We start from the raw sequence: 71094 nt of genomic DNA, 5'->3' as shown, positions 1-71094 counted from the left end.
AGATTCGATAACTATGCAATGCATCTTGAAGATCAAATTAGTGACATCGCATGTGCTACTAAGAAACCATTTCTTAAATCACATCAAGTACTCTGGCCAGAGATTTGTCACACTAATATCTCCTCAGATCGCATAGGATATCCACACTCGCAAGTATGTGGTGAATCCTTGACAACAATGCATTGACTCCTATATGTGTCGTAACTGTACCCAATCTCGACACCTGATGACCCCCTCAGAGTCGGTAAACGAGTCAAAGCACAGTACTAGCATATAGAGTCTCCATGATGTTTCAAGTCGTAAGGACTAATGGTGTACAACCAAAACCGCGGACTTTATCCACTCGATAAGTGATAACCACTTGGAAAGTCCGGATAGGGTAGTTCGATTATTCATCCTATGAATATCCATTTGCATGCTTCGAACATCTCCATGTTCCCTACCAATGAAACGTGGTACTCCGCATCGCAAATGCTAGTCTCAAACTCGAGCGATCCTTATCCTTATTATCGGACGGCTCAATCGACTAGGAACGGTTTTAGAATATACAGTGACTATAAGATGTATTTCATGATAGACATCTCCATGTTCTACCACATCTTACATACACTATAGTATATTCAAGGTCTTTATCAAAACAACAATAGTATATCACAATATAACAATATGAAGTAATATAAAGTCATTGCCATAAAAGTGTAAATAATATTAAACAAAAGATTGTTTATACAAAGAGTCAACAAAGCCCATAGCCACACAGTTGGCTCACTGGGCACCCACTCTTACAAACCAGACTGCAAATTCAAAATTCACAGGCTGGATTTTACCGAGTAGAGAGGGAGGGGGGCGGCCACTATTGATAGAAAATACTTAGGTTTTCGAAAATTGTGACCTGTTGTATGTAATTTCTGTACTGCAATAACTTATTTATAATGTAGGCCACTAACAGCTTAGGGCCCATTAGTCATAAGTTCAAGCCCGACAAGCAAAGCCTGCATGTTCAGAAATTAATATAAAATTCATCGTGACTCCGATTGATAAACCGATTTCACCAATGTGCACAGAAACCATTTCTGCACCTTTTAAAGTCAAGATAAATTTTTCTGAATCCTAATTCAGTGGTTTTCAAAAATGTCCATCCCTATGTCATTTTAGGAAATCTTACTCCTCTACTCATAATTAAGAAGTCCAACTTCTTTGTTCATTAAATTTAACTCTTTAAATTTAACTATCTCAACGGAGATTAAAAATCCATTACTCTGTGTGACCCTCAATGGTTCAGGGATACAGCTAGCCGTGGGCTCACAACTCCTTGTGACTCGGAACAACAATTTCCGACTTGCCCATCGAATCATGGTAAGAGCGTCTAGCAACATCGCCCCATGATTCCCTAGGTATCACTGATAGTGCCTACAAGAACCAATAGATTTTGGTTAGCGTATAGTACGGTTCCTTCATCCATATATCCCGATCGAATCAACAACCATTGGTATATCGAGAGTCGCTCGAGATTCGATAACTATGCAATACATCTTGAAGATCAAATAGTGACATCGCATGTGCTACTAAGAAACCATTTCTTAAATCACATCATGTACTCTGGCTAGAGATTCGTCACACTAATATCTCCTCAGATCGCATAGGATATCCACACTCGCAAGTATGTGGTGAATCCTTGACAACAAAGCATCGACTCCTATATGTGTTGTAACTGTACCCAATCCCGACACCTGATGACCCCAATAGAGTCGGTAAACGAGTCAAAGCACAGTACTAGCATATAGAGTCTCAATGATGTTTCAAGTAGTAAGGACTAATGGTGTACAACCAAAACCGCGGACTATATCCACTCGATAAGTGATAACCACATGGAAAGTCCGGATAGGGTAGTTCGATCATTCATCATATGAATATCCATTTGCATGCTTCGAACATCTCTATGTTCCTTACCAATGAAACGTGGTACTCTGCATCGCAAATGCTAGTCTCAAACTCGAGCGATCCTTATCCTTATTATCGGACGGCTCAATCGACTAGGAACAGTTTAGAATATACAGTGACTATAAGATGTGTTTCATGATAGACATCCCCATGTTCTACCACATCTTACATACACTATAGTATATTCAAGATCTTTATCAAAACAACAATAGTATATCACAATATAACAATATGAAGAAAGATAAAGTAATTGCCATTAATAAAAGTGTAAATAATATTAAACAAAAGATTGTTTATACAAAGAGTCATCAAAGCCCTTAGCCATAAGTTGGCTCACCGGGCACCCACTCTTTCAATCTCCCACTTGCCCTATAGCCAACTAGTCATACTACGTAGACCCATTGCTTCGCGATGTTTGTCAAATAATGGTCCTGGCAAGGGCTTAGTAAGTGGATCAGCGATATTGTCTGCAGAGGCCACTCTTTCGACAGTGATGTCTCCTCTTTCCACAATCTTCCGGATGATGTGGTATTTCCTCAATACGTGTTTGGATCTTTGATGAGACCTTGGTTCCTTTGCCTGAGCAATGGCACCCGTGTTGTCACAGTACACCGGGACTGGACCAACAACTTCAGGAATGACGCCCAACTCTTGGACGAAATTCCTCATCCAAACGGCCTCTTTAGCAGCAGCTGATGCTGCAATGTATTCTGCTTCAGTGGTGGAATCCGCTGTGGTGTCCTGCTTGGAACTCTTCCAAGAGACAGCACCGCCATTGAGCATGAACACAAATCCAGAGGTTGACTTCGAGTCATCCACGTCACTTTGGAAGCTAGAGTCGGTATAGCCTTCCAATTTTAGTTCTCTTCCTCCATATACCATGAACATATTCTTAGTCCTTCGTAAGTACTTAAGAATGTCCTTCACGGCTTTCCAATGCATTTGACCGGGATTAGCTTGATATCTGCTCGTGACACTCAGAGCAAATGCTACATCCGGTCTGGCAGATATCATCCCATACATGATACTACCTATGGCTGACGCATATGGTACATGTGTCATTTTCTCTATCTCTTCATCAGTTTTGGGACACATAGACTTGGATAGAGAAACTCCATGACACATGGGTAGATGTCCTCTCTTGGACCCATCCATTGAAAACCGTTTCAATATGGTGTCGATGTAGGTTGATTGAGTGAGTCCTATCATTCTCTTAGATCTATCTCTATAGATCTGTATCCCTAGAATATAGGATGCCTCACCCAAATCCTTCATCGAGAATCTACCAGATAACCATATCTTTGTTGACTGCAACATCCCTACATCATTCCCAATGAGTAAGATGTCATCAACATAAAGTACTAAGAATGTCACAGCATCCTTAACTACTTTCTTGTACACGCATGGTTCCTCCGGATTCTTGATGAAACCAAAATCTTTTATTGTTTCATCAAATTTCTGGTTCCAACTTCTTGATGCTTGTTTTAGACCATAAATTGATCTCTGAAGCTTGCATACCTTATGCTCACTTCCCATGGATGTATACCCCTCAGGCTGCTTCATATAGATTTCTTCCTTAATGTCTCCATTAAGAAAAGCAGTCTTCACATCCATTTGCCATATCTCATAGTTATACCATGCAGCTATGGCAATAAGGATTCTTATGGACTTGAACATCGCAACTGGTGAAAAAGTTTCATCATAGTCAACTCCTTGTCTTTGAGTATAACCTTTTGCCACCAATCGCGCCTTGTAGGTCAATACCTTACCATCAGGCCCAAGCTTTCTTTTGTAGATCCATTTACACCCTATTGGAACAATTCCATCGGGAGGATCTACTAAAGACCAAACTTGGTTTGTATGCATCGAATCTATTTCCGTCTGCATAGCTTCAAGCCATAAATTTGAATCCGCATCAGAAATTGCTTCCTTGAAGTTTCTTGGATCACATCCAAAATCGGGTTCATCTTGATCCCCTTCAAGAAGAAGACCATATCGAATAAGAGGTCTAGAAGTCCTCTCGGATCTTCTAGGTATAGGCGTGTCCAGCAATGGTTCCTGAGGTGTAGGATCGTTATTTTATATTTCGGGTTCTTCTCGAATTTCTTCGAGTTCCATCATCTCGCCTTTCTTATCCAATAAGAACTCCTTCTCCAAGAAGGTGGCATTCCTCGAAACAAACACCTTTGTTTCAGCAGGATAATAGAAATATTATCCGATTGAATTCTTCGGATACCCTACAAAATAACATAAGCTGGATCGACTATCCAACTTATCTCCCACTGTCCGCTTCACGTAAGCAGGACATCCCCAAATCCTCAAGTACGAATACTTAGGAGCTTTGCCATTCCATAACTCGTATGGTGTTTTGTCCACTGCTTTAGTGTGGACGTTGTTCAACAACAATACCGCCGTTTCAAGGCATAGCCCCAAAACGAAGGTGGAAGCTCAGTGAAGCTCATCATGGACAACCATGTCCAACAAAGTTCGATTACGACGCTCCGATACACCATTAAGCTGTGGTGTCATAGGAGGAGTCCACTGAGAGAGAATCCCATTCTCTTTTAGATAGTCCAAAAACTCGGTACTCAAGTATTCTCCACCTCGATCCGATCGAAGTGCTTTAATACTTTTGCCTAGCTTGTTTTCTACTTCAGCCTTGAATTCTTTGAATTTTTCAAATGCTTCAGACTTCTATTTCATTAAATATAAATACCCATACCTTGAATAATCATCAGTAAATGTAATGAAGTAGGTGTGGCCATATTGAGTCCCAACTCTAAATGGACCACAAACATCTGTATGGATCAAATCCAACAGATTTTGACTACGCTCAGGTTTCCCCTTAAAAGGATTTAGTCATTTTTCCTTTTAGGCAGGATTCACAAGTAGGTAGAGAGTTAATATCAGACATATCAAACATGCCCTCTCCCACTAGCTTATTCATCCTCCTTCAGGAAATATGACCTAGCCTAGCGTGCCAAAGGTTTTCCGGGTTTTGGCTATCGATTTTCCTTTTGTTTGTTGTTGCCGGTTTATCAACATAATTTATTGGAACGTCTTTTAGTTTTAAGTTGTATAGATCGTTTTCAAGTTGTCCATTTCCAATTAAACATTCATTCTTGTAAATATTGCAAATCCCATTCACAAAATTGCAAGAATAACCATCTCTATCAAGCATAAAAACAGAAATAATGTTTTTAATCAAATCCGGAACAAATAAAACATCTCTTAAAAGTAACTTAAAACCGTTCTGCAAAAATAAATAAACATCTCCCACGGCTTTAGCTTCAACTCTGGAACCATTTCCGAGCCTCAGCTGGGTCTCACCCATTCTAAGCCTGCGACTTCTTGTCATCACCTGCAAATCATTGCAAATGTGAGATTCACATCCGGTATCCAATACCCAAGAAGTAGTATTAAGTGAAACATTTATTTCAATATAGAACATACCCTTCGCAGTTCGCAACTGCTCTAGATATTCCTTGCAGTTACGCTTCCAATGACCGGGCTTCTTGCAGTAATGGCAAACATCCTTGGATTTTTCCATGTTTGAAGCCTTTGTCTTGTACTTCTTCTCGGGTTTGATTTTCTTGGGTGGGGCAGAACGTTTCTTGCCCTTTGTACTTGGCCCCTTCTTAGCAGAAGAAGAGGAGCCCACCAAGAAAGCCGGTTTATCCTTCTTTAATGTGGATTCATATGTCACAAGCATATTGACCATCTCTTCAAGGGAGGCCTCTATCTTGTTCATATTGAAATTCACCACAAATCCGTCAAACGAAGAAGGTAGAGACAGAAGTAGTAAGTCCACGTTGAGTTCATGCTCCAACACCAAATCAAGGGTTACCAACTTTTGTATGAGCCAAATCACTCGTACCCCATGATCACGGACCGAAGTCCCTTCACGCATGCGACACGTCATTAGCTCCTTTACAGTAGCGAACCTTTCAGCCCTCGATTGAGCCCCAAAAAGTTCCTTGAGTTGAACGTGAATGTCAGCAGCATTCACGGTGTCCTCAAATCGCCTCTGGAGTTCATCAGACATCGAGGCTTGCATATAACATTTGGTCTTGATATCATGGTCCCACCATGTATCAAGCTTGGCTAACTCCTCCGGACTTACGTCAGCTGGTGCTTCCTTCGGAGGAGATTTTCTAACACGTAGAGCATCTTCTCCGAAGTCAAGACTATCTTCAACTTACGGAACCATTCCGTATAGTTTGCGCCAGTCAACTTATTTTGTTCGAGGATCGAGAAAAGTGGATTACGCGAATTCATCTTATGAAATACTGAAAAGAAACTGACAAATATCAGTGATTGTTTAAGCAATTTACTAAGACATAAAATAGGCGAAATTTATTTTATGAATCTCACTCCCACTATTTTAACGATTTCACTACCCTCTAGTGAAAACGGAAAACTGTTTTCCTTAGTGAGAACATGGAGTCCAATTGACAAACTTATGGTCCCGAATAATATCAGCCAACCATAATTTTCAAAAGGTAGAGCCCAATTGCTTCCAAAGCAACCTCCACGTTTTTACCTCATGTCCAATAAGGGCCCAATAATATGACGCCGTTTATTGTGACATGTCAAGATGACCCATCAATATTAAGTTGTGATGGATGGTCGCCATGTGGATCCCCCAATAATATGAGCCGATCCCATGGGAGTTCCACCCAACTTACAACATGTGTCGATCCAATGTACAGCTTTCCGATGAACGGGCCCCCCCAATAATATGAGCCGGACCGTATCCGCGGGTAGCATCTCATACATTGATCGTTGATGGAAGGTAGGAACATTTAAACAAATTTAAATTTCCTTTATTTATCTTGATATCAATTTTAAATCATATTTAAAATGAGAGATTTTTAATTATGAAAATTTGTCTCATCATTTTTAAAATTTTGTATGCTTGTCGGATTCACACAATTTTGTATAAAACATGCATACAACTATAATATCACATATTATATAGGATGATCGATTCCATTTCTAATCGACCCGTGGTTGCCAATCACGAGTCTTAGTCCAATCCTAGGTAATATGCAGTATGCAATGCAATCCTATTACATTTGCTTCCAATTTACATTTCTTCTGTCTTTATTGTCTGCTGGGCCCACCTCCATCTTCAAATCTTGATCTCCCACTAAATCTAATGTATTTACAATAAATAAAAATGACAAGTAGGGGATACATTTTTAAGGGGTGGGAACGGGCCATAAACCAAGCCCACTTTTATTACATATGACATTCATATTGGGCCATAAACGAGGCCCATTAATAAAACCAACAACAATAAAAACAAATGTAAATTCCTAACATACACCTACAAAATTGGTCATGGCAATCGATCATCCTTATCCAATAACATTTAATTCAAAATTAATTTATTGGATAACATGCAATGGCAATTTAAATTTAAAAGGATAAAATCATATTTCATACATAAAATCTTATTTTACATACAAAATCATATTTTATCTTTTTATCAAATAAAATCATATTTTATCTATAAAATCCAATTTTATACATAAAATCATATTTTATCAATATATCCATAAGATCATATCTTATCATCAATTGTACCAAAAATAATTAATTTCAAAATTCAATTTAAGGATAAAATATTAAAATTTTCCAAAAATTCAAATTTATCCAAAAATCAATTTTAAAATTTCCGGACTCGAACAATTCGATCCGGCGCCTCGTGGACCAATCAAAACAATTTTCGATCGGACCAAAAATAGAATTTTAACATATTAAAATTTAATTTAAAAATTAAAATTAATTTTTCCCGCGGGCCGCCCGGGACATTCCCGGGCTGCCCGCGCCCTAATGGGGTCGGGACGGGCAGCGACGATCGCTGCCCCCCCGGGCAGCGATCCAATCGCTGCCCGGGTTTTTGCCCGAAAAAAAAAAGTTTTTATTTTTAAAATATTTATTTTGTTTCAAAAACCGAGGCCAAAATTTTTTTTTGTACAATCGATTAAATTTAATCGCTTGATCTGAGCAACCTGGCTCTGATACCACTGTTGGAGAACGCGGCGATCAGATCAATTAGGATTGATACCCGGTGCAGCGGAAGTTTAAAATTTTTGTATGGAACGATTCCATAATAGGTATCAACCTTACGATTAAATTGTGTGTGTAAAAATTAAATAACAATTATAAAATTTTTACCTTTAATCTCGAATCGAGATTTTGGACACCAACAGATTTCTCTGCTCTCGTTGTATATCCCTGGAACTGATGGACGAACTGTTCTTCAATCAGGTCCACGAACGGATATTCAATCCCTCTGATAGATTGCACTAGAAAATCTTTCAGAAGTTTCTACGAAGAGATTAACGAATTTGATCCGTTAAACCAGACTGCAAATTCAAAATTCACAGGCTGGATTTTACCGAGTAGAGAGGGAGGGGGGCGGCCACTATTGATAGAAAATACTTAGGTTTTCGAAAATTGTGACCTGTTGTATGTAATTTTTGTACTGCAATAACTTATTTATAATGTAGGCCACTAACAGCTTAGGGCCCATTAGTCATAAGTTCAAGCCCGACAAGCAAAGCCTGCATGTTCAGAAATTAATATAAAATTCATCGTGACTCCGATTGATAAACCGATTTCACCAATGTGCACAGAAACCATTTCTACACCTTTTAAAGTCAAGATAAATTTTTATGAATCCGAATTCAGTGGTTTCCAAAAATGTCCATCCCTATGTCATTTTAGGAAATCTTACTCCTCTACTCATAATTAAGAAGTCTAACTTCTTTGTTCATTAAATTTAACTCTTTAAATTTAACTATCTCAACGGGGATTAAAAATTCATTACTCTGTGTGACCCTCAATGGTTCAGGGATACAGCTAGCCGTGGGCTCACAACTCCTTGTGACTCGGAACAACAATTTCCGACTTGCCCATCGAATCATGGTAAGAGCGTCTAGCAACATCGCCCCATGATTCCCTAGGTATCACTGATAGTGCCTACAAGAACCAATAGATTTTGGTTAGCGTACAGTACGGTCCCTTCATCCATATATCCCGATCGAATCAACAACCATTGGTATATCGAGAGTCGCTCGAGATTCGATAACTATGCAATACATCTTGAAGATCAAATAGTGACATCGCATGTGCTACTAAGAAACCATTTCTTAAATCACATCATGTACTCTGGCTAGAGATTCGTCACACTAATATCTCCTCAGATCGCATAGGATATCCACACTCGCAAGTATGTGGTGAATCCTTGACAACAAAGCATCGACTCCTATATGTGTTGTAACTGTACCCAATCCCGACACCTGATGACCCCAATAGAGTCGGTAAACGAGTCAAAGCACAGTACTAGCATATAGAGTCTCAATGATGTTTCAAGTAGTAAGGACTAATGGTGTACAACCAAAACCGCGGACTATATCCACTCGATAAGTGATAACCACTTGGAAAGTCCGGATAGGGTAGTTCGATCATTCATCATATGAATATCCATTTGCATGCTTCGAACATCTCTATGTTCCTTACCAATGAAACGTGGTACTCTGCATCGCAAATGCTAGTCTCAAACTCGAGCGATCCTTATCCTTATTATCGGACGGCTCAATCGACTAGGAACAGTTTAGAATATACAGTGACTATAAGATGTGTTTCATGATAGACATCCCCATGTTCTACCACATCTTACATACACTATAGTATATTCAAGGTCTTTATCAAAACAACAATAGTATATCACAATATAACAATATGAAGAAAGATAAAGTCATTGCCATTAATAAAAGTGTAAATAATATTAAACAAAAGATTGTTTATACAAAGAGTCATCAAAGCCCTTAGCCACAAGTTGGCTCACCGGGCACCCACTCTTTCAATATAATCCATAGCAAGCAATATATATATATATACCCATATGAACTAGGAAAAGGTCCCATGAAGTCGATGCCCCAAACATCAAAGATTTCACAAACTAAAATAGGTTGCTGGGGCATCTCCTTACGTTGGGAGATATTACCTGTCTTTTGGCATTGAGCGCACGACTTACAGAACCCGTAAGCGTCTCTAAATAAAGATGGCCAGAAAAATCCACGATCTAACACTTTTCTTGTTGTCCTTTTCACTCCAAAATGGCCACCACATGCATATGAATGACAAAACGTGAGGATAGGGATTACCTCACTCGCGGGTACACACCGACGTATAACTTGATCAGCGCAGTGTTTCCACAAGTATGGATCATCCCATACATAATACCTTGCATCGCTCCGCAATTTGTCCCTTTGCGCCTTAGAAAATTCAGAAGGAAACCCTTTAGTCACTAAATAATTAACGATATTTGCGTACCAGGGTAATTCGGCGCTTGCTGAAAGTAATTGCTCATCAGGAAATTCTTCTCGCAAATTCAGCTCCTCCTCGATATGAACTAGGCGGCTCAAGTGGTCAGCAACTCGATTCTCGGTCCCTCTTTTGTCCTTGATTTCTACATCAAATTCGCTCAACAGTAGTATCCATCTTATTAGTCTTGGTTTTGCCTCCTTTTTTGCCATCAAAAAGCGAAGAGTTGCATGATCAGAATAGGCAATAACTTTAGCACCAAGTAAATAAGAGCAAAATTTTTCTAATGCAAAAACAACAGCTAAAAGCTCCTTTTCAGTGGTGGAGTAGTTCCGTTGGGCATCGTTTAGGTCACGCGAAGCGTAATAAATAGCATACGATGATTTCCCAACTTTTTGGCCTAACACTGCTCCAACTGCATAGTCACTGGCATCACACATAATCTCGAATGGCTTGCTCCAATCCGGTGGCTGGATTATTGGTGCAGATGTCAAGAAGACTTTGAGTTTATCGAAAGATGTTTTGCATGGTTCATCAAACTCAAATGGGACATCTTTTTGTAACAATTTGCACATGGGGGAAGCAATCTTGGCAAAATCCTGAATGTACCTCCTGTAGAATCCTGCATGGCCAAGAAAAGAACGCACTTCCCGCACACATGTGGGATAAGGGAGAGACTGAATAATATCAATTTTAGCTTTGTCTACCTCTATGCCCTTAGATGAAACGACATGCCCCAATACAACACCTTTCCCAACCATAAAGTGACATTTTTCAGAATTTAAGACTAAGTTGGTGTCGACACACCTCTTAAGGACAAGCGCAAGGTTAGACAGACAGTTTTCGAATGAATCACCATAGACAGTAAAATCATCCATAAAAACTTCTAAGATATGCTCAATGAAGTCAGAAAAAATACTAACCATACACCGCTGAAAAGTGGCCGGTGCATTGCAAAGTCCAAAGGGCATCCGTCGATAAGCAAAGGTGCCAAACGGGCAAGTGAATGTCGTCTTTTCCTAATCCTCTAGCGCAATAGTAATCTGAAAATAACCAGAATACCCATCAAGAAAACAATAATAAGGATGGCATACTAAACGTTCAATCATTTGATCAATAAATGGTAAAGGAAAGTGATCCTTTCGGGTTCTTGCATTAAGATTTCTATAATCAATACAAACCCTCCACCCATTTTGAATACGGGTGGGAACCATCTCGTCATCCCTATTTTTCACCACAGTAATTCCGATTTTCTTGGGTACCACTTGAACCGGACTGACCCACTGACTGTCAGAGATTGGGTAGATGACCCCAACTTCAAGTAATTTCATAATTTCAGCTTTAACCACCTCCATCATGGGTAGGTTCAACTTCCTTTGTGGCTGATGCGAGGGGTTCTGTAGTAACCCGCAATTAATCAAGGTAATTAAGGTAATTAATTACTAAATTATGCCTAAATAGTCCAAGATATATCGGACGGTCCGAAGAGGAGTTTGGACGATCCGAAGTAGATCGGAAGCTCCGTGTCAGGATCGGAGGCTCCGATCGAGATCGGAAGCTCCGTCGGCAAGATCGAAAGCTCCGATCAGACTCAGTGTATACGTCATCACTTACGTCAGCAAGGTGACATCATGGCTGACATAATATCGGGCGATCAGAAGCTCCGAAGGGGCGATCGGAAGTTCCGATCGAGTTCGGACGTTCCGAACCAGGTTCGGAGGCTCCGATCGTTGTCTATAAATAAAGGGTCCGAGAATTCATTTCTCACACCAATTTCCTCTCTTCTCTCTCGATTCCTAAGCCTTCTAACTCAGATCTAGGGAGATCTAGGCGTCCTACGGGGAATCCAGAAGTGGCTTAGTGATCTAGACGTCGTCGCGGAGCTTTGGCCTAGTTTGAGGCTATCGACAGCAAAGGGCTAACGACGGACGCAGGTATAGCTTTGGCATCCTAAAAATATTTAGGAGCATGCAATAGCTTAGTTAAGGCTTTTAGAGCTTAATTGTTGATGCATGGTTATTTGCTATGTAGTAGCTAGTAGACTGGACTAGTAGGCTTGGAGTCTAGACCAGCAGAGCTAGGTTTGACCAGCAGTGATTAGAGGTACGTAAGTACTGACCGAGATAGCTGACATGATATATCTGCTTATATGTTGCATGAGTATGTGCTATATGTTTTATCATGTTTTAGCATGTTTTACCACCTTAGCACATACATGATTTTACGTGTGACTGCATCCGGAGATATGTGAGTCATTGACAGTCTCCATAGGGAACAATGATCTCATTTTGGACTCGAGTCAGGATTGACAGTTTCCGTATGAGGCTTGTATCCTGTTTTGGATTCGGGTCAGGATGGGGTTGGCTCAGCCCTGATATGGAATATACGAGTACCCCGCGGAGTAGCTCTCTAGCCGATACTGTATATTCCCGGCGCCAGGAGCAAGTGTTTTCACTTGAGTTTTAAATCATCTGTGTGCGCATATTTGTATTTATATCATTGCTTTGTATTGAGCATTCTAGCTCACGCCCCTGTGTTTGGGTATTCGTTGTGTACCTTGTGGCGGGGCAAGTTTGAGGCTGGACGATCCAGGCAGCTCTCAGCAGGATTGACCTTTGGGGAGTGCAAGGTTGTAGTGGGTAGGGATTTATTTACCCTGAACCTTCGATTTGGTTGTATAACAGTATTTATACACTTGTGACAGCGTCGATTGTATTTTTCCGATTGGATTCGTTGTATTTAAATTATCCGCTCTTTACGCTTTAAGATTTTATTGCATGCACTTTTACTATAACTATGATTAGATAGTGGATCCGGGTTGGGTCACTACATTTTTGGTATCAGAGCGACGCATTGCATTGGGAATATCGTAAAGCGGATTATGTAATTATCTGTTCTTTTGTAACAGATGGCAGATTACGACAAAAGTCACGATAGCGTAGACGGTGGTCGTTGGGGCGATCCGGACGATCGTAGACATCGGGGACAGCCCGAGGAGCACAGGCGAGTAAGCATGCGTAGATTTAAGGAATTTAGCCCGAAGCCTTTGACGGGTGGTGAGATAGCTGAAGAGGCGGAGGATTGGATGGAGAGGATGGAGCAGTGCTTCTAGGAGTTCCGTTGCACAGCTGAGGATAGGTTGAAGATTCTGTTGGAGAACGACGATCAGATCAATCAGAATTGATACCCGGTGCAGCGGAAGTTTAAAAATTTTATATGGAACGATTCCATAATGGGTATCAAAACTTAACGATTAAATTGTGTGTGTAAAAATTAAATAACAATTATAAATTTTTTACCTCCAATCTCGAAGCGAGATTATGGACACCAACAGATTGCTCTGCTCTTGTTGTATATCCCTGGAACTGATGGACGAATTGTTCTTCAATCAGGTCCACGAACGGATAATTAATCCCTCTGATAGATTGCACTAGAAAATCTATCAGAAGTTTCTACGAAGAGAATTAACGAATTTGATCCGTTAAACCAGACTGTAATTCAAAATTCACAGGCTGGATTTTTCCCGAGCAGAGGGGAGGGGGGCGGCCACTGTTAGAGAAAAATACTAGGTTTTTCGAAAATTTGTGACCTGTTCTGTGTAATTTCTGTACTACAATAAATTATTTATAATGTAGGCCGCTAACAGCTTAGGGCCCATTAGTCATAAGTTCAAGCCCGACAAGCAAAGCCCGCATGTTCAGAAATTAATATAAAATTCATCATGACTCCGATTGATAAACCGATTTCACCAATGTGCACAGAAACCATTTCTGCACCTTTTAAAGTCAAGATAAATTTTTCTGAATCCGAATTCAGTGGTTTCCAAAAATGCCCATCCCTATGTCATTTTAGAAAATCTTACTCCTCTACTCTTAAATAAGAAGTCCAACTTCTTTGTTCATTAAATATAACTCTTTAAATTTAACTATCTCAACGGGGATTAAAAATCCATTACTCTGTGTGACCCTCAATGGTTCAGGGATACAGCTAGCCGTGGGCTTACAACTCCTTGTGACTCGGAACAACAATTTCCGACTTGCCCATCGAATCATGATAAGAGCGCCTAGCAACATCGCCCCATGATTCCCTAGGTATCACTGATAGTGCCTGCAAGAACCAATAGATTTTGGTTAGCATACAGTACGGTCCCTTCATCCATATATCCCGATCGAATCAACAACCATTGGTAAATCAAGAGTCGTTCGAGATTCGATAACTATGCAATACATCTTGAAGATCAAATAGTGACATCGCATGTGCTACTAAGAAACCATTTCTTAAAACACATCATGTACTCTGGCCAAAGATTCGTCACACTAATATCTCCTCAGATCGCATAGGATATCCACACTCGCAAGTATGTGGTGAATCCTTGACAACAAAGCATCGACTCCTATATGTGTTATAACTGTACCCAATCCCGACACCTGATGACCCCAATAGAGTCGGTAAACGAGTCAAAGTACAGTACTAGCATATAGAGTCTCAATGATGTTTCAAGTAGTAAGGACTAATGGTGTACAACCAAAACCGCGGACTTTATCCACTCGATAAGTGATAACCACTTGGAAAGTCCGGATAGGGTAGTTCGATCATTCATCGTATGAATATCCATTTGCATGCTTCGAACATCTCTATGTTCCTTACCAATGAAACGTGGTACTCTGCATCGCAAATGCTAGTCTCAAACTCGAGCGATCCTTATCCTTATTATCAGACGGCTCAATCGACTAGGAACAGTTTAGAATACACAGTGACTATAAGATGTGTTTCATGATAGTCATCTCCATGTTCTACCACATCTTACATACACTATAGTATATTCAAGGTCTTTATCAAAACAACAATAGTATATCACAATATAACAATATGAAGAAAGATAAAGTCATTGCCATTAATAAAAGTGTAAATTATATTAAACAAAAGATTGTTTATACAAAGAGTCCTCAAAGCCCTTAGCCACAAGTTGGCTCACCGGGCACCTACTCTTTCAGATTCTTGCCTTTATGCTTGAAGGCAGAGCGAGGAAGTGGTGGAGATCTACTTCCGCACCGTTCATAGCAGCTAGAGGTGCAACTACTTGGGTGGAGTTCCATACTGCTTATCAGAGATTTTATTTACTCCAGCTCTTCGTCAGGCGAAAGTCAGTGAGTTGTTGAGTTTGTGACAGGGGACGATGACAATCGAGGAGTACCAGCAAAAGTTCTTTGATCTGCTACCCTTTTGCCCTCATATTGCTGATAGTTCTATGGCGAAGTTTGACCATTTTCTTCAGGGTTTGAATCCTGACATTCATCGTATGGTTGCTGTGGGCGGTGATGGGACTTAAGAGGATTTGGTGGACCGTTGTCGCCAGGCCGAGGACAGTAATCAGAGGAACAGGGGACTTTACTCATCTTCTTCCAGGCCAACGAGCTCTAGTCCTTTGGGTCCAAGAGGACAGTCCTTCAAGAAGCAAGGAGGTACTTCTTCTTCTTCCTCTGGATCTGGTGGAGTGCATCGTTTTGGTGGACATAGACCGAACCGGTGTATTCAGTGCCGACGCAGACATCCGCCAGGGCAGTGTGGTCGGTCAGCCACTGCATGTTTTCAATGTGGCCAGGAGGGTCACATAAAGAGAGATTGTCCTATGCTGATTGGAGCAGCGAGTGGTTCTAGAGGTTCTCAGGCATCTGTTCAGCCACCTCAGTACCAGCAGCCACCTTTCCAGCAGCAGTATTCGCAGCAGCGCCAACATCCGCAGCAGTCTCAGAGACAGCCTACTCAGACTCCTTCTCGGGGACATTCTTCGTTGAGACCACGTACACGTACCCAGGGTCAGGTCTTTGCGCTTAACCAGGAGCAGACGGAGGCTGACAGCGATCGGATGATTGCAGGTATCTGTAGTTTATGTGGTTTTTCTGCATATGTTTTAATTGATACCGGTGCATCGCATTCTTTTGTCTCAGCACATTTTGCTAAGAAGTATAAGTTGCCATATATTCCTCTAGATGTGTTGTTAGTGGTTTCTACTCCTATGGGTAGCGAGGTTTTAGCCAAGCGTCTAGTTGTGGGTTGTGTTTTGGATTTCGAGGGACATCAGCTTAGTGCTAACCTAATGATTCTAGCAATGGAGGATTTCGATTGCATCATTGGGATAGATCTATTGACTACCTATCGAGCGATAGTGGATTGCTATTAGAGGTTTGTCCAGTTTCATCTAGAGGATGACGAGTCATGGTATTTCTATGGTGAGGGAGCGCGACCCCCGATGCCAGTGATCTCAGCTCTGAAGGCCCGGCGTGCGTTAGAGTCTGGCGGGGAAGGCTACCTTATCTACGCCATTGACGCATCCTTAGGAGAGCCAGATATCCAAGAGATACCAGTGGTTCGTGACTTTCCAGATGTGTTTCCGGAGGAGATTCCAGGATTGCCACCAGTAAGGGAGATTGAGTTTGGCATTGAGTTAGTGCCAGAGACTGCACCGATTTCCAGTACTCCTTACCGATTGGCACCGACAGAAATGAAAGAACTGCAGAAGCAATTGCAAGATCTTTTTGATAAGGGTTATATTCGACCTAGTGTATCACCATGGGGAGCCCCAGTACTGTTTGTCAAGAAGAAGGATGGTTCAATGCGGTTGTGCATCGACTACCGCCAATTGAATCAGGTGACAGTGAGGAATAAGTATCCTCTTCCGCAGATAGATGATCTCTTTGATCAGTTGCAGGGTACATCTATCTATTCGAAGATGGATCTGAGGTCTAGGTATCATCAATTGCGAGTTCGACAGGAGGATGTTCCTAAGAAAGCATTTCGTACGCGGTATGGACACTATGAGTTTCTAGTGATGCCCTTTGGTTTGACGAATGCTCCAGCTGTTTTTATGGATCTGATGAACAGAGTTTTCCGCGACTTTCTGGATAAGTTCGTGGTGGTGTTCATCGATGACATTTTGGTGTATTCTCACAGCATGGATGATCATGCCTACCATCTCTATACTGTACTGCAGGTCTTGAGGGAGAGACAGTTGTACGCGAAGCTGAGTAAGTGTGACTTCTGGATTAACCGAGTTGTGTTCCTTGGTCATGTCATTTCTCAGGATGGTGTATCTGTTGATCCTAGCAAGACACAGGCTATTTTGAATTGGTCACGTCTGACTATAGCTTCTGAGATTCATAGTTTTCTTGGTTTAGCAGGATACTATCGTCGTTTTGTGGAGAATTTCTCTCAGATAGCTAAGCCTTTCTAGATAACTCGCTTTTCTAGATTCATCGATATTGAATCAATCGAACGCACTTCTATCAAAGCTTCGGATTTCTAAATTCTCGTAGGGTCCCCCTGGAATTCCTTCCAGGGCCTGGTCCAATCGAATTCATAGGTATAGGAAGAAGCCCCCTCCCCGGTTCCGTTGCTATCGCGGGCTTTACGCAAATCGATCGGATTAGATAGATATCCTTTCAACACAACATAAGTCATCAAAACCATTGATATCGACACATCTGAGATCGCCAAATGTTCGGGATATCTGCTATGGTCCATCCAATAGCAGTCTTGTGCTCTTGCAATACTTTGACCAACTGTTCCTCTTGATCGGCTTCTAAACTATTGGAGATGATGACTGGTAATGTTTCTCCTTCTCCAAGGAAAACATACTTAAGATGGTTGGGAAGCGTCTTTAGTTCGACCACTGGTGCCTGCAAAACAGATGGAAGGTGCCTAGTATTAGGGATTGGTAAAGATAAATAGGAGACATTACCTAACTGGGGTAGCTCAGGAGCACTGTTCAGAATTCCATCTATCTCCTTCACTTCTTCACTGAATCCAATTTCATCATCCTGCTGAGTGGGTGCAATAATAGCCACCTCTAGATCATCTTTTCCTGCATACTCACAAAAATCTTGTGCCAAGTAATCCACAATATCAACAAAAAATACACAATCATCACTATCAAGAAATTTAATGGCATCATAGATATTGAATTTCACAACTTCTCCATCAAATTCCATAGTGAGTGTGCCATTGTGAACATCAATTTTGGTCATGAAAGTTTTTAAGAATGGTCTGCCTAACAGAATAGGACTATTATGATCACCGTTTTCCATGTCTAGCACATAAAAATCTACAGAAAATACAAATTCATTCACTTGCACCAACACATCTTCTACTATTCCCCTAGGATATGCATTAGACCTATCTGCTAACTGAACAACAATTCCAGTTTTGTTCAATGGACCAAGTTTCAAGGATGCATAAATAGAATATGGCATAACATTAATTGATGCTCCTAGATCTAGCATGGCCTTCTCAAGTCTAACGTTCCCGATAGTGCATGGGATAGAAAACATACCTGGATCCTTGCATTTTGCGGGCAACTTTCGTTGGATCACAGTAGATACGTTCTCACCAAATTCCACTTTTTGACAACCCTTCAGTGTCTGTTTCCTCTTTGTTGTGCACAGTTCTTTCAAAAACTTTGCGTATCGAGGAACCTGTTTAATAGCATCCAACAACGGAATATTCACCTCACATCTACGAAAAGTCTCATAAAGATCCTTTATCCCTTCATCTTTTCTAGATTCCTTAAGTGCTAAGGGGAAAGGGGCAACATGCTTATACTCAGAAAGTGGAGGAAACTTACCTCTTGACGTCTCTTCCTTGGATGCTTTGCCATCAGTCAATTTTGGCTCTTCTTGTAGCTCCTCTTTGGCTGGAGTGTCCAATTCTTTCTCCTTGATCTTCAACTCCTTCCCATTCCTTAGAGTGATTGCACTTGCGTTATCTCTTGGGTTTTGGATTGTTTGAGATGGTTAAGCATTAGAATGTTGTGTTTCTAGCTTATTGATGGCGGTGGCGAGCTGCCCCATCTGGATGTTCAAGTTTTGGATACTTGCTCTTGTTTCCTGTTGAAAAGCTACAATATTAGTTGCAAGATCCTTAACGATATTTTCAAGAAACTCACCTAGTGTTGGTATTTGAGGTCGCTGTTGTTGTTGAGGGTACGGTGGCCTATAAGCTTGATTGTGCTGTGGTGTTTGAGGCCCCGATTGATTTGCTTGAGGATTCTAATATCTCAGATTGGGATGATCCTTCCAACCAGGATTGTATGTGTTGGAATAGGGATCATATTTCCGCTGTGGTGGTCCAGGAAATCCTCCAGTAGCAATGACCTATTCTACCGACTCTTCTTGAAGTGTGGGACACGTATCAGTAGCATGTCCCACCGCAGCACAAATCCCACATGCCTTTGCGGTTTGTCCATTCCCTACAGCAATCTGACGCACAAGAGACGTGAATTCAATTAACTGTTGTTCAAGGGAAGAGACATTTACCTCGTTGTTCTTCCTTGGTGCAAGCTCATTCCTGATGGTGCCAAATTGCTGAGAATTGGCAGCCATACTCTCTATCAAATTCCTCGCTTGTACCGGAGTTTTGTCCACAAAAACTCCTCCACTGGCTGCGTCTAGCATACTCCTGTCATGAGGTAACAAACTTTAATAGCAAAATTGTATTAATTGATTTTTACTTATCTGGTGTTGCGTACAGCTAGCACAAAGTTTCTTGAACCGCTCCCAGTATTCATGCAGTGATTCTCCTGAGTATTGTTTGATTCCATAGATTTCCTTCCGGATGTTCGCAGCTCTAAAGGCTGGGAAGTATTTCTCCATAATGGTTCTTTTCATCTCTGTCCATGTTGTGATAGAACCAGAGGGCAAGTAGTTTAACCAATCCTTAGCAGCACTCTTTAAAAAGAAAGGAAAGACCCTCAGTTGAATCTGCTCCTCTGTCACTCCATGGGGCTTCATACTCGTGCAAACCACATGGAATTCCATCAGGTGTTTATTCGGGTCCTCACCCGCAAGACCATGAAAGGAAGGTAATAAGTGAATTAATCCAGATTTGAGCTCAAAAGTAGCATTTTTTTCTAGTGTAGGAAAAGTAATACATAAAGGTTGTTGATTGGGATTAGGAGTGCCCAATTGTCTAAGAATCAGGTTCGCATTAGCAGCCATCTCTTCTTCTCCTGGAAAAGCAGCTTGAGCAGCGGCTTCTTGTTGTTGCCTACAGAGTTCTCTCCTTCGCCTGTGCAAACTTCTTTTAATCTCCGGGTCGTAGAGAAAATCTTCTTTAGAAAAATCACCTGAAAGCATGAACGAGAGAGAAAACTAGAAACAAAGAAACGGGGGGAGAGTGAGATAAAATAGAACAAAACTAAAAGAAATAGAACACAATAAATTAAACACCGTTCCCTGGCAACGGCGCCAAAATTTGGTAGCTCTTAATCGTGTCATGCCCAAATTACCCAACTCAATCAGATAATCACTAAAAATGTAGTAGTGTGAGTAGGGATCGTTCCCACGAGGAAAGGTAAATTTAATTGTGTTCTTAAAATACTGGAAATAAATAAAAGGGGTTTTTGAGATTTGGATTAACTACTGAAAATTTTAAGCAATTAAAATTAATAAGATTACTAGCATGCAAGATTGAAAATTAAAGTAAAGAAATCAATAAGAGATGAGACTTGGTATCGGTCGACTACACCTTGATATTCATTATTCATTCATCGATTCCCTAAAAATAATTAATCCTATCAAGTATTCATCATTGGAAACCAAATTCCTGTTTCACCTTAAGTTTGGCTAATCAGAAAACAACATTCTAGATTAACCCTTACCAATAAATTAATCCGGATTCTAGCGATCTAGATTTAAATTTACGATAGCATTCAAACTATTAAAACTGACGAACCTAGACAACACAAACACCAGCAGTTGTATTTAGCCTAGTCAATACTTGACCCTACGATTCAATAAATTCAACAGCAGAAAATATCAAACATAGTTACTTTGCAAATTAGTTAATTCAAACAATTACGGATTTGAACTCTAATTTAGTTATAGTTTGCAAAACAAAATCCTAAGATGGCAATCCTAAAATCTCGCATACAAGCATGAAATAAACCAGATCAAATATTGATACTTAACAAGAATTAAACACTACAATTATAATCTCATGAATAAATTATATCAAGGTTTTGTCTCCTTCAACCAAGTAAAAAGGTTTAGCTACAACGATTCATCACCAAATCCATAAAAATTAAAAGAAGAGAAGGAAACTAGAGAGAAAATTGAAAGAATAAAACCTAGCCGCCTTTTTGGGTCTCCAAAATCTGATAATAACCCCTCAAAAACGGAATTAAAAGCCTAATAAAGTCTAGAGTCCAAAATAAAAGAGTTTCCAAAATTACCAAATCCTTTCCGAAAAGCCTAGCGCGATCGAGCGCAGGAGTATGGCTGCTCGATCTCTCAATAATATGCAATTCTCTGTTTTTCAAACTTTTTGGCCGCTCGATCGCTCTAGTTCATCCGCTCGAGCGCTCAAAAATATGTGATTCTCTGTTTTGCCTCACCAGACGCGGCGCTCGGTCGCTCGAGTTCATCCGCTCGAGCGCCCAATAATCTTCGATTTTCTGCCTTCCTTTTCTTCAACTTCGACGCCTCCTACACATTAAACCCGAAAATATGTTATGAAGCTAAATGCATGCAAATTACAAAACTAAGATAAAACAAGAACAAAAGCAAATAAATGCATGCAAATTACTAACAAAATAACATCAAAATATGCAAACAAAACACAACTATCATTGATGTACTGAAATCTAGCTCGGAATTGGTGGATATACCAGTGGTTAGAGATTTTGCTGATGTGTTTTCGGAAGATGTTCCTGGATTGCCGCCTATTCAAGAGATCGAATTCAGCATTGACTTAGTGCCAGGTACTCAACCTATTTCCAAAGCTCCTTATCGTATGGCACCTATTGAACTGAGAGAGTTGAAGGAGCAGCTTGAGGATTTGATTTCCAAGTGATACATCAGACCTAGTGTATCGCCTTGGGGTGCTCTTGTTCTGTTTCTTTGGAAGAAGGATGGTTCTATGAGGCTCTGTATTGACTACAGTCAACTGAATCAGGCTACAATCAAGAACAGGTATCCTTTACCCCGAATAGATGACCTTTTTGATCAGCTGCAGGGTTCTTCTGTCTATTCGAAGATTGATCTGAGATCAGGTTATCACAAGCTGAGAGTGCGAGAGAAAGATGTTCCTAAAACCGCATTCAGAACAAGGTATGGTCATTTCGAGTTTATAGTCATGTCATTTGGTTTGACTAGCGCTCCAGCGGTTTTTATGGGTTTGATGAACCGTATCTTTCAGCGCTTTTTAGATGAGTTCATGATTATCTTCATCGGTGATATTCTTATCTATTCAAAGAACCGTACTGTCCATGCAGAGCACTTGAGGATCGTCTTGCAGATTTTGCGAGTTGAACAGTTGTTTTCCAAGCTATCTAAGTATGAATTCTAGTTAGATCGAGTTGTCTTTCTCGGCCACATTATTTTTGGAGATGGGATTTCTGTCGATCCCAGCAAGATTGAAGCGGTTATGAATTGGCCTAGACCTACATCAGTGCCTGAGATCCGAAGCTTCATGGGTTTAGCTGGTTATTATCGCCGATTCATCGAGGGATTTTTGTCTATTGCCAAGCCTATTACCCAGCTGACTCAGAAGAATGCGCCTTTTGTCTGGACTGCAGATTGTGAGGCTAGCTTTGTTGATCTGAAGAGGAGACTGAGTAGTGCTCTGATTCTTTCTATTTCGAAAGGTACTGGAGGTTTCACAGTCTATTGTGATGCTTCTAACCAAGGCTTGGGTTGTGTTCTTATGCAGCATAAGCATGTGATAGCGTATGCATCGAGGCAGCTGAAGTCGCATGAGACTCGTTATCCGGTTCATGATCTTGAACTAGCTGCGATCATTTTTGCTCTGAAGATCTGGCGTCACTATCTTTATGGTAAGTCTTTCGAGATCTTTTCTGATCATAAGAGTCTTAAGTACTTGTTTTCATAGGTAGGGCTGAATATGAGACAGAGGAGATGGTTAGATCTGTTAAAGGATTTCGACTGTGAAATCAAGTATTACTTCAAAAAGTCAAATGCACTTGCAGATGCCTTGAGCCGAAAACTATGTTCTTTATCTCTTTCTACTATTGATGTTTCTCAGTTGATCGATGATTGTTGCAATTCTGGTCTGGAGTTTGAATCAGATAGGAAGACTATCAGAGTATGCGCTATTCAAGCCTAGCCAGAGCTTTTTGTATTGATCAAAGAAGCACAGAAGTCTGAGCCGAGCATTCAGGTTTCAGTAGAGAAAGTCAAATCTGGGCATCAGTCTGAATTCCAGGTTAGAGATGACTTTTTGTTTGTAAATAACCATATTGTTGTGACTGATATTTCGGAGTTGAGACAGCGTATTCTTCGAGAGGCTCATTGCAGTCGGTTTAGTGTTCATACTGGAGGTCGTAAGATGTACAATGATCTGAAGAACCAGTTCTGGTGGAAGAGAATGAAGAGCAACGTTGCGAGATTTGTATCTCGATGTTTGAACTATCAGCAAGTGAAAGCAGAGCGAAAGTGACCCGGTGGTCTCTTTCACAGTTTATCTGTTCCTGAATGGAAATGGGATCACATTTCTATGGATTTCGTCACAAAGCTACCTCGATATGTTCGAGGATGCGATGCTATTTGTGTAGTGATCAACCGATTGACGAAGTCTGCTTGTTTTATTCCGTACAGGATGACGTATCGTCATGATCAGATGACTGTGTTGTATGTTAGAAATGTTGTGAGACTGCATGGTGTGCTGAAGTCGATCGTTTCAGACCGAGACCCTAGATTCACTTCACACTTTTGGCATAGTCTGCAGGAGGCACTTGTTCTCGATTGCTTCTGAGTACAGCTTATCATCCTCAGACCGATGGACTGTCAGAGCGGACTATCTAGACTTTAGAGGATATGCTGCGAGCGGTAGTGCTAGACTTTGGCACTAGTTGGCAAGATTTTTTGCCTCTTGTCGAGTTTTCTTACAACAACAGCTTCCAAGCGATTATCGGTATAGTGCCTTTTTAGGCTTTGTACGGAAAGAAGTGCCGATCTCCATTGTTTTGGGACGATTTGTCCAAGTCACCTGATTTGGGACCGGATATGCTTAGAAATATGGCAGAACAAGTTAAGATCATTCAGTTGAGAATGAAGTCAGCTCAGGAAAGACAGGCGAAGTATGCGAGTGTCAGACGTAGACCTCTGAGTTTTGATCAGTGAGACCGTGTATTCCTTAAGATTTCTCCTTTCAGTGGTACTGTCAGATTTGAAAAGAGAGGGAAGTTATCTCCGAGATTCATCGGTCCGTACGAGATTCTCGAGAAGATAGGCGATCTTGCCTACAGACTTGCACTTCCTCCATCTTTATCTGGTATTTAGAGGTTTTTCACGTCTCTATGCTGCGGAAGTATCATCCAGATCCTTCTCATATCCTTCAGCCTGACGAAGCCGAGTTAGAAGAAACTTTGAGCTATTTTGAACGACCAATTCTAATCCTTGATTGGAAGGAGAAGCAGCTTAGAACCAAGTTGATTCCGTTGGTGAAAGTGCAGTGGAGCCATCACGGAGTTGAGGAAGCGACTTGGGAGACAGAATCTGACATGAGACAGCGTTTTCCTAAGTTATTCGGATGACGTGAGTTCTTCTTACTGTCTTTAGTTCTTTATTCTATCTTATGAGTTGTGTTTCTTATTGATTTTGAGGACGAAATCTCTTCTTAGAGGGGGAGAATTGTAACGCCCTGTTTTTTTATCTTAAATGAGTTTATTTGAGATAATCAGAGTTTCCAGAGTTCAAGAGCCGACTTTTTATTGATCGGGGTCTATTTTGCAAATTTTAGATTTTTCAGGGACTAAAATGCAAATATCGGTTTTATTAGATATTTATAAGGCAAGTTGACTCATTCTCTTCTTCATCACCTTCCTTGCATGCCTCCCTCCATTGTTGGCCGCCCCTTTGAACTTCCAAGCTTCCAGATTTTAGTTCGAGCTCGATCCGGCCATTGGAATTTATTTCTGAAGGCAGTTTAGCGATCACTGCAGCGAGAGCTTCGTTATATCGTAAGTTTTTCTACAATCAGATACATTCCATTTTTCGGATGTTTTTAGAATCGTTCGAGATTCGAGTATGTTGTTCTTGACAGAGTTATGATCGTTTATTATCTGTCGGTTTTGAAATAGAGCGACCTTTGGAATTGTTATGATTTTTAGAGGTTTTGAGATTTGTTGGAATTGCCTTGTTATTGTTGTATTAGAATTGATACGAGTTGATATCGATATTGAACTGCTGTCTGCGTTTTTGGTTTGTTCAGTTATAGCTATTATGCCGCCGGTTGAGTTTTTGGAGATTTGAACCGTTTTGAGTTGTTGATCTTTGGCTTGTGAATTGATCGTCGTTGTTGATCATATTTTTGTATCTGAACAGTTTTTTTTGGAGTTGTCAAGCCCGGAGTTAACAGTTATTGATCGTTAAGAGTTGGAAGAAGATCGGAATAGAGATTACCTTGAGTCGTTGTTGTTGTTTAGATTGTATAGTTTTTGATATAATCTTTTGTTGTAGCTTATTCAGAGTTGGAACTACTGCATTGAAAGTTAAAAGCAGTCATCGTAGCGGGATAGCATACTCGGGACAGTTGGTTCTCGAGTTTCCCTTAAAAATCACATATTTGCATCAATACTTGTTCAAGCATGTGGAACTCGTATTTGGTTGATTGATTGAGCTTTTGTTATCTGGCTTATGTCTTATGTTTCTTATGTTTAGATGTTTTGGGGGCTATACTGTGAGTGGCCTGGGTGTAGAGGAACGTGCCCTACGGGAAAAATGCCCCGGAATTCCATCTCCAGGTTGGTATTTGAGCTTCCCCGTCTCTTTGACCGAGATGTGTGCTGTAGGTATCAAGACGAGCTTTGCGTGAGCAGGCTAAAGCTCCCGTAACTCTCAGCCGGCCGAAAGTTACGTCCGTTTGAAAGTGCAGCGCCTGTTCCTCCGATCCGCAATTCGAGAGACAAAAAAATAAATAATTCATTCACTTTTGGGTGCGATCATAATAGCACTAATGCACCGGATCCCATCGAAACTCCGAAGTTAAGCGTGCTTGGGCGAGAGCAGTACTAGGATGGGTGACCCCCGGGAAGTCATCGTGTTGCGCCTCTTTTTCATTAATTTCTATTTTTTTCTTACTCGTACTTCTTGTTATTTCGATTCCTCGCTATCCTATTCCCGACACTTTTAGTCCAATCCGCGGATAGAAAGGTTGCAATATATTGAATGATACGACGTGAACGTGCGATCTGGGTGACGCGGGCCCATTCGGTGGTCCCAACATGCCCTACGGGAAAAACGCCCCAAAATTCCATCTTCGGGTTGGAATTTTAGTGTCTCCGTCTCTTTGACTGAGATGCGCTCTGTAGGTATCGAGACGAGCTTTGCATGAGCAGGCTGAAGCTCCCGTAACTCTCAACCGGCAGAAAGTTATGTCCGTTTGAAAGTGCAGCGCTTGTTCCTCCGATCCGCAATTTGAGAGACAAAACAATCAAGAATTCATTCACTGTTGGGTGCTATCATACCAGCACTAATGCATCGGATTCCATTAGAACTACGAAGTTAAGCGTGCTTGTGCGAGAGCAGTACTAGGATGGGTGACCCCTTGGAAAGTCCTCGTGTGGCACCCCTTTTCATTAATTTCTTTTTTCTCTTACTCGTACTTCTTGTTATTTTGATTCCTCGCTGTTCTATTCCTGACTCTTTCAGTCCAATCCGAGGATAGAAAAGATGCAATAGACAGAATGGCACGATGTGAACGTGCAATCTGGGTGACACGGGCCCCTTCGGTGGGTCCCAACGTGCCCTACGGGAAAAACTCCCCAAAAGTTCATCTCCGGGTTGGAATTTGAGCGTCTCTGTCTCTTTGACCAAAATGTGCGCTTTAGGTATCGAGACGAGCTTCACGTAAGAAGGCTGAAGCTCTCGTAACTCTTAGCCGGCCGAAAGTTATGTACGTTTGAAAGTGCAGCGCCTGTTCATCCGATCCACAAGTTGAGAGACAAAAATTAAAGAATTCATTTACTTTTGGGCCCGATTATACCAGCACTAATGCATTGGATCCCATCAGAACTCCGAAGTTAAGCGTGCTTGGGCGATAGCACTACTTGGATGGGTGAACCCTTGAAAGTCCTCGTGTTGTACCCTTTTTCATTAATTTTTTTTTTCTTACTCGTACTTCTTGTTATTCCGATTCCTTGCTGTCCTATTCCCGACTCTTTCAGTCCAATCCAAGGATATAAAAGATGCAATAGACTGAATCACATGACGTGAACGTGCGATCTGGGTGACGTGAGCCGTTTCAGTGGGTCCCAACGTGCCTTACTAGAAAAACGCCTCAAAAGTCCATCTTCGGATTGGAATTTGAGTGTCTTTGTCTCTTAGACCGAGATACGCATTGTAGGTATCGAGACGAGATACACGTGAGCAGGCTGAAGCTCCCGTAATTCTCAGCCGGTTGAAAGTTATGTCCGTTTGAAAGTGCGTTGCCAGTTCATCCGATCCGCAATTCGAGAGACAAAACAATAAAGTATTCATTTACTTTTGGGCGCGATCATACCAGTACTAATGCACCGGATCCCATCAGAACTCCGAAGTTAAGCGTGCTTTGGCGAGAGCAGTACTAGGATGGGTGACCCCCTTGAAAGTCCTCGTTTTGCACCTCTTTTTCATTAATTTCTTTTTTTTTCTTACTCATACTTCTTGTTATTCCGATTCCTCGCTGTCCTATTCCCGACTCTTTCAGTTCAATCCGCGGATAGAAAAGATGCAATAGACTGAATGACACGACGTAAACATGCGATTTGGGTGACGCGGGCCGCTTCGCAGTATTCCAACGTGCCCTAAAGGAAAAACGCCCCAAAAGTCCATCTCCGGGTTGTAATTTGAGCGTCTCTATCTCTTTGACCAAGATGCGCGCTGTAGGTATCGAGACGAGCTTTGCGTGAGCAGGCTGAAGCTCCCGTTACTCTCAGCCGATCGAAAGTTACGTCAGTTTGAAAGTGCAGGGCCTGTACTTCCGATCCGCAATTCGAGAGACAAAACAATAAATAATTCATTCACTTTTGGGTGCGATCATACCAGCACTAATGCATCGGATACCATCAAAACTACAAAGTTAAGCGTGCTTGGGCGAGAGCAGTACTAGGATGGGTGAACCCCTGGGAAGTCCTCGTGTTGCACCCATTTTTCATTAATTTCTTTTTTGTTCTTACTCTTACTTCTTGTTATTCTAATTTCTTGTTGTCCTATTCTCGACTCTTTCAGTCCAATCCGCGGATAGAAAATATGCAATAGACAGAATGAAACGACGTGAACGTGCGATTTGGGTGACGCAGGCTGCTTTGGTGGGTCCCAACACGCCCTATGGGAAAAACGCCCCAAAATTCCATCTCCGTGTTGGAATTTGGGCGTCTCCGTCTATTAGACCGAGATGGGCGCTGTAGGTATCGAAACGAGCTTCGCGTGAGCAGGCTGAAGCTTACGTAACTCTCAGTCGGCCAAAATTTATGTCCATTTAAAAGTGCAGCGCCTGTTCATCTGATCCGCAATTCGAGAGACAAAACAATAAAGAATTCATTCACTTTTGGGTGCGATCATACCAGCACTAATGCACTGGATCCTATCAAAACTCTGAAGTTAAGCGTTCTTGGGCGAGAGCTGTACTAGGATGGGTGACCCCCTTGAAAGTCCTTGTGTTGCACCCTTTTTTCATTAATTTTTTTTCTTACTCGTACATCTTGTTATTCCGATTCCTCGCTGTCCTATTCCCGACTCTTTCAGTCCAATCAATGGATAGAAAAGATGTAATATACTTAATGACACGACGTGAATGTGTGATCTAGGTGATGCGGGCCGCTTTGGTGGGTCCCAACGTACACTACGGGAAAAATGCCCCAAAAGTCCATCTTCAAGTTGGAATTTGAGCGTCTCCGTCTTTCGACCGAGATGCGCGCTGTAGGTAATGAGACGAGGTTCGCGTGAGCAGGCTGAAGCTCCCGTAACTCTCAGCCGGCCAAAAGTTATGTCCGTTTGAAAGTGCAGCGCCTGTTCCTCCGATCCGCAATTCGAGAGACAAAAAAAAAGAATTCATTCACTATTGGATGCGATCATACCAGCACTAATGCACCAGATCCCATCAAAACTCTGAAGTTAAGCGTGCTTGGGCGAGAGCAATACTAGGATGGGTGATCCCTGGAAAGTCCTCGTGTTGCATCCCTTTTTCATTAATTTTTTTTCTTACTCGCACTTCTTGTTATTCCGATTCCTCGCTGTCCTATTCCCGACTCTTTCAGTCTAATCCGCGGATAGAAAATTAGCAATAGACTGAATGACACGACGTGAACGTGTGATTTGGTTGACGCGGTCAGCTTCTGTGGGTCCCAACTTGCCCTACGGGAAAAACGCATCAAAAGTACATCTCTGGGTTGGAATTTGAGCGTCTCCGTCTCTTGGACCAAGATGCGTGCTGTAGGTAATGAGACGAGCTTCGCGTGAGTAGGCTGAAGCTCCCGTAACTCTCAGCTGGCCGAAAGTTATGTCCGTTTGAAAGTGCAACGCCTATTGCTCTGATCCTCAATTTGAGAGACAAACAATAAAGCTGTAGGTATAAAGACGAGCTTTGCGTGAGCAGGCTGAAGCTCCCGTAACTCTCAGCCTGCCAAAAGTTATGTTAATTTGAAAGTGCAGCGCCTGTTCCTCCGATCCGCAATTCGATAGACAAAACAATAAAGAATTCATTCACTTTTGGGTGCGATCATACTAGCACTAATGAACCGAATCCCATCAGAAATCCAAAGTTAAGCGTGCTTGGGCGAGAGCAGTACTAGGATGGGTGACCCCCCGGAAAGTCCTCGTGTTGCACCCCTTTTTCATTAATTTCTATTTTTTTCTTACTCGTACTTCTTGTTATTCTGATTCCTCGCTATCCTATTCCCGACTCTTTCAGTCCAATCCGCGGATAGAAAAGATGCAATAGACTTAATGACATGAAGTGAACGTGCGATCTGGGTGACGCACGCCGCTTTGGTGGGTTCCAACGTGCCCTACGGGAAGAATACCCCAAAAGTCCATCTTTGGGTTGGAATTTTAGTGTCTCCGTCTCTTTGACTGAGATGCGCTCAGTAGGTATCGAGACGAGCTTCGTGTGAGTAGGCTGAAGCTCCCGTAACTCTCAGCCGGCTGAAAGTTATGTCCGATTGAAAGTGCAGCGCTTGTTCCTCTGATCCGCAATTTGAGAGACAAAACAATCAAGAATTCATTCACTGTTGGGTGCGATCATACCAGCACTAAAGCATCGGATCCCATCAGAACTTCGAAGTTAAGCATGCTTGGACGAGAGCACTACTAGGATGGGTGATCCACCAGGAAGTTCTCGTGTTGCACCCATTTTTCATTAATTTTTATTTTTTTCTTACTCGTACTTCTTGTTATTCCGATTCCTCGTTGTCCTATTCCCGACTCTTTCAGTCCAATCCGCGGATAGAAAAGATGCAATAGACTGAATGACACGATGTGAAGGTGAGATCTGGGTGACGCGGGCTGCTTTGGTGGGTCCCAACGTTCCCAACGGAAAAAACGCCCTGAAATTCCATCTCCGGGTTGGAATTTGAGCGTCTCCGTCTCTTTGACCGAGATGCGCGCTATAGGTTTCAATATGAGCTTCGCATGAGAAGGCTGAAGCTCCCGTAACTCTCAGCCGGCCGAAATTTATGTTCGTTTGAAAGTGCAGCGCCTGTTCATCCGATCCGCAATTCGAGTGACAAAACAATAAAGAATTCATTTTTTTTTTGGTGCGGTCATACCAGCACTAATGCACCGGATCCCATCCGAACACTGAAGTTAAGCGTGTTTGGGCAGGAGCAGTATTAGGATGGGTGACCCCCTGGGAAGTCCTCGTGTTGCACCCCTTTTTCAATAATTTCTTATTTTTTCTTACTTCATCTAATTTTGATTCCTCGCTAGCCTATTCCTGACTCTTTCAGTCCAATCCACGAATAAAAAAGATGCAATAGACTGAATGACACAACGTGAACGTGCAACCTGAGTGACGCTGGCAACTTCGGTGGGTTCCAACGTGCCCTGTGGGAAAAGCGTCCCGAAAGTCCATCTCCGGGTTAGAATTTGAGCATCTCAGTCTCTTTGACCAAGATGCGCGTTGTAGGTATCGAGACGAGTTTTGCGTGAGCAGGCTGAAGCTCACGTAACTCTCAGCAGGTAGAAAGTTATTTATGTTTGAAAGTGTAGCATCTGTTCATCCAATCCGCAATTCGAGAGACAAAACAATAAAGAATTCATTCATTTTTGGGTACGATCATACCAGCACTAATGCACCGGATTCCATCAAAACTCCGAAGTTAAGCGTGCTTGGGCGATAGCAGTATTAGGATGGGTGACCTCCTTGAAAGTCCTCGTGTTGCACCCCTTTTTCATTAATTTCTTTTTTTTTCTTACTTGTACTTCTTGTTATTCCGATTCATCGTTGTCCTATTCCCGACTCTTTCAGTCCAATCGATAGATAGAAATGATGCAATAGACCGAATGACACGATGTGAACGTGCGATCTGGGTGACGCGGGCCGCTTTGGAGGGTCCCAACATGCCCTAGGGGAAAAACGCCCCAAAAGTCCATCTCCGGGTTGGAATTTGAGCGTCTCCATCTCTTTGACCAAGATGCGCTCTGTAGGTATTGAGATGAGCTTCGCGTGAGCAGGCTGAAGCTCCCATAACTCTCAGCCGGCCGAAAGTTATGTCCGTTTGAAAGTGCAGCGCATGTTCCTCCAATCCGCAATTCGAGAGCCAAAACAATCAAGAATTCATTCACTGTTGGATGCGATCATACCAGCACTAATGCACCGGATCCCATCGGAACTCTGAAGTTAAGCGTGCTTGGGAGAGAGCAGTACTAGGATGGGTGAACCCCTTGAAAGTCCTCATGTTGCACCCCTTTTTCATTAATTTTTTTCCTTACTCGTACTTCTTGTTATTCCGATTTCTCGCTGTCCTATTCCCGACTCCTTCAGTCCAATCGGCGGATAGAAAAGATGCAATAGACTTAATGACACAATGAGAACGTACGATCTGGGTGACGCGGGCTGCTTTGTTGGGTCTCAACATGCCCTATGGGAATAACGCCCCGAAAGTCTATCTTCGGGTTGGAATTTGAGCATCTCTATCTCTTTGACCGAGATGCGCGTTATAGATATCGAGACGATCTTCGCGTGAGCAGGCTAATGCTCCCGTAACTCTCAGCCGGCTGAAAGTTGCATCCGTTTGAAAGTGCAGTGCCTGTTCCTTCGAACCGCAATTCGAGAGACAAAAAAATAAAGAATTCATTCACTTTTTGGGTGCGATGATACCAGCGTGCTTGGGCGAGAGCAGTACTAGGATGGGTGACCCCCTGGGAAGTACTCGTGTTGCACCCCTTTTTTATTAATTTCTATTTTTTCCTTACTCGTACTTTTTGTTATTCCGATTCCTTGCTGTCCTATTACCAACTCTTTCAGTCCATTCCGCGGATAGAAAAGATGCAATAGACTGAATGACACGACGTGAACGTGCGATCTGGGTGACGCGGGCCGCTTCTATGGGTCCCAACGTGCCCTACGGGAAAATGCCCCAAAAGTCCATCTCCGGGTTGGAATTTGAGCGTCTCCGTTTCTTTGACCGAGATGCGCACGTAGGTATCAAGACGAGCTTCGCGTGAGCAGGCTGAAGCTCCAGTAACTCTCAGTCGGCCGAAAGTTATGTCCGTTTCAAAGTGCAGCGTCTGTTCATCCGATACGCAATTCGAGAGACAAAACAATAAAGAATTCATTCACTTTTTGGGGCGATCATACCAGCACTAATTCACCGGATCCCATTAGAACTATGAAGTGAAGCGTTCTTAGGCAAGAGCAGTACTAGGATGGGTGACCCCCTTTAAAGTGCTTGTGTTGCACCCCTTTTTCATTAATTTCTTTTTTTTCTTACTCGTGCTTCTTATAATTCAGATTCCTCGTTGTCCTATTCCCCACTCTTTCAATCCAATCGGCGGATAGAAAAGATGCAATATACTGAATGAAACGACGTGAACGTGCGATCTGGGTGACGCGGGCCGCTTTGGTGGGTCCCAATGTGCCCTATGGGAAAAACGCCCCGAAAGTCCATCTTCGGGTTGGAATTTGAGCGTCTCCATCTCTTTGACTGAGATGCGCGCTGTAGGTATCGAGACAAGCTTCACGTGAGCAGGCTAAAGCTCACGTAACTCTCAGCCGGCCGAAAGTTATGTTCGTTTGAAAGTGCAGCGCCTTTTCCTCCGATCCCCAATTCGATAGACAAAACAATAAAGAATTCATTCATTGTTGGGTGATATAATACAAGCACTAATGCCCCGGATCCCATAAGAACTTTAAAGTTACGCGTTCTTGGGCGAGAACAGTACTAGGATGGGTGATGATAAGTGCATTTTGTATGCATTATTTCATGTTATTTTTATGTTTATTTTGTGTGCATTCATATTATTTTTATGTGTTTTTATGTGTTTTAGTGCATGTGTGTGTATTTCACTCTTTGGGTTAATTTTGTAGGAAAATGGATTTTTGAAGAGTGAATTACGGAGCAGCCTTGATCAAAAAATCATATTTAATTATATAGACATTGAAATCCAATCTCCACCGTTCAGATTAAATTTAAAGATGTTTTAAAGCTGCTGTCCAAATTTCAGCTCAATCCGACGGCTAGATCTCGAGATATGAATTTTTGAAAATTGTCGCTCGGCGCAGATTTTTTGTACTGCGCGCGCGCGAGAATCAAGCTCGCGCGCGCGCGAGTTTCGTGATCAGATCTCTGTTTTTAACTTCTGCGCGCGCGCGAGGCTTCTTCTGCGCGCGCGCGCGTGTTCGGGGGTCATATGTGTTCCGAAAAATCCTTGTTTTGGGAGGAAATTAACTGATAGGCGTTTCGGACCATATATATACAAGATATAACATATTTTTGAGGGTTTCGGAAACTCCAGAGCGCAGACAACACAGAGGAGGCGGCTACAAGGCTTGGGAGAGAAGATTTCTTCTTTCTTTTCTTCTTTTTATTTTTATTTTTGAATTATTGTTTTTAATTATTGAGTAGTTTATTTTCAACCAAGACGGCGTGATTGGGCCGAACAAATTCATGTAGAAAACTTGGATGTTTGTTTGGGATTTTTTAGAGTTGATTTTATTTTATTGATTGTCAGATTTATATTTGTCTTGTGAATAGTCTGATCAACTATTTGCTTGCAAGTTAATCAATTCCAAATCGACAGAGGAGGTTTTGATTTTGATCACTCTGATAATTAACATATTATAAAACCGACTAGAAATAGAATTCGGTTTCAGTGTGCGGTTTAGGTGTAAACTGAATTTTCACAAATATTTAATGCATTCAAATTTGATTAGAATTATGAAAGATTAGTTCATCAATATTTGAATAGGTTTGATTGTTCTAGAAATAGTCCTTTGAACAAATTAGGAGAATTCCCGTGAATTAAGATTAAATTTGAGTCCTGAATCGACTACATGTTACAAAATTTGTTCGGTACCTACGTGTGTCTTGGTTGTCTTTGTCTTGATTATTTTTATCTTCAGTTATTTTTATTCTTATTTTTTTAATCAGTTTTTATTTTATATTCTTATTTTATTTAATTCAAAATCCTTCTATTATTTTGTCTAGATTAAGTAAAATAATTAATTCTTGAGAATTGAATGCAGTCCCTGTGGGATCGATACTTGGACTCTCAGTCCACTTTACTATTACATGATCTGGTGCGCTTGCCAGTAGATTTTTATCAAACCAATTTAGCCGGTCAAGTTTTTGGCTCCGTTGCCGGGGACTGTTTAGTTGATATTAGGATAGATTGTTTGCTTGAGGCTAGACATTTTTTTTTATTTCTATCTTTTCGTTCTTTCGTTTTTTTATTTTATTTTAATTTTATTTTAATTTTGATTTTTTTTTCTTTTCTTTTGCTTGTGAGGTACTTGGAGATGGATCATCATCAGGTGTTCACAAGATTTGGCCAGCAATACTTGGAGCCATTCTATGCTGTTTGGGGGAGATTCAATGATTTGGCGAACAGATTTCGATGCCATAAATTTTCGAGCTATACCCTCACTCAATTTTTTTATGGTGGTTTGGATGAGATTACAAGAAGTTGGGGGGATTATGGAGCGTTGGCCACTGGCAGTCAATTGTTTAGAAGAGATGAAGACAGTGCGATGCACTTGTTACATGATATGGCAGATTTTGACTACCATTGGCATTGTGATCCTTCACTGCAGGGTTGGAGTCACCAATATCCTCCAGATATCAACTCTAAAAATTTTGCGAACCAGCCACCGGAGCATCAAGAAGAGTGCATAGGGCGTTTTGAAGATTATGTGGCTCAGTTGGAAAATCTTGTGCGACAGCAGACAGAGTCAAATCAATTTTTAGAAAGCCGCATAAGTCTTTTGGATGAACAGATTGCGCTTCTTAGAGAACCAATTTTTGAGATCTGTCAAGAGAGTGAAGTAACTGAGCCAGAGCATGAAGAAATCATTTTTGAGGAATCTTCTTGTGAAGAAGAGCCAAACGTAATAGTGGAGGAGGAAGAACTATACAAGGAGAGAGATTTTACCTCGTCAGTGGTCGTTTTATGTACACCGTTAGAAGATACTTTTTTGCCATTGACGCCACCTCCACAGTATTACATCCTCTTTGAGCTTCAACCTAGAATTAGAGTCTCTTTCCAAAGGAAAAATTTTATGCCAAGTACTGTTGGACCGACAAGCTTAAACTGCAAATATCACGCCAAGCTTGAGGGCGAAGAAATTCAAAACCCATACGTAGAATCGTATGATTCTTACTATGGGCGGCAGCCGCTCTTTGATGGTGGCTTCTGCATAGTCGGGCTATAGACTATAATTTTAGCGCTGACTGGGAGGCAACCCAGTGTTTTTGCTTTTTTTTTTATTTTGTTTTTATTTTGTTTTTATTTGATTTTGTTTTCTTTCCCATGCCAGTTGGTCATGCCTGCCGATATATCTAGACTGATGCTACTGTCCCAGCTGATGCCGTCAAGAAGGAAGAGAATGAAACGAAAACCAGGGGAGTGTTATTTCTGTTTTCATTGTGTTTTTGTTCGTTTTGAATTCTGTTCATTGTCTGAAGCATTGAGGGCAATGCTTTGGATAAGTATGGGGGGGTAGACTAGTTTATTTCATTATGTTTTGTGTTTGTGTTGCATAAAGTTCGTTTCATATCTGTTTGCATATAGTATGTTTTTGTTGTTGTTTGTGTTGTCCTGCATGGGTAGGATAAGTCATGGTAGCCTATGATGATGAAGTTTGAAAAAAATGGATTTTTGAAATTTTTTTTGCTCTTGACTGGACATGAGAAACTTTAGGTTGAACCGTGAATATTTTTAAGCACTAATGTTAGACCAGTGAATTGTAGCGAAAGATTTGATGAAGTTTCTGTCTGTTTGACCATTGCACGGCAATAGGTGGTTTGTGGATCTTGATTGTGTTCTATGAATTTTGATGAGGCTCTAGTTTATACTTATGATCTTGGGCGCACCTAGAAAAATTTATATACAATTCCATCCGGGCCTTGAAAGGATTAAAATCCTTAAAAAAAAAAAAATCAAATTTAAGGCTAAGTATGCGGATTCAATGGGATTGATGCTCCATCCGGGCTATAGACGAGGGGATTAGAAAGAAAAAATAGAATGATTTTTCGTATCCTAGCCAGTTATAGCTAAGTCAGCGGGTAATTATTGGGGCTAATGCAATACCGGGTGCAAAATCCGGAGGTGTGTAATTCATTATCTCAAGGGAGGTGGGTTTAGTCTAGAGGTCGTTGGAAGGAATGAGCACTTGAAGAGTGAAACTTGCACTGATTTGTCATAGGTCGCTAAGCAGATTTGAGACGAATTCGGTCTAAGTTGTATGAAACTGGAATGACATTTCACACACACACGTTCACGTTAAACCGAAGGTGTATTATGAAAAGTTGAGAGCATGTCTGTGTTTTTTTGTTTTGTGATTAAACTTCTCAGAGGCTTTGCACATTTATGAATCGTCCTTACTTATGTTTTTGTTTGCATGTTGTTTTTTCATGTCTTGCTCGAGGGCGAGCAAGGTTTAAGTATGGGGGTGTTGATAAGTGCATTTTGTATGCATTATTTCATGTTATTTTTATGTTTATTTTGTGTGCATTCATATTATTTTTATGTGTTTTTATGTGTTTTAGTGCATGTGTGTGTATTTCACTCCTTGGGTTAATTTTGTAGGAAAATGGATTTTTGAAGAGTGAATTACGGAGCAGCCTTGATCGAAAAATCATATTTAATTTTAGAGACATTGAAATCCAATCTCCACCGTTCCGATTAAATTTAAAGATGTTTTAAAGCTGCTGTCCAAATTTCAGCTCAATCCGACGGCTAGATCTCGAGATATGAATTTTTGAAAATTGTCGCTCGGCGCAGATTTTTTGTACTGCGCGCGCGAGAGAATCAAGCTCGCGCGCGCGAGTTTCGTGATCAGATCTCTGTTTTTAACTTCTGCGCGCGCGCGAGGCTTCTCCTGCGCGCGCGCATGTTCGGGGGTCATATGTGTTCCGAAAAATCCTTGTTTTGGGAGGAAATTAACTGATAGGCGTTTCGGACCATATATATACAAGATATAACATATTTTTGAGGGTTTCGGAAACTCCAGAGCGCAGACAACACAGAGGAGGCGGCTACAAGGCTTGGGAGAGAAGATTTCTTCTTTATTTTCTTCTTTTTATTTTTATTTTTGAATTATTGTTTTTAATTATTGAGTAGTTTATTTTCAACCAAGACGGCGTGATTGGGCCGAACAAATTCATGTAGAAAACTTGGATGTTTGTTTGGGATTTTTTAGAGTTGATTTTATTTTATTGATTGTCAGATTTATATTTGTCTTGTGAATAGTCTGATCAACTATTTGCTTGCATGTTAATCAATTCCAAATCGACAGAGGAGGTTTTGATTTTGATCACTCTGATAATTAACATATTATAAAACCGACTAGAAATAGAATTCGGTTTCAGTGTGCGGTTTAGGTGTAAACTGAATTTTCACAAATATTTAATGCATTCAAATTTGATTAGAATTATGAAAGATTAGTTCATCAATATTTGAATAGGTTTGATTGTTCTAGAAATAGTCATTTGAACAAATTAGGAGAATTCCCGTGAATTAAGATTAAATTTGAGTCCTGAATCGACTACATGTTACAAAATTTGTTCGGTACCTACGTGTGTCTTGGTTGTCTTTGTCTTGATTATTTTTATCTTCAGTTATTTTTATTCTTATTTTTTTAATCAGTTTTTATTTTATATTCTTATTTTATTTAATCAAAATCCTTCTATTATTTTGTCTAGATTAAGTAAAATAATTAATTCTTGAGAATTGACTGCAGTCCCTGTGGGATCGATACTTGGACTCTCAGTCCACTTTACTATTACTTGACCTGGTGCGCTTGCTAGTAGATTTTTATCAAACCAATTTAGCCGGTCAGGTGACCCCCTGGGAAGTCCTCGTGTTGCACCCTTTATCATTAATTTCTTTTTTTATTACTCGTACTTCTTGTTATTCCGATTCCACGTTGTCCTATTCCCGACTCTTTCAGTCCAATCCGCGGATAGAAAATATGCAACAGACTGAATTACACGACGTGAATGTGCGATCTGGTTGACGTAGGCCACTTCGGTGGGTCCCAATGTGCCCTACGGGAAAAACACATCGAATGTCCATCTCCGGGTTGGAATTTGAGCGTCTCCATCTCTTGGACCAAGATGTGTGATGTTGGTAACGAGACGAGCTTCGCATGAGCAGGCTGATGCTCCCGTAACTCTCAGCCGGCCAAAAGTTATGTCCGTTTGAAAGTGAAGCGCATGTTCCTCTGATCCGCAATTCAAGAGACAAAACAATAAAGAGTTCAATCACTTTTGGATGCGATCATATCAGCACTAATGCACCGGATCCCAATAGAACTCCGAAGTTAAGCATGCTTGGGCGAGAGCAGTACTAGGATGGGTGACCCCCTGGGAATTCCTCGTGTTGCCCCCATTTTTCAATAATTTCTTTTTTTCCTTACTCGTACTTCTGGTTATTCCGATTCCTCGCTTTCCTATTCCAGACTCTTTCTGTCAAATCCGCGGATAGAAAAGATGCAATAGACTGAATAACACGACGTGAACGTGCGATCTGGGTGACGCAGGCCACTTTGGTGGGTCCCAACATTCCCTACGTGAAAAACGCCCCAAAAGTCCATCTCCGGGTTGGAATTTGAGCGTCTCTGTCTCTTAGACCGAGATGTGCGCTGTAGGTATCGAGACGAGCTTCGCGTGAGCAGGCTGAATCTCCCGTAACTCTCAGCCGGCCGAAAGTTATGTCCGTTTGAAAGTGGAGCGCCTGTTCTTCCGATCCGCAATTCGAGAGACAAAATAATAAAGAATAATTTAATTTTGGGCGCGATCATATCAGCACTAATGCACCGGATTCCATCAGAACTCCGAAGTTAAGCGTGCTTGGGCGAGAGCAGTACTAGGATAGGTGACCCCCTTGAAAGTCCTCGTGTTGCACCCATTTTTAATTAATTTCTTTTTTTTCTTACTCGTAATTCTTGTTATTCCGATTCCTCGCTGTCCTATTCCTGACTTTTTCAGTCCAATACGCAGATAGAAAAGATGCAATAAACTGAATGACATGACGTGAACGTGCGATCAAGGTAATGCGGGCCGCTTTGGTGAGTCCCAACGTTCCCTACGAGAAAAACGCCCCGAAAGTCCATCTTCGGGTTGGAATTTGAGTGTCTCCATCACTTTGACCGAGATGCGCGATGTAGGTATCGAGACGAGCTTTGTGTGAGCAGGCTGAAGCTCCCGTAACTCTCAGCCGGCCGAAAGTTACGTCTATTTGAAAGTGCAGCGCCTGTTCCTCCGATCCGCAATTCGAGTGACAAAACAATAAAGAATTCATTCACATTTGGGTGCGATCATACCAGCACTAATGCACCGGATCCCATCAGAACTTCGAAGTTAAGAGTGTTTGGGCGAGAACAGTAATAGGATGTGTGACCCCCTGGAAAGTCCTCGTGTTGCACCCCTTTTTCATTAATTTTTTTTTCTTACACGTACTTCTTGTTATTCCGATTTCTCTCTGTCCTATTCCCAACTCTTTTAGCCCAATCCGTGGATAGAAAAGATGCAATAGACTGAATGACACGACGTGAACGAGCGATCTGGGTGATGTGGGCCGCTTCGGTGGGTCCCAACGTGGAAAAACTCCACAAAATTCCATCTCCGAGTTGGAAATTGAGCGTCTCGGGATCTTTGACCGAGATGAGCGCTGTAGGTATCGAGAGGAGCTTTGCGTGAACAGGCTGAAGCTCCCAAAACTCTCAGCCGACCGAAAGTTATGTCCGTTTGAAAGTGCAGCGCTTATTCCTCCGATCCGCAATTCAAGAGACAAAATAATAAAGAATTCATTTCCTGTTGAGTGCGATCATACCAGAACTATTGCACCGGATCGCATCAGAACTTCGAAGTTAACCGTGCTTAGGCGAGACCAGTACTTGGATGGGTAACCCACTTGGAAGTCCTTGTGTGGCACCGCTTTTTCATAAATTTCTTTTTTTTTTACTCGTATTTCTTGTTCTTTCGATTCCTCCATGTCCTATTTTTGACTCTTTCTGTTAAATCCTCGGATAGAAAAGATGCAATAGACTGAATGACACAACGTGAACGTGTGATCTGAGTGACGCAAGCCGCTTCGGTGGGTCCCAACTTGCCCTACTGTAAAAATTCCCCAAAAGTCCATCTCCGGTTTGGAATTTTAGCAACTCCATCTCTTTGACCGAGATTAACACTGTCGGTATCGAGACGAGCTTTGTGTGAACATACTGAAGCTTTCGTAACTCTCAGCCGGCCGAAAGTTATGTCTGTTTGAAAGTGCAGTGCCTGGCACCCCTTTTTCATTAATTTCTTTTTTTTCTTACTCGTATTTCTTGTTCTTTCGATTCCTCCATGTCCTATTTTCGACTCTTTCTGTTAAATCCCCGGATAGAAAAGATGCAATAGACTGAATGACACAACATGAACGTGCGATCTGAGTGACGCAAGCCGCTTTGGTGGGTCCCAACGTGCCCTACTGTAAAAACGCCCCAAAAGTCCATCTCCGGTTTGGAATTTTAGCATCTCCATCTCTTTGACCGAGATGCACACTGTAAGTATCGAGACGAGCTTCGCGTGAACAGACTGAAGCTTCCGTAACTCTCAGCCAGCCGAAAGTTATGTCCGTTTTAAAGTGCAGTGTCTGTTCCTCCGATCCGCAATTCGAGAGAAAAAACAATAAAGAATTCATTCACTGTGGGTTGAGATCAGACCAGCACTAATGCACCGGATCCCATCAGAACTCCGAAGTTAAGTGTGCTTGGGCAGGAGCAGTACTGGGATGAGTGACCCCTGGAAAGTCCTCGTGTTGCCCCATTTTTCATTAATTTCTTTTTTTTCTTACTCGTACTTTTTGTTATTCCGATTCCTCACTGTCATATTCCCGACTCTTTCAGTCCAATCTGAGGAAAGAAAATATGCAATAGACTGAATGAAATGACGTGAATGTGCGATCTGGTTGACGCGGGCCGCTTCGGTGGGTCCTAACGTGCCCTACGGGAAAAACGCATCAAAAGTTCATCTTTGGGTTGGAATTTCAGCTTCTCCGTCTCTTGGAACGAGATGCACGATGTAGGTAACGAGACGAGCTTTGCGTGAGCAGGCTGAAGCTCCTGTAACTCTCAGCCGACCGAAAGTTATGTCCGTTTGAAAGTGCAGCGCCTGTTCCTTCGATCCGTAATTTGAGAGACAAAACAATAAAGAATTCATTCACTTTTGGGTGAGATCATACCAGTACTAATGAACCAAATCTTATAAAAAATCCGAATTAACCATGCTTGGGCGAGAGCAGTACTAGGATGGGTGACCCCCTTGAAAGTCCTCGTGTTACACCCCTTTTTCATTAATTTCTTTTTTTTCTTACTCGTACTTCAGGTTATTCCGATTTCTCTCTTTCCTATTCCCGACTCTTTCAGTCAAATCCGCGGATAGAAAAGATGCAATAGACTGAATGACAGTACGTGAACGTGCGATCTGGGTGACGCGGGCCGCTTCGGTGGTTCCAAAAATGCCCTACGGCAAAAACGCCCCGAAAGTCCATCTCCGGGTTGGAATTTGAGTGTCTCCGTCTCTTTGATCGAGATGCGCACTGTAGGTATCAAGACAAGCTTTGCGTGAGCAGGCTAAAGCTCGCGTAACTCTCAGCCGACCGAAAGTAACGTCCATTTGAAAGTGCAGCACCCGTTTCTTCGATCCGCAATTCGAGAGACAAAACAATAAAGAATTCATTCTTTGTTGGGTGCTATCATACCAGCACTAATGCACCGAATCTCATCAGAACTCCGAAGTTTAGCGTGCTTGGGCGAGAGTAGTACTAGGATGGGTGACCCACTGGGAAGTCCTTTTGTGGAACCTCTTTTTCATTAATTTCTTTTTTTTACTCTTACTTATTGTTCTTTCGATTCCTCCCTGTCCTATTTCCGACTATTTCAATCAAATCTGCGGATAGAAAATATTAAATAGACTAAATGACACGACGTGACCATGCGATCTGGGTGATGCGAGCCGCTTTGGTGGGACCCAACGTGCCCTACGAGAAAAACGCCCCAAAATTTCATCTCTAGGTTGGAATTTTAGAGTCTCCGTCTCGTTGACCGAGATACACTCTGTAGGTATCGAGACGAGCTTCGCGTGAGCAAGCTGAAGCTCCTGTAACTCTCAGCCGGCTGAAAGTTATGTCCGTTTGAAAGTGCAGAGCTTGTTCCTCCGATCCGCAATTCGAGAGACAAAACAATCAAGAATCCATTCACTGTTGGGTGCGATCATACCAGCACTAATGCACCGGAACCCATCAGAACTCCGAAGTTAAGCGTGCTTGTGTGAGAGCAGTACTAGGATGGGTGATCCCCTTGGAAGTCCTCGTGTAGCACTCCTTTTTCATTAATTTCATTTTTTTTAGCTCGTACTTCTTGTTCTTTCGATTCCTCGCTGTCTTATTCCAGACTCTTTCAGTCCAATCCGCAGATAGAAAAGATGCAATAGACTGAATGACACGACGTGAACGTGCGATCTGGATGACGCGGGCCTCTTTGGTGGGTCCCAACGTGCCCTACAGGAAAAACGCCTCAAAAGCCCATTTTCGGGTTGGAATTTGAGCGTCTCTGTCTCTTTGACCGAGATGCGAGCTGTAGGTATCGAGACGAGTTTTCTGTGAGCAGGCTAAAGCTTCCGTAACTCTCAGCCGACCGAAATTTACGTCTGTTTGAAAGTGCAGCGCCTATTTCTCCGATCCGCAATTCGAAAGAAAAAACAATAAAGAATTCATTCACTTTTGGGTGCGATCAAACAAGCACTAATTCATCGGATTCCATTAGAACTCCGATGTTAAGCGTGCTTGGGCAAGAGCAGTACTAGGATGCGTGACCCCCTTGGAAGTCCTCGTGTTGCACCCATTTTTCATTAATTTTTATTTTATTTTCTTACTCGTACTTCTTGTTATTCCGATTCCTCGCTGTCCTATTCCCGACTCTTTCAGTCCAATCCGCGGATAGAAAAGATGAAATAGACTGAATGACATGATGTGAACGTGCGATCTGGTTGACGTGGGCCGCTTTGGATGTGAACCCTATTAGATATGGTTTTCTTCTTGAAGGGGATCAAAGTGAACCCGACATTGGATGTGATCCAAGAAACTTCAAGGAAGCAATTTCTGATGCGAATTCGAATTTATGGCTTGAAGCTATGCAGTAGGAAATAGATTCGATGCATACAAACCAAGTTTGGAATTTAGTAGATCCTCCCGATGGAATTGTTCCAATAAGGTGTAAATGGATCTATAAGAGAAAACTTGGGCCTGATGGAAAGGTACTGACCTACAAGGCACGATTGGTGGCAAAAGGTTATACTCAAAGACAAGGAGTTGACTATGATGAAACTTTTTCACCAGTCGCAATGTTCAAGTCCATAAGAATCCTTATTGCCATAGCAGCATGGTATGACTATGAGATATGACAAATGGATGTGAAGACTGCATTTCTTAATGGAAACATTAAGGAAGAAATCTATATGATGTAGCCCGAGGGATTCACATCCATGGGAAGCGAGCATAAGGTATGCAAGCTTCAGAGATCGATCTATGGTCTCAAACAAGCAACAAGAAGTTGGAACCAGAAATTTGATGAAACTATAAAGGATTTTGGTTTCATCAAGAACCCGGAGGAACCGTGCGTATATAAGAAAGTAGTTAAGGATGCTGTGACATTCTTAGTACTTTATGTTGATGAAATCTTACTCATTGGGAATGATGTAGGGATGCTGCAATCAACAAAGATATGGTTATCAGGTAGATTCTCGATGAAAGATTTGGGTGAGGCATCCTATATTCTAGGGATACAGATCTATAGAGATAGATCTAAGAGAATGATAAGACTAACTCAAGCAACCTACATCGACACCATATTGAAAAGGTTTTCAATGGATGAGTCCAAGAGAGGACATCTACCTATGTGTCATGGAGTCTCTCTATCCAAGTCTATGTGTCCCAAGACTGACGAAGAGATAGAGAAAATGACACACATACCATATGCGTCAGCCATAGGGAGTATCATATATGGGATGATATCTACCAGACCAGATGTGGCATTTGCTCTGAGTGTCACGAGCAGATATCAAGCCAATCCCGGTCAAATGCATTGGAAAGCCATGAAGGATATTCTTAAGTACTTGAGAAGAACTAAGAATGTATTCATGGTTTATGGAGGAAGAGAACTGAAATTGGAAGGCTATACCGACTCTAGCTTCCAAAGTGATGTGGATGACTCGAAGTCAACCTCTGGATTTGTGTTCATGCTCAATGGCGGTGCTGTCTCTTAGAAGAGTTCCAAGCAGGACACCACAGCGGATTCCACCACTGAGGCAGAATACATTGTGGCATCAGCTGCTACTAAAGAGGCCGTTTGGATGAGGAATTTCGTCCAAGAGTTGGGCGTTATTCCTGAAGCTATTGGTCCAGTCCTGGTGTACTGTGACAACACGAGTGCCGTTGCTCAGGCAAAGGAACCAAGGTCTCATCAAAGATCCAAACACGTACTGAGAAAATACCACATCATCCGGAATATCGTGGAAAGAGGAGACATCACTGTCGAGAGAGTGGCCTCTGCAGACAATATCGCTGATCCACTTTCTAAGCCCTTGCCAGGACCATTATTTGACAAACATCGCGAAGCAATGGGACTACGTAGTATGACTAGTTGGCTTTAGGGTAAGTGGGAGATTGAAAGAGTAGGTGCCCAGTGAGCCAACTTGTGGCTAAGGGCTTTTATGACTCTATGTATAAACAATCTTTTGTTTAATATAATTTACACTTTTATAATGGCATTTACTTTATCTTTTATCATATTATTATGTTGTGACATACTATAAGATGTTTAGATGAAGACCTTGAATATACTATAGTGTATGTGAGATGTGGTAGCACATGGGGATGGCTATCATGAAACACATCTTATAGTCACTGTATATTCTATCCAATTTATTTCATGAGCCTTTTAAGAGCCCAAAAATATTATTTTGAGTTTTATTTCCTCAAAATTATCAGTATTTAATTTTATATAATTTTAAGGGTCAATTTTTATTCAAATTTAGCCAAAATAATGACATTTTACTATCTTTAAAATTCCCTTAAATATTTATTTCGGGATTTTAATTTTGGTATCAGATTTTACTTGTTATTTAGAGTTTTTAAGTTATATATATTGTATATTTAAAACCCTTATTAATATTTTAATTACCCTATATTCTAATTAATCAAAAACACCCAAAAATCAAACCCCAACCCTACGTTTGAAGCTTCTAGCCGCCATCCCACTTCTCCATCATCTTCTTCATCGTTCTAGCAAGAAAACTCCATAGGAGATTGATTTTTCAAGCTTCCAAGGTGGTTGATCATCGTCCCGTCGTCCCGAAATCGTCATATACGTCTTTTTCTTTCCATTCAACGGTGCAAGGCATGTTTTTCTTCCAAATTTTCGTACCTATCAGATATTATAGAGTGTGTATTGTGTAGCATCGATTTTTCTTCAAATTTTCAGATTTAAGGATCGGTTTTGATGTTCACGACATGTTTATGCATTTGTTTGATCATGACTCACGTTTTCTTCCAACATGGTACGACCAACTGCTGGTGCATGTCTAGGTGGGTGTGTTTGGGTCCCTAGGGTCGAGATTGGTCAGGTTTTATGGGTGTAACAGGCTGGAACCGAAGCCATCTATTTCTGATGCGCAACAGGTTGCAGTTTGAGCGGTTTTAGGAGAATGGTTCGTGTGCACTGTTGAAGACGAGTTTGAGGGTGATTCCAATTGGGTTAGAACCCCAAGACCTTTGGGAAGGTTTTACAGGTAATTTTTCCGGCCGGTGGTTGACGGAGATGAGCGGCCGAATGGCTTGAAGCCTCTGGTCGCGTTCTGTGCATGAGCAGAAACTAGGGGTAGATTGTTTTGGTTCGTTCTCCCTCTACAGAGATCCGTTTGAGGTAAAATTTGTGGGGTTAGAACCGTCTTGATGTTGGATAAGTATGGGGGGTAGTTTCACGGCCAAAGGTGGCCGGAGCAGGCGGCACGATTAGTTTTTCTAAATCCGCTCAGGGCTGCTCACGGCCGCAGCACAAGGGGAAATAGGGTTTCGGGTTTTAGGGTTCTAGGTGCTTTCCGGGTCGGGTCATTGGTCCGGGTTGGTTTCAATAAGTCATGGGTCAATTCTAGTGGGTCCGGGTCCGGGTTAAGTTAGTCGGGCTCAGGTATTTTATTTTTAAGTTAATTTTTAAGTTAAAGTGTTTTAAATGGGCTAATTAGATTAATTAAATTAATGGGCTACATTTAAGTTTCTTAATGGGCTTGAATAATTATTTTAAGTTAGTTCAATAATTTTTATGGGCTTTGGAGCCCACAGAAATTATTGGGCCAGTCTTTGGGCTTTTAGGCCCATTGGGCCAGATTAAGTTGTTATTGGGCCAAGTATGTGCTAATGGGCTTTAATTAATTAATTGGGCTTAGAAATGTAATGTTAGGCTTAAGTATGTTAATGGGCCAGTCTCAGTGTTAATGGGCCAGATTTAAGTAAATGGGCTTGAGAGTTTAGGGCCAGCAGTTCAGTACAACCCATGAGAAATTGCATGTGTCCTGAATATATAATTAATTATTTTTATGCATGGAAGTTATTTTTATATTTATATGATAGTATGAAATTAAATTAAATATATATGAAGGACACACATTTTATTTAAGTACATGCATTCATGAAATAATTTTTATGCATGATTTAATGTTTAAGGTTGAGCAAAAGAAAATATTTTATGTTGGAAGTTGAAGTAGTGTGACAATTTAAGGGGGATTCGTCCCCATATGTGAACTATTGAAGGGCAGTTTACTGCCTATTTAAGAGGTGATTCGTCACCGCCACGTACGTTGGTTTCCACGCTGATCAGTATTTAATGTATGATTTAAGGTTACACTATGGATACAACCATGCGATGTTAGAAAATACTTTGCTCAACAATGTTTATGTATTATTATGATATTCAAGTTTAATTTAAGTTATGTTATGTTCATGATATTTTAAGCATGCTCATTCATGTATATGTTATGTATTAGTATTAAAGTGATTTAAATTATTTTAAACCCTTGTTATGTTAGCATGTTGGGCCTCTAGGCTCACTACACTGGTATGGTGCAGGTGAGTACGTAGAGGATGTAGTACCCACCGGAGGCGAGGACCTATGAGTGGATATACAGTGATCCCCCGCGGCCGTCGTCTGAGTCTTTATGATTATGTTTTATGAAATAATTAAACATGTCGTTCTTTTTATTCATTTTCAGTGGTTGGTACTAGTACTTATTTTTATTTAAATATTTTCAGTGCATGCAAACTTTTATTTAATTGTTTCGGACAACATTTTTATTTAATGCATGACTCAGACATTTAATTTTTTAATTGTTGCATTTTATTTGAGTTATTTTAAATCTGTTTATTTTGTGCATATATGTATGGGCATGTATGTACATCTATTTTACTTAGTATTATTTAAAAAAAAAAAAAATTTCCGCATATATATTATTTTAGAATGTCCGGTCGTTTCAATTGGTATCAGAGCCGCGTTCTTGGTGGGGTCATCACTGCTATGCGAGCTCAGAAATCCACGCTACCAGTCTGTAAGTTTTAATTGCTTTTAGTCTGATTTAGTCGTATCATGTTTAAGACTAGAGCATTTTTGTTAGCAGAAAATTTTTAAGTACTTAGTTATGCATGTCGATTTACGTAAAGAAACATGTGGTGGATTACATTACCCAGTTCGAGAGAGGGTGCCGCTTCGTGCCTCTTTTTGCTGAGTGCACCAGACAAGTTGAGACAGTTTGTGGATGGATTGCGGGCTGACATCAAGCATGACGTTCGCATGTTGGATGTCACTACTTACGAGGCGGCAGTTAGCAGAGCATTGCGTTCTGAGGAAGGGAGACGAGAGATGCAGCGGTAACAGCAAGGCAAGAGGCAGTTCCAGCCAGGAGCTTATCGACCATCTTCGCAGCCTTATGTGAAGAAGCAGTTTACTGGGCCGTCTAAGGGCCCGAATCAGCAGGGACAACAGCAGAGGCATCAGGGGCGCCAGCCGCAGCAGCAGCAGAGGGGCGGGGCCCCTAAGACAGGAGTAGTTCCCTTGTGCCCATAGTGTTAGAGGGCTTACTCAGATCAGTGTTTGATCAGTTCCAACGTTTGCTACTACTGCAAGGAACTAGGGAATGGGGCATACAACTGCCCAAGGAAGAAGAACACCACTGGACGGGTGTTTGTCATGCAGGTTGAGGAGACAGACCCAGATACCTCCTTAACCATCGGGAGAATTCTAGTAGAAAGAAACTCCACGTTTGCGTTGCTAGATTCAGGGGCTACGCATTCGTTTATCTCCCTAGAGTTTATCCGACGGATAGGCATCACACCGGAGATTGCCAACAGTGGTTATGATGCCACTATGCCGTCAGGACAGATTATTACTACCTCCAGTGTCATCTGAGAGATGGAGTTAGAGCTACAGGGACACTCCATCCGCGCAGATGTAGTGGTTTTGCCGTTGAGCGGCTTTGATTTAATATTGGGTATGGACTGGTTGACAGTCAATGGAGCTTCGATTGAATTTCGTCGGAGATCAGTGTCAGTGAAACCATCAGAAGGCGACCCGTTTACCTTCCATGCATCTCAGAGCAGTAGTACTCCTCAGGTGATATCTCTTATTCAGGCGAGAAAGTTGTTGAGACGGGGTTGCCGAGGTTTTCTAGCGAGTATTGTCACGGCCTCAAAACCATCTAGCAGATCATTATCAGAGATAGAGGTGGTTCGTGACTTTTCGGACATCTTTTCGGAGGATGTTGCAGGACTTCCACCAGTGAGAGAGGTGGAGTTCAGTATAGACTTATTTCCAGACACCGTGCCTATCTCTAAGGCACCGTACAGACTTGCTCCTACCGAGATGAAAGAGTTGAAGGAGCAGATTCAGGAGTTATTAGAGAAAGGCTTTGTTCGTCCTAGCTTTTCTCCATGGGGAGCTCCAGTGTTATTTGTGAAGAAGAAGGATGGCAGTGTGAGACTGTGCATCGATTATCGAGAGCTCAACAGAGTCACGGTGAAGAATAAGTACCCACCGCCGAGGATAGAGGACTTATTTGACCAGTTGCAGGGAGCTTCAGTGTTCTCCAAGATCGATCTGCGATCTGGTTATCATCAGCTGCGAGTTAGAGATGCAGATGTGTCCAAGACTGCTTTTCGGACACGTTATGGGCATTACGAGTTCTTAGTGATGCCATTTGGGATGACCAATGCTCCAGCGGTTTTCATGGATCTCATGAACCGGGTATTTCAGCCGTATCTCGATCAGTTCATCATAGTATTCATTGATGATATCTTGATCTACTCTAGGAGCATTGAGGAGCATAGGCAGCATCTACAGACAGCCTAGCAGACTTTGAGGGAGCATCGTTTGTATGCCAAGTTCAGCAAGTGCGAGTTATGGCTTGATCAGGTGGCATTTCTTGGCCACATTATTTCGAGAGATGGGATTGCAGTGGATTAGTCGAAGGTTGAGGCGGTTCAGAATTGGGGGATTCCAAAGAATGCTTCGGAGATTCGCAGTTTCTTGGGTTTGGCAGGATATTATAGGAAGTTCATCAAGGGTTTTTCCTCTATTGCAGTACCCTTGGCTTCCTTAACCAAGAAGAATGCGAAGTTTATTTGGAGTCCAGACTGTCAGAGGAGCTTCGATCAGCTGAAGGAAACACTCACTACCGCACCGGTTTTAGCGATGACAGTACCACACGAGGAGTTAGTGGTGTACACCGACACGTCTAAGCTAGGTTTAGGCGCAGTACTTATGCAGTGTGGTAAGGTTATTGCTTATGCGTCGAGGCAGCTGAAGATTCACGAGCAGAACTACCCGACACATGATTTGGAGTTAGCAGCAGTGGTCTTCGCTTTGAAAATCTGGAGGCACTATTTGTATGGCGAGAAGTGCAAGATTTTCATGGATCACAAGAGCCTCAAGTACTTCTTCACTCAGAAGGAGTTGAACATGAGGCAACAGAGATGGTTGGAGTTAGTGAAGGATTACGACTGCAACATTAGTTACCATCCAGGTAAGGCTAATGTAGTGGCCGATGCTTTGAGTCAGAAGTCGACAGTGGTATCGTGTTTGACAGTGCAGTTACCACTGCAGAGCGAGATTCAGAGGTTTGATTTGGAGTTTTACTCGAGTGGTCATGCACCGAGCTTGTCAGTGTTGATGGTGCAACCGATTCTACGAGATCGGATCAGAGTTGGACAGACTACTGATGAGGAGTTACAGTGTTGGAGGCAGAGAGATGAGGCCAAGGGTGGTCGACTTTATACAGTTGTAGATGGCATTGTTCAGTACCGTGGTAGGATGTGAGTACCGAACGTCGATCAGTTGAGAGCTGAGATTCTAGCAGAGGCTCACACATCTCCGTACTCCATTCACCCCGGAAGTACGAAGATGTACAGAGATTTTCAGCTATTGTATTGGTGGCCCGGGATGAAGAGAGACATCGGGAGAGTGGTGTCAGAGTGTTTGACTTGTCAGCGAGTCAAGGCAGAGCATCAGCGTCCAGCAGGACTTCTTAGACCTCTTCCTATTTCGGAATGGAAATGGGAGAACATTACGATGGATTTTGTAGTTGGCCTTCCGAGGAGTAACAGAGGTTGCACAGCTATTTGGGTGATCATGGATAGACTCACCAAGTCAGCTCATTTCTTGCCCGTGAGGACTACCTACTCCTTGACACAGTATGCAGAGCTTTACATCAAGGAGATTGTTAGATTGCATGGCATACCTGTGTCCATTGTATCCGATAGAGATCCGAGATTCACATCCGCGTTTTGGAAGAGTTTGCACATAGCATTGGGGACTAGACTACTGTTCAGCACAGCTTTTCATCCCCAGACAGATGGTCAGTCAGAGAGGGTGATGCAGATTCTTGAGTACTTGCTGAGAGCCTGTGTCATCGATTTTCAGGGCTCGTGGGAGACTAGACTTCCATTAGTGGAATTTACCTATAACAACAGTTTTCAGTCGTCTATAGGTATGGCTCCTTATGCAGCGTTGTATGGGAGGAGATGCAGATCTCCTATGAATTGGGATGAGGTTGGTGAGAGGATTTTACTGGGTCCTGAGATTGTGGAGTAGACAGCTGACATTGTGACTCATATTCGGGATCGCATGAGGACTGCTCAGAGTCGTCAGAAGAGTTATGCAGATACTCGACGACGAGATTTGGAGTTCGCAGTAGGTGATCACGTGTTTCTGAGAGTGTCACCTATGAAGGGAGTGGTACGATTTGGCCGGAGAGGTAAGCTTAATCCGAGATATATAGGGCCATTCAAGATCTTGGAGAGAGTTGGCACGTTGGCCTACCGTTTAGCTCTACCGCCAGGGCTTGCAGCAGTGCACAACGTTTTCCATGTATCCATGCTTCGGAGATATGTTTCTAACCCGTCGCATGTGTTGGATTTTGAGCCTCTTCAGTTGACACCGGAGTTAGCATTTGAGGAGAGGCCTATACGGATCTTGGCTAGGGAGGAGCGCAGATTGAGGACGCGGGTCATACCGATGGTCAGAGTCCAGTGGCTGAATCACTCAGAGGAGGAAGCTACTTGGGAGACCGAGGCAGATATGAGGACTCACTACCCGGAGTTGTTCAGTTAAGTACTTTAATTTTGAGGACGAAATCCAATTTAAGAGGGGGGGGGGGGGGGAGAATTGTAACACCCGGTATTTTTAATACGTAAATTCGCATGCATAATTAGGGAATTTATTTATTTAAAATATTAGAATATGGGTTAAATATTTATGTGAATTATTTGTGCATGTTTTAAGATTTATTTTCAAGCATTTAACCCATAATTTGAGATTTTTATGATTTTTAGTATTTAAATTATTTTATCGCGTAGACGGGACCGTGGACGGACGAGATGACAACTTTCTATCCAATTTATTTCATGAGCCTTTTAAGAGCCCAAAAATATTATTTTGAGTTTTATTTCCTCAAAATTATCAGTATTTAATTTTATATAATTTTAAGGGTTAATTTTTATTCAAATTTAGCCAAAATAATGACTTTTTACTATCTTTAAAATTCCCTTAAATATTTATTTCCGGATTTTAATTTTGGTATCAGATTTTACTTGTTATTTAGAGTTTTTAAGTTATATATATATTGTATATTTAAAACCCTTAATAATATTTTAATTACCCTATATTCTAATTAATCAAAAACACCCAAAAATCAAACCCCAACCCTACGTTTGAAGCTTCCAGCCGCCATCCCACTTCTCCATCATCTTCTTCATCGTTCTAGCAAGAAAACTCCATAGGAGATTGATTTCTCAAGCTTCCAAGGTGGTTGATCATCGTCTCGTCGTCCCGAAATCGTCATATACGTCTTTTTCTTTCCATTCAACGGTGCAAGGCATGTTTTTCTTCCAAATTTTCGTACCTATCAGATATTATAGAGTGTGTATTGTGTAGCATCGATTTTTCTTCAAATTTTCAGATTTAAGGATCGGTTTTGATGTTCATGACATGTTTATGCATTTGTTTGATCATTACTCACGTTTTCTTCCAACATGGTACGACCAACTGCTGGTGCATGTCTAGGTGGGTGTTTTGGGTCCCTAGGGTTGAGATTGGTCAGGTTTTATGGGTGTAACAGGCTGGAACCGAAGCCATCTATTTCTGATGCGCAACAGGTTGCAGTTTGAGCGGTTTTAGGAGAATGGTTCTTGTGCACTATTGAAGACGAGTTTGAGGGTGATTCCAATTGAGTTAGAACCCCCAGACCTTGGGGAAGGTTTTACAGGTAATTTTTCCGGCCGGTGGTTGCCGGAGATGAGCGGCCGAACGGCCTGAAGCCTCTGGTCGCGTTCTGCGCGTGAGCAGAAACTAGGGGTAGATTGTTTTGGTTCGTTCTCCCTCTACAGAGATCCTTTTGAGGTAAAAGTTTTGGGGTTAGAACCGTCTTGATGTTGGCTAAGTATGGGCGGTATTTTCATGGCCAAAGGTGGCCGGAGCAGGCAGCATGGTTAGTTTTTCTAAAGCCGCTCAGGGCTGCTCACGGCCGCAGCACAAGGGGAAATAGGGTTTTGGGTTTTAGGGTTCTAGGTGCTTTCCGGGTCGGGTCATGGGTCCGGGTCGGTTTCAGTAAGTCATGGGTCAAGTCTAGTGGGTCCGGGTCTGGGTTAAGTTAGTCGGGCTCGGGTATTTTATTTTTAAGTTAATTATTAAGTTAAAGTGTTTTAAATGGGCTAATTAGATTAATTAAATTAATGGGCTACATTTAAGTTTCTTAATGGGCTTGAATAATTATTTTAAGTTAGTTCAATAATTTTTATGGGCTTTGGAGCCCACGGAAATTATTGGGCCAGTCTTTGGGCTTTTAGGCTTATTGGGCCAGATTAAGTTGTTATTGGGCCAAATATGTGCTAATCGGCTTTAATTAATTAATTGGGCTTAGAAATGTAATGTTGGGCTTAACTATGTTAATGGGCCAGTCTCAGTGTTAATGGGCCAGATTTAAGTAAATGGGCATGAGAGTTTAGGGCCAGCAGTTCAGTACAACCCATGAGAAATTGCATGTGTCCTGAATATATATTTAATTATTTTTATGCATGGAAGTTATTTTTATATTTATATGATAGTATGAAATTAAATTAAATATATATGAAGGACACAAATTTTATTTAAGTACATGCATTCATGAAATAATTTTTATGCATGATTTAATGTTTAAGGTTGAGCAAAAGAAAATATTTTATGTTGGAAGTTGAAGTAGTGTGACAATTTAAGGGGGATTCGTCCCCATATATGAACTATTGAAGGGCAGTTTACTGCCAATTTAAGAGGTGATTCGTCACCGTCACGTACGTTGGTTTCCACGCTGATCAGTATTTAATGTATGATTTAAGGTTACACTATGGATACAACCATGCGATGTTAGAAAATACTTTGCTCAACAATGTTTATGTATTATTATGATATTCAAGTTTAATTTAAGTTATGTTATGTTCATGATATTTTAAGCATGCTCATTCATGTATATGTTATGTATTAGTATTAAAGTGATTTAAATTATTTTAAACCCTTGTTATGTTAGCATGTTGGGCCTCTAGGCTCACTACACTGGTATGGTGCAGGTGAGTACGTAGAGGATGTAGTACGCACCGGAGGCGAGGACCTATGGGTGGACATGCAGTGATCCCCCGCGGCCGTCGTCTGAGTCTTTATGATTATGTTTTATGAAATAATTAAACATGTCGTTCTTTTTATTCATTTTCAGTGGTTGGTACTAGTACTTATTTTTATTTAAATATTTTCAGTGCATGCGAACTTTTATTTAATTGTTTAGGACAACATTTTTATTTAATGCATGACTAAGACATTTAATTTATTAATTGTTGCATTTTATTTGAGTTATTTTAAATCTGTTTATTTTGTGCATATATGTATGGGCATGTATGTACGTCTATTTTACTTAGTATTATTTTTAAAAAAAAAAAATTCGCATATATATTATTTTAGAATGTCCGGTCGTTTCAGTGGATATCCTATGCAATCTGAGGAGATATTAGTGTGACGAATCTCTGGCCAGAGTACATGATGTGTTTTAGGTTACTTGATTTCATAGTAGCACATGCGATGTCACTATTTGATCTTCAAGATGCATTGCATAGTTATCGAATCTCGAACGACTCTCGATTTACCAATGGTTGTTGATTCGATCGGGATATATGGATGAAGGGACCGTACTGTATGCTAACCAAAATCTATTGGTTCTTGCAGGCACTATCAGTCATACCTAGGGAATCATGGGGCGATTTTTCTAGGCGCTCTTACCATGATTCGATGGGCAAGTCGGAAATTGTTGTTCCAAGTCACAAGGAGTTGTGAGCCCACGGCTAGCTGTATCCCTGAATCATTGAGGGTCACACAAGTAATGGATTTTTAATCCCCGTTAAGATAATTAAATTTAAAGAGTTAAATTTAGTGAATAAAGAAGTGGGACTTCTTATTTAAAAGTAGAGGGAGTAAGATTTCCTAAAATGACATATTGATGGACATTTTTGGAAACCACTGAATTCGGATTCAGAAAATTTATCTTGACTTTAAAAGATGCAGAAATGGTTTCTGTGCACATTGGTGAAATTGGTTTATCAATCTCAGTCACGATGAATTTTATATTAATTTTTGAACATGCGAGCTTTGCTTGTCAGACTTGAACTTATGACTAATAGGCCCTAAGCTGTTAGCAGCCCACATTATAAATAAGTTATTGCAGTACAAAAATTAAAGAACATAGGTCATAATTTTCGAAAACCCTAGAGCTCTCTCTCTAGAGAATTCGGCCGCCTCCCTCCCCTACTGTGTTCGAAAATTCAGTCTGTGAATTTTTGAATTTGCAGACTGATTTAACAGATCATATCTGTTATATCTCTTCATAGAAACTTCTGATAGACTTTCTAGTGCAGTCTATCAGAAGGATTAAATTTCTGTTCGTGGACCTGATTGAAGAATTGTTCGTTCATCAGTTCCTGGGATATACAACAAGAGCAGTTTAATATGTTGGTGTCCATAATCTCGCTTCGAGATTTTAAGGTAAAATTTATATTATTTAAAATTTATGTTATCAATTTTAATCGTAGAAATTTGATATCCATATGGAATCGTTCCATATAAAATTTTAAAACTGAAAGAGTGGGTGCCCGGTGAGCCAACTTGTGGCTAAGGGCTTTGATGACTCTTTGTATAAACAATCTTTTGTTTAATATAATTTACACTTTTATTAATGGCAATGACTTTATCTTTCTTCATATTGTTATATTGTGATATACTATTGTTGTTTTGATAAAGACCTTGAATATACTATAGTGTATGTAAGATGTGGTAGAACATGGGGATGTCTATCATGAAACACATCTTATAGTCACTGTATATTCTAAATGGTTCCTAGTCGATTGAGCCATCCGTTAATAAGGATAAGGATCGCTCGAGATTGAGACTAGCATTTGCGATGCCGAGTATCACGTTTCATTGGTATGGAACATAGAGATGTTCAAAGCATGCAAATGGATATTCATACGATGAATGATCGAACTATCCTATTCGGACTTTCCAAGTGGTTATCACTTATCGAGTGGATAAAGTTCGCGGTTTTGGTTGTACACCATTAGTCCTTACTACTTGAAACATCATTGAGACTCTATATGCTAGTACCGTACTTTGACTCGTTTACCGACTCTATTGGGGTCATCAGGTGTCGGGATTGGGTACAGTTACGACACATATAGGAGTCGATGCTTTGTTGTCAAGGATTCACCACATACTTGCGAGTGTGGATATCCTATGCGATCTGAGGAGATATTAGTGTGACAAATCTCTGGCCAGAGTACATGATGTGCTTTAAGAAATGGTTTCCTAGTAGCACATGCGATGTCACTATTTGATCTTCAAGATGCATTGCATAGTTATCGAATCTCGAACGACTCTCGATGTACCAATGGTTGTTGATTCGATCGGGATATATGGATGAAGGGACCTTACTGTACGCTAACTAAAACCTACTGGTTCTTGCAGGCACTATCAGTGATACCTAGGGAATCATGGGGCGATGTTGCTAGATGCTCTTACCATGATTCGTTGGGCAAGTCGGAAATCGTTGTTTCATGTCACAAAGAGTTGTGAGCCCACGGCTAGCTGTATCCCTGAACCATTGAGGGTCACACAGAGTAATAGATTTTTAATCCTCGTTGAGATAGTTAAATTTAAAGAGTTAAATTTAATGAACAAAGAAGTGGGACTTCTTATTTAAGAGTAGAGGAGTAAGATTTCCTAAAATGACATAGGGATGGGCATTTTTGGAAACCACTGAATTCGGATTCAGAAAATTTATCTTGAATCTAAAAGATGCAGAAATGGTTTCTGTGAACATTGGTGAAATTGGTTTATCAATCTGAGTCACGATGAATTTTATATTAATTTCTAAACATGCGGGCTTTGCTTGTCAGACTTGAACTTATGACTAATCGGCCCTAAGCTGTTAGCAGCCCACATTATAAATAAGTTATTGCAGTACAAAAATTACACAACAGAGGTCACAAAATATTTTTGAAAACCCTAGCTGTTTTTACACAGTGGCCGCCGCCCCCTCCCTCTCTCTATCGAAAATTCCAGCCTGTGAATTTTGAATTTGCAGTCTGGTTTAACGGATCAAATTCGTTAATTCTCTTCGTAGAAAACTTCTGATAGATTTTCTAGTGCAATCTATCAGAGGGATTAAATCTCTGTTCGTGGACCTGATTGAAGAACAGTTCGTCCATCAGTTCCTGGGATATACAACAAGAGCAGAGTAATCTGTTGGTGTCCATAATCTCGATTCGAGATTGGAGGTAAAAATTTATAATTGTTATTTAATTTTTACACGCACAATTTAATCGTAAAGTTTTGATACCTATTATGGAATCGTTCCATATAAAATTTTTAAACTTCCGCTGCACCGGGTATCAATTCTGATTGATCTGATTGCCGTTCTCCAACAAAAACTTTCGCTGCACCGGGTATCACTTTTTTTTTGATCCGGAGAACGACCGTGTTCCAACACCAGCACTAATGCATCGGATCCCATCTGAACTCCGAAGTTAAGAATGTTTGGGCGAGAGCAGTACTAGGATGGGTGCCCCTCTGGGAAATCCTCGTGTTGCACCCCTTTTTCATTAATTTCTTTTTTTCCTTACTCGTACTTCTGGTTATTACAATTCCTCGCTATACTATTCCCGACTCTTGCAATCCAATCCGCGGATAGAAAAGATGCAATAGATTGAATGACACGACGTGAACGTGCGATCTGGGTGACGCGGGCCGCTTCGATGGATCCCAATGTGCCCTACGGGAAAAATGCCCCGAAAGTCCATCTCCGGGTTGGAATTTGAGCGTCTCCATCTCTTTGACCGAGATGCGCGCTGTAGGTATTTAGACGAGCTTTGCATGAGCACGCTGAAGCTCCCGTAACTCTCAGCTGGCCAAAAGTTATGTCCGTTTGAAAGTGCTGCGCCTGTTTCTCCTATCCGCAATTCGAGAGACAAAACAAAAAATAATTCATTCACTTTTGGGTGCAATCATACCAGCACTAATGCATCGGATCCCATCAGAACTCCAAAGTTAAGCTTGTTTGGGCGAGAGCAGTACTAGAATGGGTGCCCCTCTGGGAAGTTCTCGTGTTGCACCCCTTTTTCATTAATTTCTAATTTTTCTTACTCGTACTTCTGGTTATTACAATTCCTCGCATTACTATTCCCGACTCTTTCAGTTCAATCTGCGGATAGAAAAGATGCAATAGATTGAATGACAAGACGTGAACGTGCGATCTGGGTGATGTGGGATGCTTTGATGGGTCCCAACGTGCCCTATGGGAAAAACGCCCCGAAAGTCCATCTCCGGGTTGGAATTTGAGCGTCTCCATCTCTTGGACCGAGATGCGTGCTGTAGGTATCGAAACGAGCTTTGCGTGAGCAGGCTGAAGCTTATGTAACTCTCAGCCGGCCGAAAGTTATGTCCGTTTAAAAGTGCTGCGCCTGTTTCTCCGATCCGCAATTCGAGAGACAAAACAATAAAGAATTCATTCACTTTTGGGTGCGATCATACCAACACTAATGCACCGGATCCCATTAGAACTCCGAAGTTACGCGTGCTTGGGCGAGAGCAGTACTTGGTTGGGTGACCCCGCGGGAAGTCCTCGTATTGCACCCCTTTTTCATTAATTTTTATTTTTTTGTTACTCATACTTCTTGTTCTTTCGATTTCTCGTTGTCCTATTCCCGACTCTTTTAGTCCAATCCACGAATTGAAAAGATGCGATAGACTGAATGACACGACATGAACGTGCGATCTGGGTGACGCGGGTCGCTTCGGTGGGTCCCAATGCGTCTTACGGGAAAAACGCCCCGAAAGTCCATCTCCGGGATGGAATTTGAGCGTCTCTGTCTCTTAGTCCGAGATGCACGCTGAATGTATCGAGTCGAGCTTTGCGGGAGCAAGCTGAATCTCTCGTAACTCTCAGCCGGCCGAATGTTATGTCCGTTTGAAAGTGCAGCGCTTGTTCCTCCGATCTGCAATTTGAGAGACAAAACAATAAAGAATTCATTCACTGTTGGGTGCGATCATACCAGCACTAATGCACCGTATCCCATCAGAACTCCAAAGTTAAGCGTGCTTGGGCGAGAGCAGTTCTAGGATGAATGACCCACTGGGAAGTCCTTGTGTGGAAACCCTTTTTCATTAATTTTTTTTTTCTTACTCGTACTTCTTGTTCTTTCGATTCCTCCTTATATTATTTTTGACTCTTTCAGTCAAATCCGCGGAGAGAAAAGATGCAATAGACTTAATGACACAACGTGAACGTGCGATCTGGGTGATGTAGGCCGCTTCGGTGGGTCCCATCGTGCCCTATGGGAAAAACGCCCTGAAAGTCCATCTTCGGGTTGGAGTTTTAGCGTCTCTGTCTCTTTGACTGAGATGCGTGCTGTAGGTATCGAGACTAGCTTCGCGTGAGTAGGCTGAAGCTCCCGTAACTCTCAGCCGACCGAAAGTTATGTCCGTTTGAAAGTGCAGCGCTTGTTCCTCCGATCCGCAATTTGAGAGACAAAATAATAAAGAATTCATCCACTATTGGGTGCGATCATACCAGCACTAATGCACCGGATCCCCTCAGAACTCCGAAGTTAAGCGTGCCTGGGCGTCCCCCTGGGAAGGCCTCATGTGGCACTCCTTTTCATTAATTTCTTTTTTTTTCTTACACGTTCTTCTTGTTCTTTCGATTCCTCGTTGTCCTATTCCCGACTCTTTCAGTCCAATCCGCGGATAGAAAAGATGCAATCGGCTGAATGACACGACGTGAACGTGCGATCTGGGTGACGCGGGCCGCTTCGGTTGGTCCCATCATGACCTACGGGAAAAATGCCCCAAAAGTTCATCTCCGGGTTGGAATTTGAGCGTCTCCGTCTCCTTGACCGAGATGCGCGTTGTAGGTATCCAGACGAGCTTTGCGTGAGCAGGCTGAAGCTCTCGTAACTCTCAGCCGGCCATAAGTTATGTCCATTTGAAAGTGCATCGCCTGTTCCACCGATCCGCAATTCGAGAGACAAAACAATAAATAATTCATTAACTTTTCGGTGTGATCATACCAGCACTAATGCAACGGATCCCATCAAAACTCCGAAGTTAAGCATGCTTGGGCGATAGCATGACTAGGATGGGTGACCCTCTGGGAAGTTCTCGTGTTGCACCCCTTTTTCATTAATTTTTTTTTCTTACTCGTACTTCTTGTTATTCCGATTCCTCCCTGTCCTATTCCCGACTCTTTTAGTCCAATCCGCGGATAGAAAAGATGCGATAGACTGAATGACACGACGTGAACATGAAAATTGGGGGACTCGAGCCTCTTCGGTGGGTCCCAACGTGCCATACGGGGAAAAACGCCCCGAAATTCCATCTCCATGTTGGAATTTGAGCGTCTCCGTCTCTTTTTGAACGAGATGCGCGCTGTAGGTATCGAGACGTGCTTTACGTGAGCAGGCTGAAGCTCCTGGCACACACACTACATGCCAAAGTGCATGTTTTGTCGACAGGCGCGGGTGCGCAGATTGAGCCACGCGAGCGCACATCACTCACGTAAATGAATCCATAAAAATCCTTGTGTGGCGCGGGCGCGCGAGTTGGACGGCACGGGCACGCAGAGCCTTTGAACCCAGCCTTGTGTTTTTGCATTTTCTACAATATTTCCTTAACTTTATTGATCCTTTTGGTCTTGTAAAATATCATAATAGTCTCCCAAATTATTTCCATGATCTCCAACTAAATTTTCATGGATCCCGAACCCTTCAATTCTTGAAAGCAAATTACGGAGCAAATCTTGGATCAATATGAATCTTCGAGCACCTCCTAGATTCATATAATCTTGATTGACTCTTAATTTTTTGTTAGAGTCTGATTTGATTCACTCGCTTAAATTTGAGATGAAAGTGAGTTGTTTTCACTTGGCAGATTTTGTCATTCAGAATATTTGATCTTTGGATGACCTTGACTTGAGTGAGTTTCTTTGATTATGAATTTCAAGAGTCGTTGATTATTTGGTGTATAAATTTGGTAAATTTTGATGTTTTTGGCTCGTAACTGATAGAAATTTTGATTCAGAGTACCAGCATGAGTTATGGATTGATTGTATTATTTTTCCAGAACTTGAGAAACCAAAAGAAAAAATTTAGATGAATGCTTGATCGACTGATTAAAGATTTGTTTGTACTTGAGTTTCTAGACAGATACTCAAATAATCAGGATTGTTGCAATCCAAACTACATTATTAGTTTGGAAAGATGAAAGCAACATTGATTTTAGATCAAGCGATTAGAATTCGATTAAGAATGCTAGATTGAGATATGAGACAAGATAGCAGATCAGAGTTAATGGATTTTGAGATGAATAATTGTTTGATTGTGCCAGATAATCTAGACATGAGATATCAAATTCTGGAAAAGGCAAACTACAACAGATTATATGCCCATTCAGTTGTTTGGAAATTGTGTATGAATTACTTGAAAGTCAGTATTTGTGAAAGAAAATGGAAGACGATATGACAGAATTGAATTTCAGATACCTACATTTTCAGAAAAGAAGAGACCGAATGATCTATGAAACCGTTTAGCAACTCAAGAGTCGAAACAAGAATAGATTTTTTTTGAAAGATTCTAGTTCGAAATTACTCAAATTGTCACGAGTTTGAGATTTATATTGAAGTATATTTTAATAGATTCAAAAAAATGATGTATTAGCTATAATACAGATATGGGTTTGATAACTGTTAAGCAGTTAGTGGTATGATAAAATTACAGGAATTATTTAAATTTATTGCCGAGATAGAGACTTTAGATTGAACTGATAGTGTCTAGCATCGACTTTTAGAGGTTCTGAGTGTTTGGTAGTATGCGATTGCATTATATCATTCTTCGCTCGATGGATTGTCTGATATGACTATCCAGATTTTTAAGGACATGCTCAGAACTATAGTACTAGATTCGGTACTAGCTGACAGATTTTTGCCACTTGCTTATTATGATTCGTGTAACAGTTATTTGATAGATATAGAGATTGTGTTTTTGATTATAATATGAGAAGAAAAACATAATTTCTTTGTGTTGAGACGGTATTGTAGAAGTATCGGTGATCATATCAGATTTTGTTTGACAACAAACAGAGAATATGAAAATTGATCCATACCGAATAAGAACAGAGCAGAGTAGACAAAGTTAGAAATTGAATGACAGATATTGTAGTGACCCTACCCGGATCCACTACCTAATCAGAGTGATTAGCGCAAACAATAATAATTAAAGCGTTAAATAGCGGATAATTCCAAAGTACAACAAATCCAATTGACAGAATACAACCGACGATAGAAACAGTGTATAATTCTTTATACAACCAAATCGAAATTAGGGTATCAGAATCCCTAACAAACTACCTCTGCACGGTAGCAACCTCAACCCTGCTGGGAACCACCGGAACTATCCAGCCTCAGACCTTACCCGCCACAAGGTGCCAAAACATGAAACATAAAGGGCGTGAGCGACTACGCTCAATACGGAAGCAATGATATAAATACAAATATGAGCATGCACATGACTTTAAAAATCAGGGTTAAATCACTTTACTCATGACGCCTGGAATACACAGTACCGGGCAAGAGAGCGACTCCGCGTGGTACTCGTATATTCCCAAGACACGAATCCTCAAGAAGAATCGCCTCGACTGATAGAAACTGTCATGACTCACATCATACCCGATGCAGTCTCCGTAAAAACATATGCATGTGCTAAAAATAGTAAAACATAGCCAATACAGCACATACATCATGCATCACACACATATGTATAAATATCATGCCGGCTATCTCGGTCAGTACTTACGTACCTCTAACACTGCAGGTCAACTCCTAGCACACCCGTCTAGGTCCAAAGCCTACAAGTCTGCTCTACTGCGTCTACACATGCAAAAGTCTATGCATTACTATAAACGCTCTAAAAGACTTAACTAAGATATTTCATACTCCTAAATATTTTTAGAAAGCCAAATTATACCTTCGTCCGTCGTCAGCCCGCTGGTGTAGAATCGTCTCAAAACCTAGGCACACCTCCGCTACGATGCCGAGATCGCTAGGCAACTTCCGGATTCCCAATAGGATGCCTAGAACTCCGTAGATCTAAGTAAGAAGGTTCGAAAACCAGAGGTAAGGATGGGAAATCGGTGCACAGAATGGGGGCTCGGACCCCTTATTTATAGACGACGATCGAAATGTCTGATCCCTCATCGGAACGTCCGATTGCAAATGGAGTGTCCGATCGTGACATCGGAATGTCCGATGTCACCTCACGTGCGTAAACAGTGACGTCATCTTGCTGACATCGGTGATGACGCCAGCCCTAGCCAGAACGGAACCTCCGATCCTCCAACGGAACATCCGATCCAGATCGGAGCTTCCGATCCATGCTTCGGAGCTTCCGATCCACTTCGAATAATTTTAGGCAAAATTTAGTAATTAATTTCCTTAATTACCTTGATTAATTGCGGGTCACTACATTATCCCCCACTTAAGAAATTTCATCCTCGAAATTACATCTTAAGGAAAACATAGTACGCAAAATCAATGCTCTTATTACAACTGAACAATATACATTCGATACAACAGAGTACAAAATCTTAAAACAACTCGGGGTGCTCGGCTACCATCCGACTCTCCAACTCCCAAGTAGCTTCCTCTGTACCTCTGCGTTGCCACTGTACCATCACCAATGGTCTAGTTGCACCTCAGTCGGACGCAAGATGTGGGACTGATCTGCCACGTACTGTCTCAACAAAGACACGTGAAACACATCATGAATCTTCGAAAGATTCGGTGGCAAGGCTAGACGATAAGCCACGTCTCCAACTTTCTTGAGAATCTCGAAAGGACCAATAAATCTTGGTGATAACTTACCCTTGAGACCAAACCTCATCACCTTCCGGAAAGGTGATACACGCAAGAATACATACTCTCTTTCTTCAAAATGAATTGGCCTGTGGTGAGTGTTCGCGTAGCTAGCCTGTCGATCGTGGGATGCCTTAATCCTGCGTCGGATCAATTCTACTGCATTAGTCATCTGCTGAATCATCTGAGGACCCTCCACCTGCCGCTCACCAACCTCGTCCCAAAACAAAGGTGTACGACAACGACGTCCATAAAGAGCCTCAAATGGTGCCATGCCAATGCTGCTATGGTAGCTATTGTTATAAGCGAACTCCACCAATGGCAAATGATCGTGCCATGCTGGGCCAAAATCCATTACGGTAGCTCGAAGCATGTCCTCGAGAGTACGGATAGTCCTCTCCGATTCTCCATCAGTCTCTGGATGATACGTTGTGCTCAAACTCAAAGTGGTACCAAGAGCACGCTGAAAACTCCCCCAAAATCTTGAGGTGAAACGAGGATCTCTGTCGCTCACAATACTCAGTGGAATACCATGCAAACGGACAATCTCTTGCACATACAGCCGTGCCATCCTGTCGAAGGTGAAATCCCGGTTATATGGTAAGAAATGCGCGGATTTCGACAATCGGTCAACAACAACCCAAATCGCGTCGCAATTCCTGGAAGACATAGGCAAGTGGGTGACAAAGTCCATCGTCACATGCTTCCACTTCCACTCAGGAATATCGAGATTATGAAGTAGACCTCCGGGTCGATGATACTCTGCCTTGACCTGCTGACACACAGAGCATCGGGAAACAAACTGATAAACGCTGCGCTTCATTCCTTTCCACCAAAATCGAGTTCGTAGATCCTTGTACATCTTCATGCTGCCAGGATGTACTGAGAACCTACTATGATGAGCTTGCGATAAGATCTCGTCTCTAAGTGTGGAATCGTCAAGCACAACCACACGGCCAGAAAGACACAACAAACCATCCGCCTGAAAATGGAAACCAGCTGAATTCTCACCCTCAGTGAATCGGGCTAATCTCTGAATCTTGGGATCAGCACCCTGTGCCTCACGAATACGTCTATAAAAGTCTGGCTCGGCAAGCACAGATGCAACACGAACTCCCTGTTGTTCCTTCTTATGACGGAAAGTAAAACCCAAGGAACAACACTCTTCGACCATTCGTGACACTGCACTGGTACGAAAGGAACTCAAATAAATCTTGCGACTAAGCGCATCAGCAACCGGATTAGAAAATCATGGATGGTAATTGATTTTGCAATCATAGTCCTTCAGCAAGTCCATCCAACGGCGCTGTCGCATGTTCAACTCTGCCTGAGTGAACAGGTACTTCAAACTCTTATGATCAGTAAAAATCTGGAATCGTTTACCGTACAAATAATGACTCCATATCTTCAGAGCAAAGAAAACGGCTCCAAGCTCTAGATCATGTACGGGATAATTCCCCTCGTGAGTCTTTAGTTGCCTGGAGGCATAGGCAATCACATGCCCATTTTGAGTCAACACACACCCCAAACCCTGAAGAGAAGCATCGGTGTGGACTACGAAACCACCAGATCAAGTCGGCAAGGATAGTACTGGAGCAGTCGTCAATCGACGTCTCAACTCACGAAAACTGTCTTCACACGCGGAAGACCACTCAAAAGAAACATCCTTTCGCGTCAACTGTGTCAAAGGCCTGGCTATCTGAGAGAAATTCTCCATGAATCGACGGAAGTATCCGGCCAAACCCAAGAAACTACGAATCTCAGATGCTGTCATCGGGCGCGACAAATTAAGAATAGCCTCTGTCTTGCTAGAATCCACTGATACTCCATCTCTAGAAATGACATGACCAAGGAACACAACTCGGTCAATCCAGAAGTCACACTTGCTGAGCTTAGCATACAACTGATGCTCTCGCAAGGTCTGTAAAACAGTACGAAGATGAAAGGCATGCTCATCCATGCTACGAGAATACACAAGGATGTCATCGATGAACACTACAACGAACTTATCCAAGAGCTCTCGGAAAACCCTGTTCATCAAATCCATGAAAACAGCTGGAGCATTCGTCAGACCAAATGACATCACTAAAAACTCATAGTGCCCATATTGAGTACGAAATGCTGTCTTCGAAACATCCTCGTCTCTAACTCGCAACTGATGATACCCAGAACGCAAGTCGATCTTGGAATAGACAGTAGTACCCTGCAATTGATCAAACAGATCATCAATCCGCGGAAGAGGATACTTGTTCTTTACTGTCACTTTGTTCAATTGACGATAGTCAATGCACAAACGCATCGAACCATCCTTCTTCTTGACGAATAGAATTGGGGCTCCCCAAGGTGAAACACTGGGTCGAATGTATCCCTTATCAAGAAGATCCTGAAACTGCTGCTGCAACTCTCGCATCTCAGATGGAGCTAATCGGTACGGTGCTCGGGAAATCACCGCTGTCCCTGGCAACAAGTCAATGCCAAACTCGATCTCTCGCACAGGTGGTAACCCTGGAATCTCGTCGGGAAACACATCCGGGAACTCACTGACTACTGGTATCTCCTCCATGTCCGGACCCTCTAAGGATGCATCAATCGCATAGATCAGGTAGCCTTCCTCGCCAGACTCTAAAGCACGTCGGGCTTTCAGAGCAGAAACCACTGGCATCAGGGGTCGCGCTCCCTCACCATAGAAATACCAAGCATCCTCAGCCTCGGGGAAAAACTGCACAAATCTCTGGTAGCAATCCACTACCACTCGATACGAAGTCAGAAGATCAATCCCGATGATACCATCAAAGTCATCCATGATACCAATGTAGCGACCCTACCCGGGTCCACTACCTAATCAAAGTGATTAGCGCAAGCAATAATAATTAAAGCGTTAAATAGCGGATAATTCCAAAGTACAACAAATCCAATCGGCAGAATACAACCGACGATAGAAACAGTGTATAATTCTTTATACAACCAAATCGAAATTAGGGTATCAGAATCCCTAACAAACTACCTCTGCACGGTAGCAACCTCAACCCTGCTGGGAACCACCGGGACTGTCCAGCCTTAGACCTGACCCGCCACAAGGTGTCCCAAAACACGAAACATAAATGGCGTGAGCGACTACGCTCAATACGGAAGCAATGATATAAATACAAATATGAGCATGCACATGACTTTAAAAATCAGGGTTAAATCACTTTACTCATGGCGCCTAGAATACACAGTACCGGGCAAGAGAGCGACTCCGTGTGGTACTCGTATATTCCCAAGACACGAATCCTCAGGAAGAATCGCCTCGACTGATAGAAACTGTCATGACTCACATCATACCCGATGCAGTCTCCGTAAAAACATATGCATGTGCTAAAAACTGTAAAACGTAGCCAATACAGCACATACATCATGCATCACACACATATGTATAAATATCATGTCGGATATCTCGATCAGTACTTACGTACCTCTAACACTGCAGGTTAACTCCTAGCACACCCGTCTAGGTCCAAAGCCTACAAGTCTGCTCTACTGCGTCTACACACGCAAAAGTCCATGCATTATTATAAACGCTCTAAAAGTCTTAACTAAGCTATTTCATACTCCTAAATATTTTTAGGAAGCCAAATTATACCTTCGTCCGTCGTCAGCCCGCTGGTGTAGAATCGTCTCAAAACCTAGGCACACCTCCGCTACGATGCCGAGATCGCTAGGCAACTTCCGGATTCCCAATAGGATGCCTAGAACTCCGTAGATCTAAGTAAGAAGGTTCGAAAACCAGAGGAAAGGAGGGGAAATCGGTGCACAGAATGAGGGCTCGGACCCCTTACTTATAGACGGCGATCGGAACGTTCGATCCCTCATCGGAACGTTCGATCGCGAACGAAGCGTCCGATCGTGACATCGGAATGTCCGATGTCACCTCACGTGCGTAAGCAGTGACGTCATCTTGTTGACGTCGGTGATGATGCCAGCCCTAGCCAAAACGGAACCTCCGATCCTCCAACGGAACGTCCGATCCAGATCGGAGCTTCCGATCCGTGCTTCGGATCTTCCAATCCACTTCGGATAATTTTAGGCAAAATTTAGTAATTAATTTCCTTAATTACCTTGATTAATTTCGGGTCACTACAGATATAGAGTTTGAATCTTGAACAGAGAGTTTAGTGAGAAATGTTCTTTCCGGAGCAATATCTGATTCAGAAAGAGATTCTAGAAGTGATTTGATGATTGACCCTTGTGAATATTATAGATGGAGTTAGGAATCTAATCTATCGATGTATACTCTATATAGATTTATATGATAGATGAGATTTGATCCTTGTGTATAAGATTGAGAACATCAGCTAAACTCTTGCATGTGAACTTCAATCAGATGAAACATAAGACGTTAAGATTCGGAGCTAAGTATAATAATCAATACAGATTTTGATCTGAAAGAAGAAGAAAATAAGATATCAGAAAAGATATCTAAAGCTCATAGAATTGAAGTAAGAATTACTTCAGTCAGCTTTACAGTCTACGAGATTCAGTAGTAAGATTGAATGCGATTTCGAGGACGAAATTATTCCTTAGAGGGGAGGAATTGTAAGGCCCGGAAAATACTAAGTTATTAATTACGGAATTTGAGATTTAAATTTCGAATTTGGAAAAAAATTTATTTGGAAATTTATGGAAATTAGAGATTTAATTTCTAAGCCAAAAATATTTAATTTGAGAATTTACGGATATTTGAGATTTAAATTCCGGGATTCTTAAATTAAAAGAATAAAATATTTTGGTTGAATATTTATGGGATTTATGATTTAATTTATGAGTTGGAATAAAAAGGATTTAATTAGAGGCAAAAGATTGATTAAGGACCTAATTTCAAATAAAGAAGAGCTCAAGGACCTAGGTGAAATTAAGCACTTGCAAGTGGGAATCGCACGTGGCCTTCTATATTAGAATTGCATTTAATTCATTCTTGATTCAGCCTAGAAGATGCAGAGGATAGATAAGAAAGCTTTCAAGCTATTTTTCGTTCATTTCATTTTTTTACAGAAATTCATTCGGCCGGTAGAATTTCAAATTGATTGTATATTTGCGATCACGGCTTTGAGTGCTACACTTTGACGTAAGCTTTGCTAAATTATACCATGTTTTAATTTTGAGATGTTGTTAGAATTAAGATTTTATTGTATAAATGTGTTCTAGTATATACTACGATAACATATCTTAGTCGGATCGAGAAAAGATCTTCGTTTGAACATGTTTTTGATTTTTTGTATAATTTTTGAAATTATGAAAATATGGACTGTTTAAATGATTGATAAGATATTGTTAATGCTTTTGGAATTATTGAATTCAAGCCCTTACGCCGTCGGTTGTCATTTGTTGAATTTCTGAAAAATGTATGTGTTGGTTTCAAAATATTCTTGATGGAATGAAGATTATATTATTCATAGAATTTTGTAATAATGTTTTGTGAATCAAGTTCAGATTTGGTAAGATTTACGGTTTCAAAATCGGTATGTCTTCGGTTGAATTCCGGTGCTTTTATCAAGTCTTGAAGTTGTTAAGAATTTGTGAGATTTAGATGATATTGAATGATAATACTTGAGTTGTAAACACTTCATTTCAGACTTGAGTTGGAAAATATCTAAGTGAAGTTTATGAGTACGAATTACTTGAAGTTGTATCCAAGTTGGGAGCAACTAGACATTGGATTAGCAAGAGAAATATGAGCAGATTTTGATTGAAGTGCAGAATTTGGACAACTTGTGTTTGATCTAGAGTTGCTAGAGTTTCAGAGATTTGAATCAAGAAAAAGTTATGATTCGACATTATCCTCGACAGGTATAATAACTCGAGAACGTGTTGGTTTTCGAGTTTATTAAATCACATACATGCATGTTTAGTTGTTCTTGCTTGATCTTATATGATTTACTTGATCTAATTGGTTTAGTTGATGTAACACCCCAAAATTAGCCTAATCGAGATTTTAGGAGATTAAGATGGATAATCAGAGATTATGAAATTCTAGGATTTAATTGGTTTTTGATAAGGGACTGAATTGCAACTTTTGAAGAATTTAGGGACCAAAGTGCAAATGTGGAGATTTTGACCAAGTCTTGTGA

The 71094-nt window shown here is 41.5% G+C and overlaps 14 non-coding genes and 12 pseudogenes across 14 annotated transcripts; all 26 read left to right on the top strand.

The window, feature by feature from the left end:
• Nucleotides 1–26228: 26228 nt before the first annotated feature.
• LOC140885605 (5S ribosomal RNA) lies at nt 26229–26346 on the top strand (annotated as a pseudogene).
• A 401-nt stretch (nt 26347–26747) lies between these two features.
• On the top strand, nt 26748–26866 carry LOC140885586 (5S ribosomal RNA). The gene has a single exon (XR_012151030.1). It is a non-coding gene; the product is annotated as a 5S ribosomal RNA (ribosomal RNA).
• A 399-nt stretch (nt 26867–27265) lies between these two features.
• Nucleotides 27266–27383, top strand: LOC140885625 (5S ribosomal RNA; annotated as a pseudogene).
• Nucleotides 27384–27781: 398 nt separating this feature from the next.
• Nucleotides 27782–27900, top strand: LOC140885863 (5S ribosomal RNA). Its single transcript, XR_012151276.1, has one exon. It is a non-coding gene; the product is annotated as a 5S ribosomal RNA (ribosomal RNA).
• A 402-nt stretch (nt 27901–28302) lies between these two features.
• Nucleotides 28303–28421, top strand: LOC140885595 (5S ribosomal RNA; annotated as a pseudogene).
• A 402-nt stretch (nt 28422–28823) lies between these two features.
• LOC140885600 (5S ribosomal RNA) lies at nt 28824–28942 on the top strand (annotated as a pseudogene).
• Nucleotides 28943–29336: 394 nt separating this feature from the next.
• Nucleotides 29337–29454, top strand: LOC140885792 (5S ribosomal RNA). Its single transcript, XR_012151207.1, has one exon. It is a non-coding gene; the product is annotated as a 5S ribosomal RNA (ribosomal RNA).
• Nucleotides 29455–29983: 529 nt separating this feature from the next.
• LOC140885944 (5S ribosomal RNA) lies at nt 29984–30102 on the top strand. Its single transcript, XR_012151355.1, has one exon. It is a non-coding gene; the product is annotated as a 5S ribosomal RNA (ribosomal RNA).
• A 402-nt stretch (nt 30103–30504) lies between these two features.
• On the top strand, nt 30505–30623 carry LOC140885989 (5S ribosomal RNA). The gene has a single exon (XR_012151399.1). It is a non-coding gene; the product is annotated as a 5S ribosomal RNA (ribosomal RNA).
• Nucleotides 30624–31025: 402 nt separating this feature from the next.
• On the top strand, nt 31026–31144 carry LOC140885827 (5S ribosomal RNA). The gene has a single exon (XR_012151242.1). It is a non-coding gene; the product is annotated as a 5S ribosomal RNA (ribosomal RNA).
• A 396-nt stretch (nt 31145–31540) lies between these two features.
• Nucleotides 31541–31659, top strand: LOC140885637 (5S ribosomal RNA). The gene has a single exon (XR_012151055.1). It is a non-coding gene; the product is annotated as a 5S ribosomal RNA (ribosomal RNA).
• A 402-nt stretch (nt 31660–32061) lies between these two features.
• LOC140885563 (5S ribosomal RNA) lies at nt 32062–32180 on the top strand. Its single transcript, XR_012151007.1, has one exon. It is a non-coding gene; the product is annotated as a 5S ribosomal RNA (ribosomal RNA).
• An 878-nt stretch (nt 32181–33058) lies between these two features.
• On the top strand, nt 33059–33177 carry LOC140885623 (5S ribosomal RNA; annotated as a pseudogene).
• A 6027-nt stretch (nt 33178–39204) lies between these two features.
• LOC140885687 (5S ribosomal RNA) lies at nt 39205–39323 on the top strand. The gene has a single exon (XR_012151105.1). It is a non-coding gene; the product is annotated as a 5S ribosomal RNA (ribosomal RNA).
• A 400-nt stretch (nt 39324–39723) lies between these two features.
• LOC140885803 (5S ribosomal RNA) lies at nt 39724–39842 on the top strand. Its single transcript, XR_012151219.1, has one exon. It is a non-coding gene; the product is annotated as a 5S ribosomal RNA (ribosomal RNA).
• Nucleotides 39843–40243: 401 nt separating this feature from the next.
• LOC140885642 (5S ribosomal RNA) lies at nt 40244–40362 on the top strand. Its single transcript, XR_012151061.1, has one exon. It is a non-coding gene; the product is annotated as a 5S ribosomal RNA (ribosomal RNA).
• Nucleotides 40363–40752: 390 nt separating this feature from the next.
• Nucleotides 40753–40871, top strand: LOC140885624 (5S ribosomal RNA; annotated as a pseudogene).
• Nucleotides 40872–41626: 755 nt separating this feature from the next.
• On the top strand, nt 41627–41744 carry LOC140885621 (5S ribosomal RNA; annotated as a pseudogene).
• Nucleotides 41745–42663: 919 nt separating this feature from the next.
• LOC140885607 (5S ribosomal RNA) lies at nt 42664–42782 on the top strand (annotated as a pseudogene).
• Nucleotides 42783–43180: 398 nt separating this feature from the next.
• Nucleotides 43181–43299, top strand: LOC140885886 (5S ribosomal RNA). The gene has a single exon (XR_012151298.1). It is a non-coding gene; the product is annotated as a 5S ribosomal RNA (ribosomal RNA).
• A 400-nt stretch (nt 43300–43699) lies between these two features.
• Nucleotides 43700–43818, top strand: LOC140885618 (5S ribosomal RNA; annotated as a pseudogene).
• A 14741-nt stretch (nt 43819–58559) lies between these two features.
• Nucleotides 58560–58678, top strand: LOC140885609 (5S ribosomal RNA; annotated as a pseudogene).
• A 401-nt stretch (nt 58679–59079) lies between these two features.
• On the top strand, nt 59080–59198 carry LOC140885711 (5S ribosomal RNA). Its single transcript, XR_012151129.1, has one exon. It is a non-coding gene; the product is annotated as a 5S ribosomal RNA (ribosomal RNA).
• Nucleotides 59199–59599: 401 nt separating this feature from the next.
• On the top strand, nt 59600–59718 carry LOC140885630 (5S ribosomal RNA). The gene has a single exon (XR_012151045.1). It is a non-coding gene; the product is annotated as a 5S ribosomal RNA (ribosomal RNA).
• A 402-nt stretch (nt 59719–60120) lies between these two features.
• LOC140885622 (5S ribosomal RNA) lies at nt 60121–60239 on the top strand (annotated as a pseudogene).
• Nucleotides 60240–61137: 898 nt separating this feature from the next.
• Nucleotides 61138–61256, top strand: LOC140885619 (5S ribosomal RNA; annotated as a pseudogene).
• Nucleotides 61257–71094: the final 9838 nt, after the last annotated feature.

The sequence above is a fragment of the Henckelia pumila genome, chromosome 2, assembly GCF_033568475.1.
Source record: "Henckelia pumila isolate YLH828 chromosome 2, ASM3356847v2, whole genome shotgun sequence".
Taxonomy (NCBI): domain Eukaryota; kingdom Viridiplantae; phylum Streptophyta; class Magnoliopsida; order Lamiales; family Gesneriaceae; genus Henckelia; species Henckelia pumila.
This window is presented reverse-complemented; position numbering and strand designations above follow the sequence as displayed.